This window comes from Muscardinus avellanarius (genome assembly GCF_963383645.1).
Source record: "Muscardinus avellanarius genome assembly, chromosome: 7".
Lineage (NCBI taxonomy): Eukaryota > Metazoa > Chordata > Mammalia > Rodentia > Gliridae > Muscardinus > Muscardinus avellanarius.
Genome location: NC_137793.1, coordinates 54352977 through 54425065, shown reverse-complemented (window position 1 = coordinate 54425065; position 72089 = coordinate 54352977).

Sequence of the window (72089 nt, the reverse complement as noted above, 5' to 3'; positions counted from 1 at the left end):
GTAGCTCAGATGTAGAATGCCCCTGGTTTCCATCCCTGGTACCACAAAAGAAACACACACAACAACAACAACAACAACAACAACAACAACAACAATAACAACACCGACTTCAATTACAGTCCTTTTATTCTGGGACCAGAAGCACATATAACTAACTCTGCACTCCCTGCAGCACACACATACTGAAATATTTTCTTTTTATTTTTTATATCAATATGAGAATATTTTTCTCATATTCTTTTTTACTTTTCTTCATTTTATAAATATTTTTGCAGTTTATTTCTACTGAGTATTTACATGTATTTGATGGGTACAAGTTAAAAATGAGAGCCTGATATTTTCCAGAATAACCCTTATTTGTTATTTACAAATATCTTGTTTATATAAAAGTGAAATAATTTATATTTAGCAGTCTTTTTTACACATTTTATAGTATCTCAAAATTAATCATTCTAAATTTAAGTAGTTGAAATAAATAATATTTTTATCTTATCTCAACTATTAAAACTATTAAATAAAATGACAAATCCTGCCGGGCGTGGTGGTGCACGTTTGTAATCCCTGCGCTTGGGAGGTGGAGACAGGAGGATAACGCTGGTTCGGAGCCAGTCTCACTGGCTTAAGAGACCCTGTTTCCACATAAAGTTAAAAAAAAAATAGGTCTGGGAGTGTAGCCCAGAGGGGTAGAAGGGCTTCCAGGGACCCCAGTACCCCCCCCCCCCCAAAAAAAAGACAAATCCTTTTTCTTTTTTAAAAATTTTTATCGGTGCATTGTAAACATACAAACTAGAGATGAACAAATAAGGTGACCTAACTGAGGGGAGTTGAGGGAAAAAGGAAAATTTTTTTTTTGTGGTGCTGAAATTGGGGTGTTTACCTCAAAGTTATACCTCCAGCCCTATTTTAATTTTTCTCTATAAACAGTTTCAGTACATTGCTGAGAGTCTTGCTAAATTACTAAAACTCTCTTTGAATCTGTAATCCAACTGTCTCAGGCTCTGAAGTACTGAAATAACAGATATGTACCACCACACATTTCTGAAATGAAAAGGCAGAAGTATAATGCAGGTTTATTTTTCTACTGGTATTAATTTTGTTACTTCTTATAAAGAATAGTAAAAATTATAATCTTATACATGACATGAAAATTACAATCAGTTTTGATTTTAAATATTAATTTCTTCATTAACTTCATAACTTGGAATTAATTCTTAAATTTTTTCTCTTGTCTTCAATATATATATCTTAAATTATATATTCTTAAAGCAGAATAAATATTCTTAAACTTTATATGTTTTGAATCTCATATGTATGAGTTAAATATGTTTTAAAATAATATGTCCAATTGATTTCTTAATATTTTTGTTCAAGATTGCTCAGAATTTTGAACTTAATCTGTCTAAAATTTATTTTTTTCTTTTAATACTTTTTATTGGTGCATTGTATTCATACACAATAATGGGATTAAAACAAAAACTTGTATAGACATACATGCACACATCACATAGTTAGCCCCTACTCAATCCCTTCTCCATTCCCTCCCTATCCTTCCTTCCCATGCTTGGCTTAGTGGTTGACATCTATATGTTTGTTTAAGTACATCATTTGCTTTAGAGAGTTTCCTTCTTCCCCCCTCTCATCCCCTCAGATAGGTTGCCTTATTTGCTCCTCTATAGGATATCCTTTTTCACCTAGAGTTACTCCTATGACCCATTTCTCCTTAGCTTTCACATATTAGGAAAAAAATTTGATTTTTTTTTTTTTAGTGACTAATCTTGCTTAGGATAATGTCCTCCAGTTCCATCCATTTTTCTGAAAATTATGTAATTGGTTTTTTATGGTGGAGTAAAATTCTATTGTGTACATATTCCACAGTTTTGTAATCCATTCATCTTTTGATGGACATCTTGGCTGGTTCCATAGTTTGACAATGGTGAATTGTGCAGCTATGAACACAGATAAGCATGCATTAGTTTGGTAGTTTGGTTTGCTTTCTTTTGGGTAGATATCCAGAAGTGGTTTTGCTGGATCGAATGGTAAATTTGTTCCCATTCTTCTGAGGATTCTCCATACTGTTTTCCAAAGTGGTTGCACTAATGTACAATTCCAGCAGCAATGTTTTAGAGGTCCCACTTCTCCACATCCTTGCCATCATTTGTTGCTGTTTGTGTTTTGAATGATTGCCATCTAGTTGAAATTAGTTTAAATCTCAGGGTAGTTTTTATTTGAATCCCTCTAATTGCCAATGATGTTGGATATTTTTTCATGTATTTATTGGCCATTTGAATTTCTTCTTTCATGAAGTATCTATTTAGTTCACTTGCCCATCTTTTGATTGGAATATTTGTTTTTTTGTGTTGAGTTTCTTGAGTTCTCTGTATATTCTAGATATTAGTCCTCTATCTGTGGTGTAGGTGGCAAAAATCTTCCATACTGTTGGCTTTTGGTTGAGGTTCTTGACAGTTTCCTTTTCTGAACAGAAGCTCTTCAGTTTCATGCAATCCCACATACTGATTTTCCTTTTAGTTTCTTGTGCCTTTGGGGTCTTATTGAGAAAGTTTTATATGTGCTTATGTGTTGCAGTGTTGTACCTATGCCCTATTCAAAGAGCCTTAATGTCTCTAATTTCCAAGTCTTTGATCCGTCTTGAATTGACTCTTGTGCAGGGAGAGAAAGTGGGATTTAATTCCATTTTCTGCACATGGTTAACCAGTTTTGCCAACACCATTTGTTGAATGGACTATCTTTCTTCCAGTGTATGTTTTTGGCCCCTTTGCCAAATATCAATTAGCGGTAAGTGTGTACATTTGTTTCCGAGTCTTCTCTTATGCTCCATTGTTCTAGATATCTGTTTTGGTGCCAGTACCATGCTGTATTTATTACAATAGCTTTGTGGTACAGTATAAAGTCAGGTATTGTGATTCTTCCTGCATGGTTTTTGTTGCTGAGAACTACTTTGGCTATTCTGAGAATTTTGTTCCAAATGAATTTAAGAACTGATTTTTCTATGTCTGTGAGGAATGGACTTGGTAATTTCATGGGTTACATTGAATATGTAGATCACTTCTGGAAGTATGGCAATTTTGTTGATATTTATTCTGCATATCCATGAACATGGAAGATCTTTCCATCTTCACATTCTTCTTTAATTTCTTTATTCAATGTTTTTATCATTTTTATAGAGGTCTTTTACCTCTTTGTTTATTTGTAAGTATTTTTTTGGGGGGGAAATCATAAGTGGAAGTATTTTCTGAATTTTCTTTTCAGTGGATTTATGGTTTGTGTACTGAAAAAGCTTCTGAGTATTTTAAGACTGATTTGTATCCAGACACTTTGCTGAATTTGTTGATCAGTTCTATACATCTTTTTGTTGAGTATGTTGAGTCTTCTATATAGAGTATCGTGTTATCTGCAAACAGTAAAAATTTGAGTTCTTCTTTTTCTATTTGTACTCCTTTGATATCCTTTTCTTACCTTATTGCTCTGGATAGAGTCTCAAGTACTATATTGAAGAGAAGTGGTGATAATGGAGATACTAGTCTTGTTCTTGTTTTTAGGGGGAATTCTCAAAGTTTTTCCCCATTTAAAATGATGTTAACTGTGGGCTTATTGTAGATTGTCTTTATGATGTCGAGGTATGTTCCTTATTTTCCAATTCTCTGCAGTGCTTTTATCATAAATGGATGTTGTATTTTATCAAATGCTTTTTCAGCACCTATTGAAATGATCACGTGATTTTTGTTTTTGATTCTATTTACAAAATTAATTACATGAATTAGTTTTTGTATGTTGAACCATCCTTGCATCCCTGGGAAGAAGCCTACCTGGTCATGGTGTATTATTTTCTTGATATCATTTTGAATGATATTGCTAGTATTTTGTTTAGCAGTTTTATCGAAGATACAGGCCTGTAGTTTTCCTTCCTTGAACTGTCTTTCTTTGGTTTTGGTACAAATGTTATGTTGGCCTTATAGAATGTATTTGGAGTCCCATTTCTCTCTATTTTACAAAACAGATTGAGGAGTATTGAGATTAGCTCTTCTATAAAGGTTTTATAAAATTTACTTGGGAAGCCATTAGGTCCTGGGCTTTTCTTTGATGGTAAGCTATTTATTGGTGTTTTGATCTCTGATTTCTATTGGCTGGTTTAAATTTTATATGTCTTCTTGATTTAATCTAGTGGTGTGGGAAGTGTGTTGAAGTCTCCCAGTATTATTGTATTGGGATTTATATATGACTTAATGTCTCAAAGAGTTTGTTTTATGAATGTAGCTGCACCTGAATTTGGGGCATAAATGTTGATTATCATATTTCCTCATGCTAGATTGTTCTTTTTGCCAGTAAAATAAAATGACCTTCTTTGTCTCTTCTAATAACCTGGGCTTGAAGTCTAACTTATCTGATATCATAGTTACAACTCCTTCCTGTCTTTGAGTTCCATTGGCATTGCTTACCTTGCTCCAGCCCTTTACCTTAAGTTTGTTTCTATCTTTACTTGTAAGGTGTGTTTCTTGCAAGCAGCATATAGATGGATTATAGTATTTAATTCATTTTGCCACTTTAGATCTTTTTATTGGGGAGTTGAGGCCATTAACATTCAGTGTGATTATTATTGAGAGATGATTTTTAATTCCTAACATGGTGAGATTTTACTTCTGTTTGAAATACTCTTTGTTCTTTCTTCTTAGTTGTCTGCTCAATGGAAATTCTTGTTTCGCTGGTTCTGGCATGTATTATTACTTGTTTCTTCTTTGTAGTTAATCTCTTTGAGTATTTTCTCAAGTGCTGGTCTTGAAGACATAAATTCCTTCAGCTTCTGTTTGTCATGGAAAATGTTTATTTCCCCATCTAACTTGAGAGATAGTTTTGCTGGATAGAAAAATTTGGGCTACAAGTTATTTTCTTTCATAGTTAGGAGTATGTTATTCCAGGCCCTTCTGGCTTTTATGACTTGGTTTGGGAAATCTGAAGTGATTCTAATTGGTTTTGCTCTGAATGTCACTTTTTCTTTTGTTTTTGTTGCCTTTAAGATTCTCTTCCTTTTCACTGGGCATGGTGGTGGACGCTTGTAATCCCAGCACTGGGGAGGCTGAGACAGGAGGATCACACAGGTTCGAAGCCAGCCTCAGCTATTTAGTGAGGCTCTCAGCAACTTAGTGAGACCCTTTTTCTAATAAAATAGAAAAATAGGTGTGAGATTGTAGCCCAGAAGTAGAAAGCACCTGGGTTACAACCCCAGTACCACAAAAAAAAGATTTTTTTTGGCTTCTACATTTATCAATTTGACTATTATGTGATGTGGGGAGCTTTTTCTCTTATATTTTCTAGAGGGAGTTCTATAAGTTTCCTGTACATGTGTGTCAATCTCGTGCTTTATGTTTGGAAAATTTTTTGTTATTACTTTCTTGAAAAGATTGTTTAGCTCCTTGGTTTCACTTTTTTTTCCCACCACTATGCCAATTATTCTTTGGTTAGCTCTTTTAAGATATGCCCATATTTCTTCAATGTCTAATTTCTGCTGTCAAATTGTTTTTTTTCTTCTATGTTATAAACTATGTGTTCATTTTTGGAGTGATCATTTTCTAGGAGTGAGATTCTACTCTCCATGAGGTCTAAGTAATTGTTTATAGTTTGAATAGACTTCTTATTTCAATGATTGCATCCTTTATTTCTTTCAGACTCTCTCTAAATTCTTTTTGGAATTCCTGTTTTATCTCTAGTTACATTTTTTATTTGATCTTCTGGAGATCTCTGCAATTCTGTGTTATCAGGTTCTGTATGGGAGCTCATTGTTCCCATGTTGTTCCTCTTTTTCATGATTTCAGAAGTTTGTCTCTGTTGCTTTGGTATTTCTCTCAGTCTCTGTCAGCTGCTATATCCATGGACAGTTTGTATTGTATTAAATTTGTAAAGGTTGAGAAAGGAGGGAAATGCAGGAATAAATGAAAGAATAGGGTAAAATATCAGATAGGGTTGAATAGAATGAGAGTATGAGTTTCATAAAGTAGTTTATACTAGAGATTAGAGATAGTAAGAATGAAGCAATATTCTAATAACCAATGTAGAGTTTGTGGTATAATGATATTAAGTAGATTTGAGACAAGACAAGAGAGAGATAAAATGGAGAAAAAAGATAGGAAAGGGATAGTGAGAAGAGAGTTGGTAGGTACAGAAGAAGAAGCTTGGGAGAGGGTTTGAGAATAGGTTAAAAACAAAAAACTAAAAAAAAAAAACAAAAAACAAACAAACAAAAAACCAACCATGTAGCCAGGTGTGATGGTGCGTGCTTGTAATCCCAGCATTCGGGCGGCTGAGACCTGAGGATCATGGTTTCCGAACAGCCTCAGCTACTTAGTGAGGCCCTCCGCAACTTAGTGAGACCCTGTTTCAAAATAAAGAATAAAAAATTGGACAGGGGGTGTAGCTCAGAGGTCAAATGCTTCTGGGTTCCAGCCCCAGACCTGCAATAAAATAAAATAAAATAATACCAACCAGGTATACACTCACACACACAAAAATAGAACAAAACACCAAAACAACCTCAATAATGAATTACTGCAACTCTACAAATAAATTACTATTCAGCAGATAGGTCTGCTGCGGTCTCTCCCTGTGCAGATATGGAGTCTCACCAGGAAAACTTCCTGCTGTGAGTTTGGTTCTCTGAAATATTTTCAGTCTATGCAGATGGCCAATACCATTGGGGCTGCATTAGGTATTAAGTGCCTAACACCCTCCACACTTTCCACCAGTTTGGAGTCTCAGTCTCTCCCTATCACCATTGGTATTGTATGCCTCTGAGACCAAACTCAATATAGGAGTCTATTCTCCACAGCTAGGGTTGTCTGTTCTGACTTCTCTCCATTCACTATAATTGGAAGGTCTGTGGTGTTTTCAGAGATTCTATTAGTTGGGTCAGACTAGACTCCCCCCAACACTTTCCACTGATCAAAGCCTGAGTCTGTCAGAGCTTCTGTTATATCCAACAGCAGTCCCCTCTTCCACTTTCTCCAGGCTGTCTCGGGAAGCCTCAGACCTGGGGTGTTTATCAGGGTTGCATGAGTCCCTAGGGGTGCCCGCCTGGGTGTTTTTTTGCAGGAACCACGACCTCACTTACAGTGTTATTGAGCATAGCTCTGAATCTCTGGAGGGTGTGGTAATCTTTGCCACCACTACTCCTTCATTGGGTTGAGCCACAAAATCTCAGACCCAGGGAGTTATCACAGCTAAGCAAGTTCCTAGTGGCACAATGGTGGAAGTTCTCCTTCGGGAAACAGCTTCACTTATGATTTTGGTGCACACTGGGGGGCATGGTCAGCTCAGCTGCCACTGGCAAGATGACACTGCCATCATTCTGCTGTTGAGCTCCACTCTGGGGCCCTGGAGGGCATGGTTAGCTCCTGGAATCTGTAGAAGGTCTTTGCATGGGATGACTTACAACCCATGAATCTGTAGCTGCCTACTTTAAATTCTTGTTTTCTGTTTTGTATCTGGACTGTGTTGCTGTACAGGGAGACTGCACTGGTGCTTGCACGTGCCATCATGTGGCAGGCAGGCTTTTTTTTTCTCTTTTTGGTTTGCTCATTATTTTTTCTGTCTCTTGTGTTTATTGTTTTTATTATGCTACTGGTAGTATTATCTGGCTTTGTAGAGCACTGTTTCTGAGGCAATGGAAACTGAGTGTCAGCAGGACTTGTATGTGCTGCTACTTTCAGTCACCATATTCCCCAGAATCCCTATTGTTTTTCTTTAATGTATGTTTTGTATAATCTTTATTTTAATAAACACTATACACAATATTTCAGTAAAAAATCTGTAAGATATATATTCTTTCATCTACTAATTTTGTTAGGATCTCCTGAATTTTTTCTATACCTTCATTTTATTTATTTATTTATTTACTTATTTATTTATATATTGTCAAAAGAGAATCTTGAATTTTAGCTGGACCTATATGTACAAGTATTGGGAAGAGGCTTCAAAATTTATTAATGTACCAGTATTGGAAAATATTTCCAATTTTCAAAATACATCTTTGGTAGTAAAAGAAGCTAGGATCTTCAAGGAAAGAGCTGCAAATCTCCAGGCACCAGTGGTGATAAGTGGGAGAATAGAAGCATAGGGACTTTTTACATTTCTAAAAGAGGCAAACTTCCTCAAGGACGTGGAGAAATCTCAGGCTCCAGATAAAAAACATAACACATTTTGGAGTGTAACCAAAGGCATGGGGGTCTGGGCTGGAGACAGAGAAGGTTATCTACATATCAAATGATCTGCTGCAGAGATGTAATTGGGTCAGAAGACTGGTTATAAGAATATTATTTGTCCAGGAATCATCAGTGACTTGTTTCAGGTCACTGCTCTACGTCACTCTGTGGTGTAGTGCTTTAGTCTAAGATCTAGCTTTTAATCTTGCTAATGGTGTCATAACAGCCACAACCTGTATTTTTATCTTTGTAATAATAAACTCATTTAAATCTTCAGCAAGTGCCCAGACTTAGGATAGTGTATATCTATCCTAAGTCCAGGACAAGGACCTGTGGTTTTATGGGAATTGTCTATGGGAGCCTAACAGATGTCCCTGGGAACTGTTCCCCCAAAACCATAACAGTTCAAACCATAACACTATGAATCCCCAATTGAAACTCTTTTTTACAGCTTTCCTTAAATTTAATTATAGCCTGCTGACAAGTTCAGGGCAATTTCACTTTCAGACTATGAAATGGAAGAGTTATTAAACATAATAAATAGCTACACATGGTGAAGTGCACATCTTTCAGTGCTTATCAGGCTAAGACAGAAGTATTACACACTTGGGGCCAGCCTCAGCACTTAAGAAGTCCTTCAGCAACTTAGTAAGACCCTATTTTGAAATAAAAAGTAAAAAGAGCTGGAGAGGTAGCTTGGATGAAAAATGCCTGTATGTTCAATCCAAGTTTTTAAAAAACCACCAAAAACAAAACAAGCGACAACAAAAATAAATCATTATGTGTTAAGAAGAAACTGCTACCTTTAACCTTCTTCCTCATTTTATGCAGACTACCATATAGACAAGGCTTTGGAAGCCAGTCTTTGTCATGATGCTAAGGATTGACATGTTATTGGAAGTCAAAGGTGAAGATAGGTCAGGATAATTCTATAAAGAAGAGATGTCACACCAATGCCAAGATTACTCCTGCTTGTAGTAATTGGGGGTAAGTACTCATATTTATATCACTATGTGGGATCTTTCATTCTCCTTCCTGCTGTCAGCTCTGTCACTGGAGTTTTTTAAATTTTTCAACAGTTTAAGATATCTTCATGAATTCTTGTTCTTAGCTAGTTTAGAAAAAATAGCCAGAACTACACTGTTGTCAGCTTAAGCAAAGCTTTATTATTACAATGTAGAAAAAGGGACAAAACAATCAAAACACCACATCAGAGGCAACACATTTGAGTGCCCAGAAAGTAATACACTGAGGTTTTTGAACGCATATATTTTTATAAAAATATTATATCCTCTTTTCCATACTGTCTAGCAATAATTTTCTTTCCCCACCAAAAGCAGGTATAAGCCCACCACTTATCTCTCTGCTGTGTAAGACTTTTATGTTAGCCTTTTTTGTTCATTTGTTCATATTCCCAGGAACATAAAGGTTTGACATCACTGATCAAAATATGTTACTTTATTAGCAAGGTGGGGGGGCTGCATGGTAGAAGCCTGATTTGTCTTTGGTTTTATTTTTATTCTTAAGTTTAAAGCATGTATTATCCACCTGTGTCCTAATGATTTTTTAATTTTTTCTTATTTCTGTCTGCTAGTAGTTACTTAATATGTTGAAAACATTTTTATAATAAAAAAGGAAGACACAAGAATATCTTTTAAAGTATAGAGGTTTGGGGCTTTAACTATTTTGTGTTATTGGTAATTAATAATGGATTAATATAGCTTGCTTTTTCATCTTTTAACTGTAGTCAAAATTATTGCAATAGTTTATATATTTTTTTTATTAATGTAGGTGTTTGTTTTTAACATTCAGTGTTCAGCTGAGGTAAAAAGCCAACTTTTAGCTGATCAAAGTCATTCTTGGCTGCAGCTTTTGGCTGACAACTTAGAAAAATAAAAAGGGATTTTATTGTTCTAAGTATGAGATCTTATTCTTATTAGCAATTAATACTGTCCTTATCAGCAATTAATAAAGGATCAATTCAATTGATGTGGCTACTAAGGCTTATATTTTTCAAAGGCAGAGACAATATGACATCTTATATTTCAAAGGCCTAAAGGAGTACATATAACATGGTAGGTCCTTTTATTCAAATATGGCTGAATAGGTGGAATCAATGTTTATTTTCTTACTAGAATTATTCAACATTTTATAGATATTAATAATCAAGATTATTGAATAATATCGATATCAATGTGGCTATCAATAATATTGAATAGTCAAAAGATTAATCAATCTTTTGTAGATTAATGCTACGGTATGGCATAATACTTGGACCCATTATTTTCCTCCAGTTATATTTATGAGAAAGTCTCCACTGTCATATATTAATTTATGTATATAAAACTTAAATTATTTTTTCATATGTTTATTTTTCTTCTCATAGTTCCTTTTGTTGATAGAAAATTTTTCTTTCTGTTTGGGAAGAAAAAATTTACTCTTATTTCTAAGTATTATATCTGTCATGAAGCCTTTCCTTCCCACTCTTAGGGCAATGTTATGCCTTCTTGCTTTGGACCATTAATGCTGTTGTACTTTGCACTTGTGTAGGCAGATCCAGAGCTACATGGGCTGACATAAAGTAGCTCACTTTCTGCTCTGGCTTCCCAGTATTCTGCCTTTTTACTGTCTTCCCATACACAGCATCATTTCTGTTTGATTAAGGTAGGTGTGCCTCCCAGAAATTTGTGGTAAAGCCTCATCACACATTAAATATTATCCACAAATAATGTCATGAAAAGACTAAATCAGTTAGAGTCCCATATATTTGTTTCTTTGAGAGGGCAGTCTTGAGAAGAGTCATGATACTATTTTCATACTGCTATAAAAAGCAGAGAAATGCAGCTATGATGTGCAGATAATTTATAGATAATGAAGGAAATAAAATAGATACATTTTATCCTGTATTACCATGATGATAGAGCTTTAAGGCTCTTCTGCTACACATATTGTGTATGAAATATTAGTTAGTTTACAAAACTGAAATCTAAGTCTTATAGAAACAGTGTGTGTCAGACAAATTTTCTTTCTTTCTTTCTTTCTTTCTTTCTTTCTTTCTTTCTTTCTTTCTTTCTTTCTTCCTTTCTTTCTATTTGCAGGTTTGGGGATGAAACCCAGGAGCATTTGACCTCTGAGCTACACCTCCTGTCCTATTTTTTATTCTTTTATTTTGAAACAGGGTTCTCACTAAGTTGCAGAAGGCCTCACTAAGTAGCTGAGGCTGTCTGTGAACCACGATCCTCTGGTCTCAGCCTCCCAAATTCTGGGATTACAAGCGTGTGCCACCACACCCAGCTCAATGTTCTTCTTTTAATTACACTCACTGAACCTCATGTTCTGTAAGGATACAGTCACATCATAGCAATGGATGGTCATAGCAGGAAAGGAGAAAAATGGAGAGTAGGAATAGATTAATTGAGTGCCATGGCTTGGCCAGAAAGATGGTATGCAAAGGAACACACAAATGTTGATGCATAGGAACACACCACACCATATAATCTATAAATCATACACTGATACAAGTTTATCTTTTCTTAATTACAACCTAATTATATCATTTATGTGGATTAATGCACTACCATGCTGCTTGAACAGCATGACATGGAATTCTTTCACTCTTGATTTTTGTTCCATACTTTTGTACGCCATGACATTATCAATATCCTATTCATTGGAAGCTTATCAAAAGCATCATATCTTGTGTCCTTGGAATTTTAAAGCCAAAATTTAATTATACTCCTTAGACTACTACATTAAAATTATATATATATATTTTAAAGAAAATACTGTAATCTCAATACTACATGACTGAGTGTCAACTATTTTTAAAAGAAGCAAAGCCCCCACTGCCTTCCAAAGTAAAACTCAGGGCTATAAAGCTGACAGGGACACCAACCATGGTAAAATATTGCTCTCTATATACATTCTACTATAATTACTATGAGAGATATCAACTTGAGTAAGACTAAAGCAGAACAATGAGGTTGAGATTCCCTAAGATGATGAACTACAGAGAGAAACTGCTTCAGAAATTGTTACTTTAAAAAGAAAAAATGTCCTATACGCAGCAAGTTTATATGAAAATAGAATAACTCTGTTTTAATTAAGCATCGTTTTCCTACAGAGTAATCACATATGTTGTTTACTCAACTTTTTAAACACATCACTTAGCTTTCTTCCTATTCTACAAGTTAAAAGATTTTTTAAAACTAATTCTCATTATGAAACTTGTTTTCCTTAATGAAGGAGTATATAATAGGTATATACCTTATGGCAAATTTTTGTTTCTTACAGAGTAGTCCATCTATGAATTTAATAAGTTCAAGGAAACATGTTTATAGTCTCAGAAATGTAGCTTTAATTTTTTGTGTGGTACTGTGGATTGACTCCAGAGGTGTTCTACCTCTTAGCTATACCTCAGCCCCATTTTTATTCTTTATTTTGAAACAGGGTCCCATTCATTTGAAGAGGGCCTCACCAAGTAGCTGAGGCTGGCTGGAAACCTGTAATTCTGTTTCAGCCTCTCGAATGCTGAGATTACAAGCATGTTACACCACACTTAGAAGCTTTAAAAATTTTATTGAGACATTTTATTATAAAAATTATACCTTAAAATTTACAGGATAAAATAATGCTTTGCAATTTCTAAGAGGCAAGCATTCAAAGAGACTGGAACATCTTGAAGAGAGACTAGAAGCTTGAGAAATGTTTCTATTCTTTGGAAGAGCAAACTTCCACATGAAAGGATTAAGAACATGCTCTATTGCTGAAAGCAACTCCCAAAAGACAGAGAATGGGTACCTCAGTCCTTCTGATGGTATTTTAAGAGGAAAGTTAAGTTTACTTGTATTAAATTTACTTAATAACGACAATAATTTACATGCAGAAGCACTTCACAAGTTGATTTGATAAATGATAGTGTTAAAACTTGCTGCCTTCTAAATTATTATGTCCTTCCATGATTAATTCTGTAATAGAATAATACAATCATTTAATATTTAATGTAATTTTCTACATAAATTGAGAAGCATGGTTTAATATTATTCTGCTTACAGATAAAAAATTTTAAGTTATCAAAGTATTCTCTTATCTGGGTGTGGTGGCACATGCTTGTAATCCTCTTGCTTGGGAGGCTGAGACAAGAAGATTGCACAGGTTCGAAGCCAGCCTCAGCTACTTAGTGAGGCTCTCAGCAACTTAGTGAGATCCTGTTTCCAAATAAAGTATAAAAAGTAGGACTGAGATTATAGCCCAGAGGTGGAAAGCCCCTGGGTTCTACCCCTAGTACCACACACACACACACACACACACACAAAAAAAAAAAAAAAAAAAAAGGTATTCTCTTGACACTGAAGTTGGAAAGTGCTGTGTATAATCTGGTACTTCATACAAACAGGACAATAAAGATAAGTTGAGATGAAATGTACTTTTCTTTTAAATTTCCCAATTATATCTGTAGGTTTTAGCATTTCTGAGTAATTTTTTAAAAATAATTATGGTTATATTTTCAAACAGCCCAAATAATTTGAGAGACTTTAGAAAATATAGAAATATGTATAGCAAGCTAGGCATGTTGGCATATTTCAAGTAAATAATAGGCCCTTGGAAATTTGAGAACTCAGAAACCTGTTCAAAGTCTTAAAATCCCCTGATGGAACACTTAGTAGACATGTGATTATGGCATCTAGATTATGGGTATGTTCACTCTAAATTGAGGCACCCTGACAGAATTGTATATAGCAATATTCATTGAGAAAAAAATTAATAAACCTTTTTAAAAGTTTCATGAGTGGAAAAACTGGCATGAACATGAAAGTGTCTTTTGTATTGATCTTTAGTTTTGGACAAAATCAAAGTGAAAACTTGTTGAATCCATCAATATAAATTCCTATTCTCAATCCAAAATGGAAACTGGTTTAAGATTTTACTTTCTGTTATATAATTTATATGTGTGTAACATGTAGAAATGATAACATTTAACTGCATAGCAAGCAGGAGAGCAGAGTAGAAGCAAGTAGAAGCTGTTTAAAACAGACTATCTGGATTCCCATCTTACCACAGTACCTTTGAGAGGTTGGGTGAAATTTGGCAATGTATAGTTAAATTCTCTCAATGCTGGTATATGTAACCTTAAAACAACAGCAAGGATAGACAGCTGCATTGTATAAATTATGGTAATGCATATAAAACTTCCCCACCCTGTATGGTACATTGCATTTCTTCAATAAATTAATATTGCAGTTATTAAAAAAATGGCATCGGGGAAAATAAGAATACATAATATTCTTTTACTAAACAGTTATTTAACCTTGGGTATACACTTAATCTTTCTGAGTTTCACTTATTTACCATTCTTTCTACTCCATTTGGCAATCAATTGAACCTAAAATATTTTGAGCAGTTGTTTCAGAGAAAGAAAAGAAAAGAAAAGATGGAGCTCTGGAAAACCAATATAAAAAACTAATATCAATGACTAATTCTTGCTAAAAGTGCTTGGAAGGCTGAGACAGGAGGATGGATCGCAAGTAAAAGTTCAGGCTAAGCAAAGTAGCAAGACCCTGTCTCAAAAAAAAAAAAAAAAAAAAATAGGACTGAAATTGTAGTTCAGAAGTAGAATATCCCTGGGTTCAATACCAAGTAAAACAAAACAAAAACAAAAATTCAACTGAATCTTTCTGCATGAATGAACATATAACTCAAAAATAATTCTATATAGCCGTGCGTGGTGGCGCACACTTGTAATCCCCGCGCTTGGGAGGCTGAGACAGGAGAATCACGCAGGTTCAAAGCCAGCCTTAGCTACTTAGTGAGGTTCTCAGCAACTTAAGTGAGACCCTGTTTCCAAATAAATTATAAAATGGGTCTGGGAGTAGAGCCCGGAGGTAGAAAAGCCCCTGGGTTCCACCTCCAGTACCACAAAAAATAAATAAATAAATAAAATAATAATTCTATATAATTTCAAAATAAAATTAAAAGATTCTCTTGATTTGAAATGTCTTAAACAGTTTAAAAGCTATTTAAGACTTCTGAATAAAAACATCCATCTCATAGAATGACAATAAATAAGATATATATATGAATGGCAAATACTAAATGCATTTTAACTTATAAAATTAACACATGAAGCCGGAATTGGTCACACACGCTTGTAATCCCAGAATTCAGGAGGCTGAGACCAGAGGATCATGGTTCGTGGACAGCCTCAGCTACTTAGTGAGGCCCTCCACAACTTAGTAAGACCCTGTTTCAAAATAAAGAATAAAAAACAGGCCGGGTGTATAGCTCAGAGGTCAAATGCCTCTGGGTTCCATCTCCAGACCTGCAAATAAATAAATAAATAAATAAATAAATAAATAAATAAAATTAACACATGAAATAAATGTTTTAAAAATCTGCATAAAGCTTTGTGGACTTGCCATAATTATTCTGAAATTTATATAGCTATACCTCTCTTCAAAAAGATGAGAGAGATATCTTTCCTAACAAAAAGAAATTATTGCCAACATCCAGCATATTACAAGTGTAATTTCTAAATTCTTAAATTACAATTTGTGTTGATAACCTTTAAGCTCATCTGTTCTATTTATTAATAAAGTAGATAATAAATTGAATAAAATATAGCCACCCTACTGTACTGTTGAACACTTGAACTTGTTGCTTCTCTCTAACCGTGTTTTGGTATTGATTATCCACCCTCTCTCTGTTTCTTCTTCCAAGATATTTCCAAGCCTCCAGGGGCTGCTATCCTGCTCTCTACTTTCCTAAAATTAAAATAGAATGTTGGATTATTTAAAATCACAGAAAGCATTCTCATGTTTGTGCTGAGTGACCATGGCATACAATAACATTTGGAGCAACCCAGAGACCCAAATTTCTTTTAGATATTTTTCTATTCTGTTTTATATAGAGTGTGGCAGCTCATAGGAATATGCAAATACTTTAATAAAAGTGTCAGATTTAATTAAATTTCAAGCTATTGATTTTACCACATAAATACAAACAAATCAAATTTGGTCATTTTTTTAACATCTGGAATTAAAAATTAAAACAAAAACAACCTGAATAAAACAAGGCAAAACATTTAGACTATATTATGAAGATAATTTCCACTACACCTATATCCAAGTATTTTTGCATATTTTGCACTGAAAAAAACCTAAGAGGAATTTGGTTAAGGAAAAATAATTCCAAACTAGTCTTTTTATGATATATGCATTATTTTCTCTAATATTTAGACATGTTAGTTCATCATTAAATACAATACAGCTCAGAGATTTTTTTAATGTCGATATTTATAAGAGTGTAACATAGTGACTACAATGCTTATTGAAAATTAAACACCATAAGATTTAATTGATAAAATGAAACCTAATCCTAATTATTAAATGGTGAGTTACAGGTCATAGGTATTCTTAGCCTTGTAACTAAAGCATACCAAGTTGGTGAGGTGCCTCCTGCTTTATAGGGTGGTAGAGGAAAAGTTTTAGGCTTTACAATTTTTTCTTTCTTTTTTACAGGCTTTATCACAGGAATTAGTTTTAGAATTACATGGCCCAATGTGTTTTCTGAAAGATAACACTAAACTGAATACCTCTGACCTTATCCATGCTCTGTAATTTCACTGAGTTGTTACTCTGAATCTTTCCTTAAATTTTCTGCAGGAAACCACAAGATTAAAAACAAGCTTAGAAAATATTATTTATAATTGATAAATGATTAAAGGCCACACTTGTTTTGACCTGTCACTTTCCCAGTCAGATTCTTCACCTCTGAAACCTAAATAGTGAATGAAATTAAAACAGAACAAACCAAGGTATGAGTAAATTACTGGAAAAAGTTTTCCTTTGGGAGGTGTGATAACTTTACTTCATTCAAGAAAATTTTCCACGTGGATAATTGTTCAATTTATCCTTTCACTTTCATAAATTCACTGAAAATATTGTCATAGTTCATGTGCATCTCTGACCCAAACCACTATTATATATACAAGTAGGAACATCTTGTTGCTATTAAAAGAGATTAAGTGCTTGATATATACCTGACACTGAGTATATAGAGTTAAAGATATAATCTCAACAGTTCTAATATACTTCATATTTACTTTTTGGTAGGGATAGTACCTAAAAATTGGAGTAAAATTAAAACTATTGCTCACAGTTTTTAATCTTAGGATTTCTGATTATGATATATGGATTCAAAGAATAGCCAAAAATTTTAGAATGCTATCTTACGCAGAATAAAGAGCCATCTTTATGGTAGTTTCAGGCATAAATCTTTTCAGTGTTACGACATGGTACAGATAACTTTCCAAAAGCTTATTCGGTTCTCTGATATTTCATGTCAGTTCTGACACAGAAACACCATCACCTCTCACCTCAGCTACTATCTGTTTACCCATATTCCACAAATTTAGGAAAAAGAGAAGAGAATAAAAATCATTAGCCTTCGAGGTAAATATCTATGAAAGCATGACTGTAAAGGACTGTGTGTGTGTGTGTGTGTGTGTGTGTGTGTGTGTGTGTGTGTGTGTGTTAATAGGGATTCAGCCCCAGGCATTCTACCTCTGAACTCTACCCCAAGCCCTATTTTATTTTTGAAATAGGCTTTTTCTAAGTGGTAAAGGGGATTGCTAATTTGCAAAGGCTGGCTTCAAACCTGCAATCCTCCTATCTTGGCCTCTCAAGTACTGGGATGACAAGTGTGCACAACCATACCTGGCTGGCATGGACTCCATAAATTGTTCCAGTAACTGACTGGTGACATTTGTCATAGAATGAAGTACAGCGACTAATAAATATAAGGCTTTTTTTTTAAAGCAATGCGGAAGATAATGATATATAAATTGACTTGCCTAAACTGAATAGCATCTGACTTCAAAGCTCAAAATTCTATCTAGTAATTTTCCTAAGAATTAATGAAAAAATATTGAATATAGTTACAGTACTGAAAACAATTGAAAAAATCTGAAAGGGAACTAGAGATAAATAAAAGCAAATTTACCTAATGTACATGATGTACATTTACAAACATATCAAAGTCGATCACTAAGCCAAACATGAGGAGGGAGGAAGAGGGAAGGATAAGGGACAATTGAGTGATATGTGCATGTATGCTTCTACTACCTTGTATTCCATTAAGTTGTATGACTACAATAAACCAATACAAAAAATGAAAAAAAGAAGTGAAGTACCAGAAACAGAGACATAGCAAAGAAGAGATTTTTCTCCCATAATTTCACTCTTGAATCACAGAAGAAACTAATAATCAAGGTCAAGCTTAGGAATTATTTCTGAAATAAAAGCTATACAGTTAAAAATGATAAATAAAAGCAAATTTCTTATGAGATAGGCAGCATGTTATTCAAACCACTTCTTTACTGTAACTATACTAAATTACTCGTGAGAACATTGGTAATAGATAACATACATTACTGCATTTTCTCTAGATATTATTGAATAATTTATATTTAAAAATAAGATGTTTTGCTTTTTTTGGTACTGAGGATTCAACACAGGCATTATACCTCTGAGCTACAGCCAAAGCCCTTTTTATTTTATTTTTTTTAAATTTGAAACAGGATCTCATTAAGTTGCTATGGCTGGTCTCAAACCTTTGAGATTATTCAATCACAGCCTCCCAAGTACTGTGATTACAGGCATAGTGACACCACACCTAGCTTGATTTTTATTACTTATTAGTGCTTCCTTCCATAGTTTTATACCTAATATTCTTAATAATTTGATTTATATTGGGTAGTGATATTAATGATAGAAAAAGAAGATCTAACAAAGTACTCCTATTTCTTTTCTTTTCTTTTTTTAGATTGCTAAATCAGAAACACATTTCACAAATCTGCTCTATCATTTCTACATGTCAGACTCTTCAGAAGTGACAACTGATATATATTACTGTAAGTACTTAAGTACTTCTTTAGGAGCTTTGGTTTCTGACAAATTTACCTTCATTTCTGGAACAGTTTAAAGACTATAAACATAACCTATCTTTCCTACATTGTAGCATAACATTTTAGCTTAATTTTCCATTATGTTATCTTGTTCCAAGAATCTTTTATTGCTCATTTATCTAGTGATTAAGAGACAAATTTCTAAAGGATAAGGGAGCTGTAATTGTCCTCTATATAAATGAATTAAAACATTTGCTTTAAATAGTCATGTCTCAAGCTGGGAGTGGTGGCACATGCTTGTATTCCCAGCATTCAGGAGGCTGAGACCAGAGGATCACGGTTCACGTACAGCTTCAGCTACTTGGTGAGGCCCTCTGCAACTTAGTGAAACCCTGTTTCAAATTAAAGCATAAAAGCTAGGGCAGGGGTGTAGCTCAGAGGTCGAATGCCCCTGGGTTTCATCCCCAGACCTGCAAATAACTAACTAACTAACTAACTAACTAAATAAATAAATAAATAAATAAATAAATATTCATGTCTCTTATTTCAAAAATTTGTAATTCTCTTTTTTGGGAGGTTAAAAGAAATGGAAGAAAATGACAAAAGAAGTTTAAGTTGAGGAGAAATTTAGAAAAACACCAGTCAAAAGTTAATTTTGCATGTATTGATAAATTTGAAAGTGATGGCTCTTATCTTTATATTATAAAAATTAATGTTTACCAAAACCAAAATAACACACAAAAATAACAGAAACCTAAGAAAGTACTTGAGAAGAATATGCAATAATAATACATAATTTGTAGATTCAGATAAAGAATTACAGAGCAGGACTTTTTTGACTCACAAATATTGGAACATATGCATTATTTGATGATAAACAGGTATATTTTAAGAGTAATTGATATTTTCTTTCCATATAATAAGAAAAAATTCACTTAATTTTTCATGACACATAAACTCAATAATCTCTTCTTTCCAATTTCTCTAGCCAAATCTTCAATAATCTTTAAGTACTTTTCTATAAAATAACAGAAAGCATTTATTTGTGTTTACCATGTTATCTTACAGGTTAAAACTTTTCCAAACTGTACAAACTATAGGTACTAATGAACATAGACATTGTCAGTCTTTCCCAATATTCTTATGCCCACTCTTAACAGCAATGTTAGGTTCTTAACACAGTGTTCAGTGGGTGCACTCTTAATAACCATTGCTTAACTGAATACTTGAATACATTATTAAAAAGATAAATGACTAAGTTATTTAAAATTTTAGTTAATGTTTTAAGTAACCAGAAACTAGGCAAATATTGACTTAATCAAGTAATTTTTTCACATAAAAGAAAGTTTTAAGTTGGGTATCACATAAATACTGGAGGGATTGCACAACATCTTCAGGGACTTTAAAATGTTCTCAGGAATGCAGGATCCCCATGCAATCACACTATGTGGCTCTTTATCCATGTTTACAAGAAAACCATTATATTTTCAATAAATAAATAAATACAAACCTCAAACCGTAAGAACTCCAACCAACTAGCTAATCCATGTTTCAACACATTGTCCAGAATTACACCATGGGGCCTTTTATCAAGTGAAAGATAGTTTGGGAGAGTGAAACATATATTAAATATAGCCAAACAAGGGTTCTATGTTAATTAAAGATGGAACTTAAAGGGGACTGGTAGAGAACAATTTGTAATTGTAATATTTGTTGAGCTGAGGCAGGAGGATCAAAGGTTTATGGTCAGCCTCAGCTACTTATCAAGGCCCTCCACAACCTAGTGAGACCTTGTATTAAAATAAAGAATTAAAAATAAGGCTGGGGTGTAGCTTTCAGGTCTAATGTTCCTGGGTTCAATTCCCAGTACTGCAAAAAAAAAAAGAAAGAAAGAAGGAAGGAAAGAAAGAAAGAAAGAAAGAAAGAAAGAAAGAAGAAACTTTCTGAAATAGTTGCAAACTGTTGATAATTCTGAAAATTCTCCAACAAATATTTTTCATTAATTTCTTGTGTTTTTTAAAAAATTTGTTTTTGATAAAATGATCACAAGACAATATAAAATAAATGAGTAGATTCACCCCCCCCAACTGGAGATTGAACCCAAAGGCATTCTACCTCCAAGATATACACTAGACTTTTTATTATTTATTATGACACAGGACTTTGCCAAGTTGCTGAGGCTGGCCTCAAACCTGTGGTCCTCTTGACTTAGCCTTGCAAATACTGGGATTATATTCTTCTGCCACCATGCCCAATGAATAGATAACATTAACATAAAAGTAATATGTTAAAATTCTTTGTAACTTACTCCTCAAACCAGTTCTCTCTCCTAGGCCCATATCTCTCAAATTCCTGGGAAGTATCCTCTGTGTTTTCTAGTTTGGGCATATTAGAGGAAACATATGTACTTCTCCTTCTGTGCTTGGCTGATCTCACTTAACATAATGTTCTCCAGGACTTTCCATCTTCTTGCAAATGATATAATTTTGTTCTTCTTTATGGTTGAATAGAATTCCATTGTGTGTATTTCCCAAAGTTTTGCTATCCATTCATCTGTTGATGGAGATCTGGGTTGGTTCCATATTTTGGCTATAACAAATTGTGCTGCTATGAACATAGGTATGCATATGTTGCTGTAGTTCTCTGAATTCAGCCCCTTTGGAAAGATACCCAGAAGTGGAATAGCTGGATCATATGATGGGACTCCAGATAATGGAGGGGAAATATCAGCAAAGTTTGAATGAAAAGATAGGAGAGGAGGAAGGCTGATCTTAATTAATGAGGGTCTACATCTGAATATGTGTAAAATTATGAATATGACATGGTTAACCTGGACAACCATTGGTGGGAGGGGGGAAGGGAAAATGGGGGCAGGGGGAGATGGCACCAAATATAGTTTAAATGTATACCATTTATGTTAAAAAATAAATTTGTTTAAAAAACATTCCTAGGAAGTCTATAAATCTTAATAAAAACAACTGTAATTTCCTTGTGCAGTAATAACATGACAGATATGGTATATTGAGAAACCTATATATGTGGGGACTTTTCAGCTTATTTATTGATCGCATTACGAAGCCCACAATCAGCCTAAAAATCTACTAGATGACCAGACTGCCATCAATTGGCATGTGATTATTGGAGGTTATCACCCTTACATATCTTTTTCTGATCATCTTTTACTAAGTTTTCTTTATAGGAAGAGCCAGAATCTACCCCAAATTGTGTCTATCACTCAGGATATGACTCATTCACATTTTTTCTTGAATGTGCATTTCTTCCTCTCCTAAATAAATCTCTATGGCTCTGATGAGCTTATTCTGATGAGAACTATTTTCTGTCACATAAGCCAAGGATCCCACCAGTAATCTGACCTGAGCTGAATGCTCTCTGAGAACTTCTGAGCCCCTTTACAGAATCAACCCTTCTCCCATTACAGTGAGTCCTGAGCTTTACAGTGTTTCTATATTCTACTGATGTTTTCATTTTGCAAAGAATGGCCATTGTCCTGAGAAAAATCATAGACTGGACTTTAATGCCACATTTAATCTAATCCTTGCTAACATGCCCTATGATTTGTTAGATATTTTACAAAGAAATGTTTCACAAGAATGTTTTTCAGTCATAATCTAATAATTTATTAAGGCTGCTACTTATATAAACTTCATATATATCTTATTCTTTAATGAATAAAAATAATTATTTTTAAATAGGCAAGCTACTAGGCAAGATTTGCAAGCCACATAAATCTCTGTTAAGTGATATTACATATCATATACTTGCTCATTAGATTTGTCTTTCTTCACCAAGCAGTTTTCTGCTGCAACAGTGAATTGGAGAGTTCTGATTTTTATCATTAACTTCTTAAGAGGTTTGTTTATTTTATTAAGATATGAGCTATGATAATTCTGTGATAAAGTCATTAATCAATATCTCTTTTTTTCTGTCTCATTTCTAGGAACACTTTGATTTTCTGAGAAACACCTGTGATATGTTTTTTAGCTATGTAGGTTTCATATTTTAGTGCAGAGAAAAGACAAAAGCAACATATCAATACATACCATTCTTGTAAAAAGATTTTTTCAGAAATATTTTCAGCAGTTTTTGTCTTTTCATAAATTTTATGACTAAGTTATGCATGGATTCTACAAGTGAAAGAAAGTTTGGGAAAGTATTTGTTTTTTAATTGAAACAATAGCAAGCCTAAGGAGAAATAAAAATGGATAAATTCTATATTTTGTATTTAATCTATACTAAGATAACATCTGTGATGCCCCCTTTTTTATATATATAATATTGCTTCTCTATTGATTTGCAAATATATAAAAAAGTTTTCTTTATTAATTTAACTTAAAATTAAAAGTAGTGAATATACTTGTATTTTTTAAAAATTAGCTGGATGCAATGGTGTACTCTTGTAATCCCAGTACTTGTGAGACTGAGACAGGAGGATTGCAGGTTTAAGGCCAGACTCAGCTACTTAGTGAGGTCCTCTGCAACTTAGTGAGAACCAGTTTCAAAATAAAGATTTAAATAAAATAAGACTGAAGTGTTACCTGGAGGTTGGTTGAACCATGGTTCAATACCCAGTAACACACACACACACACACACACACACACACACACACACACACACAAACACACAAATGAAAAGCACAAAAAAAGCCACAATATTCACATGCTCAAAGCATAAGTAATCAAAACATAAAAATATATGAGAAGTTAATTGGTACTGAGGGTGGAACCCAGAAGCATTCTACCTCCAAGCTACAACCCTGGCCCTATTTTTTAATCTTTATTTTTTTTATCTTCACTGAGTTGAAGAGGTCCTAACTAAGTAACCGAGGCTATCCATGAGAACTACGATCCTCCTGTCTCCACCTTCCAAATGCTGGGATTACAAGCATGCACCACAATTCCCTGCTTGATAGGTTGTTTTAAGCCATTACTTTTGGTGCTTATTTGTTGTATAAAAATTGCTAACAAATAATACGATAACTGAACATTTGGCATTGATTTGCAATCAGGTATCAGTAAGAACTTGGTATGATCCTGAGGAAAATGTTTGTATAAATACAAACATTCCAGAGGAGGCTATAGGTGAAGACACAAAACAGATAAAAATAAGAAATAATAAAATAAGGATTATTTGTTAGGTAACAGTGGGTAATTTTGACAACAATATTTTTAAAAACATGTGGCAAACAGGGAGTGTATTTAATAAATATACTGATCTATAAAAGAAAATTTTCAGCTGACAATAAATTGAAGGTAACTTTGGAAAGTTCACAAAGAAATGAATAAAGTTCTTAGAGTGACAAGTTATGCATAAATAATAAAAGCAATAAAAGAATGTAAGATAAATAAGATATATCTGATGAAGTTACTGAGCTTAAAGATTCCACTGAAGTATTTAAAAGTGTAAAATATATTCAATTGTCAAATCTGTTATTTAGTTTGAGAAGAAAAAAAAAAAACAATGTACTGTTAGGAAACCAGAGAATTACAAGTTATTCCAAAATTTTGTGAAAGAGTTTTTTTAAACATTCAGAGAAAATATTTTATATGAAGCTAATTTAATAATAGAAAAGTTCAAATTTTATTGCCAAAATAAGTTTTTAAACCAAAGTAGAATGACATACTGTAACTGACTTTTCTATAGTAGCTGATAGCAGCAAGAAAATTGTGAGAGAAGATAGTCAATACTGTCAGAGGTAAAATGTACATATAAGGGATTTATAAAATAGTTAAAAATTTACATAAAAAAGAAGATCTGTAAAACAGAATGATATTTTATTCTGTTTATGCTGAAGTTACAGCTTCTTCTCGAGGAAAATAAAATTAAGCTCTAAACACAAGACATGTATTTATAAACCATAAACCAAAAGGTTTTAATTTTTAACAGGTAGGAACTGTGATATCATCTAATGAAAGTTACATTAATCAAAGTTTCCACCTCTAGAAGGAAATATCTTAAAGAGAAAATACAAAACCCTTTATTTTTAATGGTTAATCAAAATTCATTTTTCTCCTGATAATAAAATATATCTGCCAATCTGTCAGCTTTTGAAGGTGGGCCTTATACTTGTCTTCAGGCCTTGATTTAATTATATGTATAATAACAGAAGACTGAACATTAAGAATTAAATGAGATTGTAATAAAAAATAATCATGCCCTTGTCATATATGCTTCCATGAATTCATCCTCATGAGGGGCCCATCTCTGTTTGATCACTTTTCACCACATCTTTAATAATGGGCATTATAAACAAACACATCTTTCTCTTATTTTTTTAATTTTTTTATTTGTGTATTGAAATTCTACATCTTAATGAAGTACAAGATGGTAGAGGCATACATGTACATATCACTCTTTCTACTATTCTTGCTGATCACTTTCTTGAAGATCAGAATCTTATTTGGTTTTTACATTGAATAAAAAATATTTTTGTGTCATTAAGAAATAATTTTTATCAAGCTCTGAGTATTCTATTTAGATATAAAAATGAAGTAAATTAACCAAAATTCATATATAGAATTATTTGTATTTGCTTAATTTAATGTGATTCAGGTAAGTATTAAATAATTTAGAATTTAAAATATTACTTTAAATAAATATTTTCATTATTATTTAAACTTTTCTACTCATTTATATAATTATAAAGTGAGAATCTGTTTCAAAATAAAAATAAAATATCTGAGTGTACCAGTAATGGGAATGGCCTAGAAAATTTTGAGAAAGCTCTGATAATTAATCAACATATTTCAAAAATTGGGTGAGGGGCAGATCTGTTACAGGACTTGGTTTCTGCCAAGAATCAGGAAACTATTCCAATGTAAATTAACCTAGCTAAAGGTAATTAACAAGTCTATAGGAGAGGGGAACTAGGACTTCTTAGTCCTCATTCTAAAGACAGGTTTACATAATTGGATAATCTAGCTAGGATGGGAGGAGGGGTTGACCTTCGTAAAAGGAGAAAAATTGATGTAAACTCAAGTTTTGGCAGGAAAAGTATGGGGAGGTGCTTTACAGAGACTTTTTACTACATCAGAATTACATGACACAAGATGGAGGATATCATGTATAAAGTCTGTTCCGTGCTTTGTATTTTGGTGATTTTGTTTGAAGCACCTCCTCATGTTACCCTAACATGAGGCTGTAACTATCTTCTATATTTTTATCTTTTAAATAAATTCCTTTAAATCTTCAGCAAGAGTCTGGGCATATCGATCCTTAGCTCAGGACAACAACCCACAGTTTTTGTGGTTTTTTGGGAATTATTCCCAGAGGTCTAACAAAGGTCCCTGGGGACAGTTCCCCCAGAAGGTAACAGTCACAGTCCAAACAGTAACATCTTCTCTCAAAACCGTAACATGAGGGCACAGATCCAAGGTAAAATATCTCTAAATTCAATCCTCAGTATTAAAAACCAAAACAAAGAGAACAAGCCAGCACACACACATAATAAAAAAGAATAAAAGATCAAATAATAATAATAATCCAATCAGTAAATGGATAAATAAAAGTAGACAATTCTCGGAGGAAAAAAATGGCCAAAAAACAAAAAATATTCAATATCATTATTAATGAGTTAAAAGTAAATTGTAAAGTGCCTGATCCCACAACCTCTTCAAACCACACATACTGTCTTCTCTTATTTTTTTTAAGAAAAGAAAAAAATAGAAAAAGGAAAAAATATTGGAGAGGGTTCAAGATGGCCATGGTGGCAGCCAGAATTCTGGAGATGCAGACAAAACATATCCAACTGACCTGGAACTTTTGGAAAAATCCCCACGAAGGAGGACTGCTTCTTCCTTACATGCTTAAGAATTCTGGACATCATCTGTAAGGAGGGAGCTCAGCAGAGAACTAGGAAGAAGGCGGTGGTGGCAGCAGTGGCTGCGGTGGTGGTGTAGGCTAGTATTTGGGAGAGGCAGAGATCTGATCCAACCCACACTGATCTTCTGAAGAAATTGCCCCAAAGGCGGAATGCTACCATTGCGCATGCTCAGGAATACTGGACAACATGCAATGTGGGAAAAGAGTTTGGGAAAGAATTGAGATGGTGGAGGCAGCGGCAATGGCAGCAGCCAGTATTCAGGAGAGGCAGAGATATGAAGCAACACACCTGGATTTTTTGAAGAAAGAGCCCCAGAGGTAGAATGCTATCACCACGCAAGCTCGGGAACTTGGGACAACATGCTGTGTAAAGAGGGTGCTCGGAAGAGAACCGAGATGGCTGTGACAGCAGCAGCAGTGGTTAGCATTTGGTAGAGGCAGAGATTCAACCCAATCCACATCATAATTTTAAAGAAATATTCTCAAAGGTATACCACTAATGCCACACATGCTTAGGAATTCTGGAAGACAAACTGTGTGGGAAGGGTATTTGAGAGAGAACCGAGATGGCAGTGACAGCAGTGGTGATGGATGGTGGTGACCAGAGTTTGAAGGGGCAGTCAGATCCAGTCCAGTCCACCATGAACTTCTGAGGAAATCTCCCCAAAAGTAGACTGCTCCTGACACACATGATCGAAATTTCTGGACAACATGCTAAGTGGTAAAAGGGTTTTGGGGGTTTCAGAGGGAGCCCTGCATGGTCAGGGTGGGCCACCACACTGTGGGTTCTGGGAGTGACCAGCCCTCATGACCACCACGCTCCTCTGTGCAGAGTGGGAGGCAAGGGTACAAATGGAGCAGCAGAGCCTGCTCTCTGGAGTGAAGCTGTGAACCTCTGCCTTGGGAGGGAGGACAAAAGTTTATTGTCACTGGGGATCTGGGATCCCAGCTTTCACAAAAGACATGTACTGCTCCCTCATATTTAAAAAAAATTGAAGAATGCCAGGCGTGGTGGCACACACTTCTAATCCCCGCACTTGGGAGGTGGAGACAGGAAGATTGTGCAGGCTCGAGGCCAGCCTTGCTGGCTTGAGAGACCCTGTTTCCAAATAAAAAAATATATATTTAAGAAAAGTGGGTCCCTGGGAGTAAAGTCCAGAGGTGGAATGGTTTCCAGGAACTCTAGTAGCACCAAAAAAAAAAGGGGGGGGGAGAGAAGGCAACATCTGTAGACAACCTGCTCATAGTGGCAGAGAACAGAGCCCAATGTACAGCAAGACAACAAGGCCGGAGGCGGGGCCTTGGAGGCAAGGATAGGAGCCTTCCAGGTGGCTACACCAGTTCTGGAGCCAGTGAGGCCAGGATCAGAGCCTACCATGAGGCAAGTCCTGTGTTGGGGCCTGTGAGGCTAGGATCAGAGCCTGCCGAGGAGTGAGGCCGGTGCTGGGGCCAGTGAGGATGAGATTGGAGCCTGCTGTGAGGCAAGGCTGGTGCTGGGGCCTAGGAAGCTGTGATCCAAGCCCGTGGAGGGGTGAGCATGCTGTCTGGGACAGCGAGGCTTGGATCAGGACCTGCCATGAGGCAAGGCCAGTGCTGGGGACACCCAGGCCAGGATCGGAACCTGCCAAGGGGTGAGGCTGGTGCCAGAGTCAGCAAGGCCAGGATTGGTGCCTGCTGTGAAGCAAGGCTGGTACTGGGGCCTCCGAGGCTGGGACCAGAGCCAGCCAAGGGGTGAGGCTGGTGCCGGGCTCAGCAAGGCCGGGATTGGAGCTTGCTATGAGGCAAGGCCAGTGCTGGGGCCTCCAAGGTCGGGATTAGAGCCTGCCGAGGGGTGAGGCCAGTGTCAGGACCAACGAAGCTGGGATCAGAGCCTGCTGTGAAGTAAGGCTGGTGCTGGGGCCTCCGAGGCCAGGATCAGAGCCTGCTGAGTGGTGAGGCCAGTGCCAGGGTCAGCAAGGCCAGGATTGGAGCCTGCCATGAGGCAAGGCCAGTGCTGGGACCTCCAAGGCCAGGATCAGAGCCTGACAAGGGGTGAGACTGGTGTCCGGACCAACAAGGCCAGGATCAGAGCCTGCCATGGGGCAAGACTGGTGCTGGGGCCAGCGAGGCTGGGATTGGAGCCTGACATTAGGCAAGACAGGTGCTGGGGCCTCCGAGGCTGGAATCAGACCCTGCTGAGGGGTGAGGCCGATGCCGGAGCCAGCAAGGCCGGGATTGGGAAACTAAAGTGAGGCAAAGCCAGTGCTGTGGCCTCCAAGGCTGGGATCGGAGCCTGTCAAGGGGTGAGGGCAGTGTTGGGGCCAGTGAGGCCGGGATCAGGGCCTGCTGTGAGGCAGAACAATTGCTCGGGCCTTGGAGGCAGAGTTCAGAGCAGGCAGAGAGGTGAGGCCCATCTCACATCCAGCAAGGCCGGGATCAGAGCCTACTGTGAGACAGGACCATTGCTGGGGCCTCGGAGGTAGAGATCGGAGCCTGCTGATGGGTGAGGTTGGTGCCAGGGCCAGTAAGGCCAGGATCAGAGTCTTCCATGAGGCAAGGCCAGTGCTAGGGCCTCAGAGGCTGGGATCAGAGCCTGCCAATGTGGGATGCCAGTGCTGAGGTCTCGGAGGAAGGGATTGGAGCCTGCCATGTGGCGAGGCTGGTACTGGGGTCAGCAAGGCCAGGATCGGTTCCTGCCATTTGGTAAGGCTGTAGCTGGAGCCAGCGAGGCTGAGATAGGAGCTAGCCTAAAGACAAGGTTGGTGATGGGGCCCCTGAGCCTGGGATTGGAGGCTGCCATGAGACAAGGCCTGTACCAGAGCCAGCGAGGCTGTGAGCAGAGTCTTCCAGGTGTCCAGGCCAGTGCCAGGACCTTCAAGAGTGGGAATGGAATTTGCAAAGCGGCATATACAAAGAAATATCACAGAAAAAAAAATTGGATGTTCTTCTTAATAGGCCAAACTAGAAGGAAATGGGTAATAGGAGGGAATCTAATGGAAGAAGGGGTCCTATGGAGGAGCAATTAAAGTGACCAATCAGAGGGGATGGGATGGGGGAAAATGGAATCTCTTTAAAGCACATGATGTATGTAAATAAATATATAAATATTAAATACTAAATCAAGCATGGGATTGAGGGAGTGAGAGAGAGTGGGATGGGAATTGGATAAAGGTTGATTGGATGATGTGTACTTGGATATCCTAATAAGTCTTGTATTCCATTGTGATGTTTGACTACAATAAACCAATAAAAATATCTGACAGCATAAATTGAATATTGAGAAAACATGGGCCCATTTTAAAAGAGCTAACCAAAGAATAATAGGCATAAAAGAGGAAATAGAAGGTGAAACCAAAAGGATAAACAATCTTTTAAAAAAGTAATATCAGAAAAATTTCCAAACATAGAACAAGAGATCAATATACAGGTACAGAAAATTTATAGAACCCCCTTTAGGCAAACTCATAGAAAACTCATAGAAAAGGTTCACAATGTCACATAATAATAAAATTGACCAATGTAGAAGCCAAGAAGAAAGTCTTAAAGGTAAAACAAACAAAAGACCAAGTGACATTCAGAGGCAAACCAATTAGAATCACTCCAGACTTCCCAAACCAAGTCATGAAAGTCAGAAGGGCCAGGAGTAGCCTATTCCAAACTCTAAAAGAAAACAACTTACAGCCAAAAATTTTCTACCCAACAAAACTTTCTATCAAATCTTATGGGGAAATAAATATTTTTATGGCAAACAGATGCTGAAGGAATTTATCTCTTCCAAACCAGCACTAGAGAAAATACTCAAATAGATTAACTGTAAAAAAGAAACTAGTAATACAACCTGAACCAGAGAAACAAGAATTTCCACCCAGCAAACAACTAAGTGAAGAAGAGCAAGCACTTCCTCAAACAGAAGTTAAATTTCAATATATTAGGAAATAAAAAGCATCTCTCAACAATCACACAACATAAATGTCTTCAATTCCCCAATATAAAGACATAAGGTATAAAAAGGGGTTAAAAAATAGAATCCAACTATCTACTGTCTGCAAGAAACACACCTTACAAGTAAATATAGTAACAAACTAGAGTTAAATGACCAAAACAAAATAATCCATGTCAATGGAACTCAAAGACAAGCAGAAGTAGCAACTATGATATCAGACAAGTTAGACTTCAAACCCAAACTTATTAGAAGAGACAAGGCAGGTCATTGTTTACTGATAAAACAATAATCCAGTAAGACAAAATGATAGTCAATATGTATGCCCCAAACAAAAGTACAGCTTCTTTCATAAAACAAACTCTTTGTGACATTAAGTCACACATAACTCCCAATACAATAATACTGGAAGTTTTAAATACACTTCTTACACCATTAACCTATACAAAAGGTCAGAAAAGATGCTTCAAACCTAAAGAACACCATCAAACAAATGAACCTAGTAGATAGATATAAAATATTACACCCAACTACATCAGAGTTCACCTTTTTCTCAGCGGTTCACAGAGCCTTCTGCAAAATAGAACACATCCTGGGCCGCAAAATAAGCACTAGGAAGTTTAAAAAATGTGATATAGTTCCCTGTGTCTTTTCAGATAATATTGGAATGAAACTAGGAATCAACTAAAAGAAGAACAGAGAAATCAAATAAACACATGGAGACTAAACAACATACTGGTGAATGAAGAATGAGTCACAGACAAAATAGAAGGTAAAATTAAGAAATTTCTAGAACAAAACAAATATAAATACAACATATAAAAAGCTCTGGGATATTTTGATGGCAGTAATAAGAGGAAATTTTATAGCACCGAGTGCGCACATAAGAAGAACAGAAAATCACCAAATAAATAACCTACTGACATTCTTCAAGCCCTTGAAAACAGGAACAGTCTAAACCCAAAACAAAGAGAAGACAGAAAATTATGAAAATCAGAGTGGAAATGAATGAAATAGAGAATATAGAAAAATATAAAAAATCAACAAAACCAGAAGCTGGTTTCTTGAAAAAAAATAATAAGATATCTTAAGTAATTAGAAGCTTTTCTGTATATCAAACATAAATTCACTGAGAAAGAAATCTAGAAAACACTTCCACTCAGGATATCTCACAAAAAATAAAATACTTAGGAATTAACTTCACCAAGGAGGTAAAAGACCTCTACAAAGTAAATTATAAAATATTGAAAAAAATCAAAGAAGTCATTAGAAGATGGAAAGATCTTCCATGTTCATGGAAAGGCAAAATATATATCATCAAAATGGTCATACTTCCAAAGTGATCTATAGATTGAACACAATACCTATTAGATTACCAAGATCATTCCTTACAGACATAGAAAAATTAGTCCTTAATTTCATTTGGAACAACAAAAACTCAGAAAGACAAAGTAGTTCTCATTAAAAAAAAAATCATACAGAAGGAATCACAATTCCTGACTTTAAACTATACTACAAAACATAGTAATAAAAACAGCATGGGCTTTTTTTTTTTTTTTTTTTTTTTTTTTTTTTTTTTTTTTGCGGGTCTGGAGATGGAACTCAGAGGCATTTGACCTCTGAGCTATACTCCATGCCCTATTTTTTATTCTTTATTTTGAAACAGGGTCTCACTAAATTTCAGAGGGCCTCACTAAGTAGCTGAGGCTGTCCGCGAACTGCAATCCTCCAGTCTCAGCCTCCCGAATGCTGGGATTACAAGCATGTGTCACCACACCCAGCTCTAAACTCTACTTCTCACCCTGCAGAAGAGTCAATCCAAGATGGATCATAGACTTGGAAATTAGACCAGAGACCATGAGGCTCCTTAAAAGGGGCATAGGTCCAACACTGCAACACACTGGCACAGGTAAAAACTTTCTCACCAAGACCTCAAAGGCACAGAAACTAAAAGGCAGATTAATATGAGAGATTGCTTTACACTCAAGAGCTTCTGTACATCAAAGGAAACTATCAAGAACCTCAACCATGAGCAAACAGAATGGGAAAAGATTTTTGCCACCTACTCTTCTGATAGAGGACTAATATCTAGAATATACAGAGAACTCAAAAAGCTCAGCACTAAGAAAACAAATAACCCAATAAAAATATGCAAGTAAATTAAATAAACACTTCACAAAAATGAAATTCAAATGGCTAATAAATACATTAAAATGCTAAACATCATTAGCAATCAGAGATGCAAATAAAAAATACAACTAGATGTTACCTATCTCCAACTAGATTGGCAATCATTCAAAACACAAACAACAAATACTGACAAGGATGTGGAGAAGTGGGAACGCTAATACTTTGCTATGGAACTGCAAATTGATGAAACCACTTTGGAAAACTATGGAGGATCCAGAATAATGCGAACAGACTTTCCAAATTATCCAGCAATACCACTTCTGGGAATCTACCCAAAAGAGTAGAAAACAGACTACCAAACTAATGCATGTGTATCTATGTTCATAGCAGCACAATTCACCATTGCCAAGCTATGGAAACAGCCAAAAAGTCCATTAAAAGATGAATTGATTACAAAACTGTGGGATATGTACACAATGGAATTTTACTCAGCATAAAAAACACTATTATATCATTTACAGGAAAATGAATGGAACTGGAGAACTTTATGCTAAGTGAGATTAGTCAGTCACAAAAAATAAGAAATTGGATGTTCTCCCTAATATTGGAAAGCTAGTGAGAAAATGGATCATAGAAGGAACTCTAGACAAAGAAGGAGATACTATAAATGAACAAATAAGGTGACCTAATTGAGGGGATGTGAGGAAGAAAGAAGGAAATTCTCTAATGTTCATGATGTACATTAATAAATATATCAATGTCAATCATTAAGCCAAACATGAGAAAGAGGAAAGAGTAAGGAATGGGGTGGGAATTGAGTCAGTGCTAATTGGGTGATATTTACACATATACCTCTACAATCTTGTACTCCATTCAGATATATGACTACAATACAACAATAAAAATTTAAAAAAAGTGAAGGGTCATATATTTGTCTTATAAATGAAATAAAAAACTAAAATAAAAAACAGAACAATCTTCAGATATATGAGGTAATATACCAGTAAAGTATTGGAAGAAAATTTGGGGAGTGAAAAAAAAGGGAGATTTAATGAAGGAAACTATTCAAGAAATCCTATGCACATTCATGATGCTATCAATACCAATTTCAATATTATGAATGAAAAGAAGAAAATGGTAGAAAATCTGGAGGTAAATGTACAGGGTAAATGTACATGTGAATGTATGTTCCTATCATGATAAAATTCAATATGATATATAGTTACAATGCACCAACAAAATTATATTAAAATAGAACATTTAGTAGAGGCATAAAGTAAAATTGAGAAACAGTACATAATTTTAAAAAAACTAATGTTTTATAGTCAACAACACAGAGAAATGAGTCATCTTAAGGGAATGTGAATGGTTTGTTAAAACTGCTGTCTAGTGAAAAGCAAAGCTTAAAATAATATAAAATTTTATGGGTGGAAATGAAGATTTCCATTAACAATTGTGTAAAAAATTTAGAGTAACTAATTAATAACAAATTAAGAGAAAAAGAGTAATTTATTTTAATTCATAGTTCTACTGATTCATAAGTGGTGCCACTATAATTGTATCTCTTGTACTTCTCTCAAAATTATATTTCATTTGTATATAGACCTTATAACAGCAAATGACTATATAGATAATTTTGATATGTACTTTTTTTGTGTGTGTGGTACTGAGGTTCTTGGAAACCCTTCTACTCCGGGCTACACTCCCAGACCTATTTTATACTTTTTTATTTTTGGAAACAGGGTCTCTTAAGACAGGGAAACTGGCTTTGAACCTGCGTGATCTTCCTGTCTCCACCGCCCAAGCACGGGGATTACAAGCGTGGGCCACCACGCCCTGTTATATATTAGATATTTAGAAAAAGTATGTATCAGCCAGGCATGGTGGCCCAGGCTTGTAATCCCCAAGCTTAGGAGGCGGGAACAGGAGGATCTGGTAGGTTCGAAGCCAGCTGCGCTGGTTTGAGAGACCCTGTTTCCAAATAAAAATATATTTAAAAAAATAGGTCTGGGAGTATAGCCCGGAGGAAGAAGGGCTTCTAGAAACCTCAGTAACACCAAAAAATATATATATGTATAATGATATATAAATAATAAAATACAATGCATCTTTACTAAACTTGTGACCTTTTAATTTTTTACTTTTGTTTATCCTCTTTTAGAGTCTTATTTTAAGTCTAATAAAAATTATATATATGAATAATATTCAACATACTGTTTCATGAATATATACTCATTTTTATAATATATTTGATACTATGAAAAAATTCTTAGAAAGTACAAATATAAATAATAAACATTTTCCATCTTTAAAGTGCTCAAAATAAAGTAAAACTAGCAACATTTAGTAATAGTGAACACAGTGAGTAGAAGAATGAAATAGTGCTGAAGTCTAAGTAAAAAAAATAGTAAAATGTTACATTACTTATAAATCATTGAAGAATTCCCCCAATGACACCAGGAAAATAAGTATTTGTTATATTTTCTTCACTAATCTGTTAAAACAAATCTATTAGTTTTTTTTTATTGTGTAACTATATAATGTCCTAGAATGTATAACTCTGTCATTAAGAAAATAAATAATTTGTGCTTTCAATGAATTTATAGTCCAGTAGATACTTAAAAGTGATAAAATAAAAATTCTTCAATAAAATAAAGAAGTGAAGAGTATGGCATGAATATTGAAATCAATCAAATTTATTGAATCCAACATTTTTAAGAGTAGTAAAATAAAATGCTCATGACAAAAAAGTAAGCATAGAATCTAGTTATTCATAGTTCAATAGTGTAGTAAATAATCTGCATTTTAACCCCATGTTTATTAAAAACTCAGTGTGATATATGAACAGGCAAATGGTGGTGGAAGACCTGAAAATATATTCATAAGCTATGAATATGTTTGTCTAATATCACACAATATTTGTTCAAGCTACCAGTTTATTCTTATTTCAATATTTTTACTTTTAGCAATTTATTTAAATGAGAGAACTATGCTTTTAAAATAGCATTGCTTTTTTATTCTACAAAAATATTGAATATAAAATTATTTGTTCAGGTAATGTAATATCCTTATTTTTAGACTTATGTTCAGATGTGGTTAGGGTTTAATGTTCGAACATCTTCAACAAATTTGTATTTTTAGCATAAACATAGGAGAAAGATATATGGAGAGGGAAGTAGTGAGGCTCTCATCAATCTAGTGAGACTCTGTTTCAAAATAAGAAATAAAATCAGGCTAGAGGCATATCTCAAAAATTCCCTATGGGTTCAGTCCCCAGATCCAATACACACACACACACACACACACACACACACACACACACACACACACACAGAAAAGAAAAAAATTGCTTTGTGTTAAAATGTTTTAGCCTATTTAAATTTTTACAAATAAAACCTGCATATTAAATGTAGGTTAAGAATATAAAGTCATATACATATGTGTGTGTGTGTGTGTGTGTGTGTGTGTGTGTGTGTGTGTGTATATATATATATATATATATATTTGTAATGGACATCATAAATATTATAGATAATTTTTTTTTTGCGGGTTTGGGGATGGAATCCAGAGGCATTTGACCTCCAAGATACTCCCCCTGCTCAATTTTTTATTCTTTATTTTGAAACAAGGTCTCACTGAGTTGCAGAGGGCCTCACTAAGTACCTGAGGCTGTCCCTGAACCGCGATCCTCTGGTCTCAGCCTTCCAAATGCTGGGATTACAAGCTTGCACCACCATGCCCAGCTAGATAATAAAATTTTTTAAATGTTCATTAAATAAATATTAATGGTGATTAGTGAATGCATATTAATTTTAGCTGTTTTTGTCACAAAAGCAAAATTTGGGTAACTGAAATGGATGTCTTATTTATTGGGATTCTTGTCTATGATGTACAAAGAATGACACCCATAGCAACAAAAAGGGGAGTAGGAGGTGTATTGTAAAGAGACCAAATCACCCTTGCAGCCAGCATGTACCCTGAGTCCTACAGCTGCCTTAGGTACTATTTTGGAGTAGCACAAGCTAAGTGCCATCAATTGCAAACTGCTTTCTCCCAAAGTCCACGTAGTCTCCTGGAAGAGAGGTGCAGGCCACCCCATCAGCCTTGATGTCCAGTGGATGCCTTGAAGTCACTACCTGAGAGTTGCTCATACCAAGTGCCTTAAGTTAAACACCACTTTCTCTCAAAGGCAATAGGACCAGAAAGTGAAAGAAAAGCTCTCCAAAGGGAAGAGTTCTCAGAATGGGTAAGGATTTAGAGTGGCTGGTGTAGGGGTTTATGTACTTTTCTGATTCCTCTTTTAGTTGGGATCTCAGAGGCAATTTTTTTCAAAATTGCATAGTGTATTTGCATAGTGTTCTTCTTTGAATCTTCCTCTCTCAGTTGATGTTCTAGATGCTGTTTCCTGTACTCTCTAGAAAATCTCCTGGAACTGCTCATCAGCAGGAATAATTAGAGTTTGAGGAAGTTCTGATTACTATCAGGAAACTTCTGACCTCATTATCACTTAACATTTTGGAGGACTGCTTTTTTCATGAGTTTTGGAAGCTAGATATCATTTGTTGCCTCTCAGGAAATAAAGTTTTTCTACCTTGACCTATTTTTTTTAACCTATCTGCCTACTTTTTTTTTATAGCCTCAACATAACTATGTGAGATAATGAACATTTTAATTAGCTTTATTAAAGTAGCTTTTTTTTTTACTGTGAAATGAATCTCAAAATCTTATATAATTTAGATACATACAATAAAATTTACTTTAAAATTATTAACACAAGCATAAATATAGACCAATAATGGGCTTCTGAAGTTAATATTAAAGAAAACTGAAGCTTTCTCATGCCCTTGTTTGGTTGCTGAGGAAGAGGAGAGAATAACATATTGATTCAGTGATGTCTTGATCTGGGGATGGGAACTGACCAGGCAGATGCAGCAAAAACACAAGGCAAAAGTTTATAGAGAGAAAATTTTATGGTGTTAGATCAATAGACTAGAAAATCTAAGTAAAATAATGAGAAAAAATAATAAAGGAAAAAGATGATTAATTGGGAATGGCTGAGAATATTCTTGGTGTTCTAAATGACTATAGAAAAATTAATGATAAGGTAAAAAGGGGAGGAGATTATAGCAGAGAGCCTTTCTAAATATGTTTGTATAAGATCAATATAAATATCCTCTAGACTTCTGGGAAGATAGCGACTGAGAAAAGCGGGGCTTAAGAGCCCCGCTAACAATGAATCTCAATTACCACAAAATCAGCGCCTTTCATAGCCAGAAAACACCATCACCAGAGAAACAAAATAATCACCAGGCTCCAGAGAGAAAGCGGACTGAGAACAGAGCTCAGAGCCACAGAGGAGATACACCGGCCTCATGCCCGAGGACGCAGCAGCAGCGCCATACTGCCGGCGGCAGAGGCGAATTCACCGGACGGCTACAGCAAGCCGAGGTGAGCCGCTGCGGAACAGCCAGGAGGAATTTCTCCGCGCAGGGAGCATCTAAAGCTCCCAGTGGCTGAGCTCAGCACACGCTTCAGGGACTCAGAGTGGAACTCAAAACCAAGAAGAAATATGCCAGCCTCCCGGCCGAGGGCGTAGCAGCGGCGCCATATTGCCACCGGCAGCTGCAGCACCGATTTCACCAAGTCCAGTACAGCTACATCTGCGTTCTCAAGAACAGTGAGTCAAATTGTGGGCCACAGAGGAGAAATCCCAGTACTGTACTCCCTGGGACTTGACCCAGTGGGGGAGTGGCAGTAGCAGAGATATCACACCCTAGGAGAACGTGCAACCTGTCACCCCCCACAGTCTAAAGCAGCCTCTATCGACTCTCTGGGTTGGAGACTCTGTGATACAACCCAGTAAAGGAGTAGTGGGGTCTGAGATACTACTGACTCGAGATCCAGAACACCTTAAGTGAAGTCATAGTGACCCAAGGGAAGAACCCAGAGAAGGCACAAACTTCCTAAATCATGGGAAAGAGGAATAATACTGGAGCAATGAATGCCCACAACCCCACAACATCAGAACACAATAAAACAGAAAATCAGAGATTTCTAGAAGATCAAATCAGGAAAATAACTGTAGAAATAATAGAGGTGCTTCGAAAAGAACTCAGAGAGAGCCAAAAAGAGATAAAGGATGCAATTAATGAAGTAAAGGCCTCAATTCAAAGCACAAACAACCGATTAGACTACATGGAGAACAGAATCTCGCTCCTAGAAGATGATCATTCAAAAAATGAACGCATAGTTTCTAATATAGAAAAAAAAATATCTGAGAGCAGGAATCTGATACTGAAGAAATATGGGTTTATTTTAAGAGAGCTAAGCTAAGAATAATTGAAATAGAGGAGGGAAAAAAAAAGTGAAACCAAAGGGATCAACAATCTCTTCAAGGAAATAATAGAAGAAAATTTTCCAAACATAGAGCAAGAGGTTGATACACAGGTCCAGGAAACTTATAGAACTCCCTTTAGACAGGATCGGAGAAGAGGATCCCCACGCCACATAATTGTCAAAATGACCAATGTGGAAGCCAAGCAGAGAATCTTAAAGGCAACAAAAACAAAGGGCCAAGTGACATTCAGAGGCAAACCAATTAGAATCACTCCAGACTTCCCAAACCAAGTCATGAGAGCCAGAAGGGCTTGGAGTAACATATTCCAAACTCTGAAAGAAAACAACTTCCAGCCAAAAATTTCCTACCCAGCAAAACTTTCTATCAAATTACATGGAAAAATAAGAAGCTTCCATGACAAACAGAAACTGAAGGAATTTATGTCTTCAAAACCAGCACTAGAGAAAATACTCAAAGAGATTAACTACAAAGAAGAAATAGGTAACACACACCAGAACCAGAGAAACAAGAGTTTCCATCCAACAGACAACTAAGATTGGTTATCTGTGGAGATTCATTATTTATGTTAGTCTTTTACCTATCTCTAAATGGTATTGTTTGCCTTTATTATTGTTAATTTTTAGGATTTCTTTTTTTTTTTTTTGGTGATACTGGGGTTCCTGGAACCCCTTCTACCTCCGGCCTATACTCCCAGACCTATTTTTGCATTTTTTATTTGGAAACAGGGTCTCCTAAGCCAGCGCATGCAGCTGGCGGCTGGCTTCGAACCTGTGTGATCCTCCTGTCTCTGCCTCCCAAGCGTGGGGATTACAAGCATGCACCACCACGCCCAGCAATTTTTAGGATTTCTAGTGGGAATATTAATATACCTTCAGATATAGCATTTGGAAATATTTTATCCCATTCTATTAGTAACTTTTAACTCTGTTTACATTGTCTTTGGATATACAATATTTTTTTTTTATTTTTTAGGGAGTTTGTATACTCTTCTGTTGCCTGTGCCACTGAAATCATATCCAAGAAATCACTGCCAATTTCAATGTTGTGAGGTTTTATGACCCAGATTTTCTCCTAAAAGTTTATAGTCTTAAGATTTATATTTAGGTCTTTTATCTATCTCGAGTTAATATTTGTATATAGGATTAGGTAAGGGTCCAATTTTATTCTTTTCCATGTAATTATTATTTTTCAAGAATATTTAGTTAAAAGATTATTATTTCTACCACCAAATGTTCGTGGAAACCTTGTCAAAAATAACTTGACAATATAGGGAAGAATTTAGCTCTAGGTTTTTATTTAACTCCAATGGTTTATATATTAGCCTTTAGAATAGTACTACACTGTTTCAATTATTGTAGCTTTATATGGTTTGAAATCAGAAAATATATATCTTCTAGCTTTGTTCTTTTTCAAGATCGTTTTGGGTATCTAGAGTCCATATTCCATATTAGGATAGATTTTTTTCTGAAAAATAAATATATAAGTATATGATAGTTTCACCTAAAAAATAGAAAAAAAATATTCTCTAGTAAGAAAGAAAGTAAAAAGAAATATTGAAATGTTATCTTTAAGTCATCAAAAGCTTGGTATCAGACAAATGAAACTGTTCTGTGAGATTATCATTTTTAATTTTGGATAAATTGCTATAATACTAGATATCAACCACTAAGCCAAGCATGGGAGGGAGGGATGGGGAGGGAATGGGGTGGGGATCAGGTGGGGGCTGACTGGGCGATATGTGCATGTAGGTCTACAAAAGTTTTTTTGTATCCCATTATGATGTATGAATACAGTGCACCAATAAAAAATAAAAAATAAAAAATAAAGAATAAAAAAATATCCTCTAAATGGTCCTTAAAAAATACCGATACAAGCATATCTATGTTTAGAGCAATACAATTCACAATACCCAAACAGTGGAACCAACTTGGGTGTCAACCAACAAATGAATAAATTATGAAACTCTGATTACATATATATATATATATATATATATATATATATATATATATATATATATGTGTGTGTGTGTGTGTGTGTGTGTGTGTGTGTGTGTGTGTGTATAATCACAGTATATACTTTTTTTATATATTTGAATTTTACTCAACCATAACAAAGACCAAAATTGTAATTTTTAGAAAAATGGATGACACTGGAGAACACAAGACTAAGTGAGATCTGCCAGATCTATCAGAAAGTCAAAGGTCATATGTTTTCTTTCCTATGTGGAAGCCAGAAAGAAATAATAAATGAAAGAAACTCCAAATAAATGAGGAGAGAGGCCAGCAGAATAGTAGAATGAGATTTGGGAATAGGGGTGAGGAGGAAAAAAGGAAGGTTTGAGAAAGAAAAAAGTTCAAACAATGCTATGTACATATGTAAAGTTATCCATACAAATTTCAATATTATAAAGGGGGAGAGGGCTGAAGTAGGGTGGGATTCAGAGTGAAACACACTGTGTGCTGAATTCATGTGTGTTTCTATTACACTGAAGCTCAATATGAAGTAGAATTACAATGCATTAGTAAAAGTACATCCTTTAAAAAGAAAAGAAAGCAATATCTGAACTTTAAAGAATAAATTAAAACTTCTAGCCACCATAGTTTATTAGAAAGAATGTCAGTGATAAGGTTTTACTCACTTTCATTTTGTTAGATACCAGTGCTTGAAATAGTCATTTTCTATTCATGGCTTTGGGGAATCTTTGAAGCCATTCTTCTTTTGATGGAGTGTGCTGTTATAATGATATCTAACATCTTTAATATTTCAGTATTGAGTGTCCTCAAAACATTCTACCCTAAAAAAGAACTAAAAGTTCTGTTCCCTTTTAAACAGAAAAGCTAATTTTATAAGACAATTGGTCAACTGCCTATATTAATATTAAAAACAAGACACACAAAGGCTTTATGAAGAGTAAGCCAAAAATGTTTATAGTATGCTGGTTAGTACTTTAGAATTATTAGCATATGAATTACAATAAGTAATGGAAATTAATTATATTGAATAAAGCTAAGTCCTGTAAAAGATATTTTGATGTTTGAATATCCAAGTGAATGGGTATCTTCATTGTCTAATTCTCATTATTCAGTGCCATTCTATGTAGCAATATGTGGCAGTGAATTGTTTTGTCGAATATTAACTTAATATTGTTTTTACTCCAAAGTGCAATATATGCACATTAAGTCAGAAGAAGAAAGATTTGTTCTTCTAAGAATATAGACAGAAATGAGACAATAAAGTAATAGCTATTATGTAAATGTACAAAATAAATAAAATGTAAGTAAGACATAAAGACAAATAAAAGTTATTATTTATATTAAAAATGATAGTAATTGATCTCAAATTATAAATATGTATTTGGTACCCTGTATTTGAAATAATAACTGTGGTAGAAAAAATCCAGAAATGTAAACCTTTCAAATTAAACTTAAAATTATATATATATATATATATATATATATATATATATATATACTGTGCTTTGTTGTAGAATTTATTGTATTCAGAAAACTTTTCTGAAACTCCAAGATTTTAGTTTTTGCATTTCCAATGAGTTATTGTTTCTTGGTTTCTTTTAAAATATTAGTTTTAGAAGGAGAATATTTTGTTCATACATAAGGTATTTCATTATTAAATTTTAAATAAATTTAAATTTATTTTGAGTGTGTTTACTTCATTGTAACTAAATTTTATTATCAAAATCTGCCCTAAGGATATAGGCTTGGTTACTGCTCATTTATATTTAACATACATTTATTTGCCTACAGTTACCAATGTCACTTTGATTTGTCTAAATTTGATGTAAGAAGAAATAAAATATTAGGTAGAAAGTGTAACATTGAAATTGAGCTGGGGAGTCATGAAGGTGGTAAATACCAACCAGGTTATTAAAAGCTGCTTTAATCACACCCAGGCCCCTGTTGACAATATTTCTGGACTGTGGAGGAAGGAACTGATAAACCATGCAGTCAATAGAGTCACATGGTGGAGTAGAAGTATCAGTGTTTTAAGCGGCAGGAGGGATTGGGGCAGGACTCTATTTTCACAACCTCTGCAGTCTGCCTTGAGATGCCTGGTGTCTTGTGGCATCTTCGCTCTGGCTTCCAGGGTTCTGCCTTCTGTCCTCACTGTGGAGTCATGTTAGGGGAGGGAGGGACCCGACCTATCATCCCGGCCTTTTGGTGATAATGGGCAAAGACTGAGTCCACAGCTACTTTCTGATGTCAAAAGGCATTGTAGGGGCCCCCTTTTCCGGAAGTGGTCAAGTCCTTTGGAAGTGGGCAGGTGGGAATATGGCTGCAGCAGGAATTGGAAGTTACCCTGGACAGCTTGGTGGTGCATGTTCAAATAAACTTTAACAGATTAGGAGCTATTAAAAGGAAAGGAAAGTCATGAGAGTGGGTCCTGGGAAAGGCAGGAGCCCATTAGCTATTGGCCCTTGCCCAGAATGGAAGGAGCCCAGCAACTATTGGCTTTTGAAGTCCTTTCAAATATGAGGTAGATCGTCACTCTCATGATTTTAGATTTTATGCTTAACCTGGTCAGTGTTTAGACATTTTACTCTTTTAGTCCAAATTTATTAATATAATAGCAGCATTTTTCTTGAGAAAAAGACATACACCACCCTTTTTAGCAGTTTTTTTCATTAGACCAGAATCATTCATCTAATAGCAGCATTTTCCCTGAGAGAGACACATGCCACTCTTTTCAGCAGTGAGTGGGTTTGGGTCAGTGTAGTCAAATGGAAAACATGCTGTTGGGTCAGGAGAATCAGTAACAGATTTTAGAGAGTTTAATACTTGTGACTGCTTGGCATTTAGAAAGGGAGAGCACCATACAATGTAAACAGGTGGACCTACTGCAATAAAAGCATTAAAGAGAATTATGCTAAGAAAAATGGAGCTTAGTGGGCTCCAACACTGTACAAGAGAATTTGTCATGAGGTTATTGTAACAAAGCCCTTTTTAGCCAAGTAAGGTGATGCCAGTTGGGATTCCCCAGCAGTTTGGCTGCAGTAGGTAGTGTGAGCATCACTGTAAAAAGCCCAGTCCACCATGGTTGGAGATATTTTGGTTAAAGCAAATTGAGGACTTAATCCCCTGGCTTAAGGGCCTTGACTTCTGGGTGTGGAGCTGCTTCTTCAGTCCCAAGTTGGGGAAGATATCAGTCAGCATGTTTCCTAAGGAGGTTTTTGAGAAAAGACAAGTAAAGAAAACAGGAAGCCAAAGGAGGGGATCCAAAGGGAGACCAGGATGAAGCTAAAAAGGGCAGCCATACAGCAATTCAAAGGGGCTCATGAAGGGTGGCCTTTACCTCTCATTTGGTGGCTAGAAAAGGAGGGGTGAAGGCCTCCTTGGGGAGAAACAGCAGTGCAAATAGAACAGGAGTCACTGACTTTAGTAATCAGCTATTGCAGGAGAGGAGAATAAAACAAGGGGCTTAGAAAATGTTTAAGTGCTGTAGGTCCTATGTGTAAGGAATTATGTATTAGGCTAATGACCTTTTGGGTGTGAGCCTCTGGCAGAGCAATCTTATACTGTATTATTAGCTATCCATCACCTGTGCTGGATGCCCCAAGTTTGATCAGGTGTTTCTGTTCAGCTAGGCTGTAATTAGGTGCTAATGAGGGGAGGGTTAAAAATAATACAGGAGCTAGTGGGCTCGGTTAAGATTGTTGAGACAGCTGTCTCCCTATATAATCAGCTTTATTGTTTCCTTTGGCCACTAAGGAGAATTGTGCCTCTGGTGGCCACAACAGTTGATGATGGCTAGCTCAGATGGTAAAGAGATGGAGTCTAGAAGATTCTTAATTAAGGTAGCATTAATAATGAGTGAGCCCTTAGTAGAGAAAAATCCCTGCTCTCTCCAAATTGAGGCATGGCAGTGTGCTATTAAAAAGGCATATTTAGAATCAGTATATATGTTCACTTGCTTGTTTTTTGCCAGGTGTAAAGCTCAAGTTAGGGCAATCAGTTCAGTCTTTTGAGAGGTAGCACCATCCTGTAACCTAGCAGCCTCAATGACTTGAGTTAAGGTGACCACTTGCCTAGGCTGCTCTCCTCTTACCTCTGGCATCAGGAACAGAACTGCCATCAACAAAATAAGTAACATCTGGATTAAGAACGGGGGTGTTCTGAAGGTCTGTCCAAATTTATCTAAGGCTTCAATCATATCTACACAAGAGTGAAATCAGGGCCTGAACTCTGGCTTATTGTAAAAAGAGTGGCCAGATTAAGGGCTGAGGAGTGAGATACTTTAATGTCCAAATTTTCCATGAACAACAAAAAAGTTCCTGGATGCAAGAAGGGGGCAGAAGAAGGAGTACTGAAGGAAAGAGTAAATCCGGGAGCTTATGCGGGGAAAAAACACTTAGAGGCAGCCAGGGACACATTTTAAGATCCTTTTTTGTGAGCATGGCTGCTACTGCAAGAGCCCTAAGGCACGGTGGCCAACCACAGGTAGTGGGGTCAAGTCGTTTGGATAAGTAGGCCACTGGTGCCTGCATTGGTCCCAGAGGTTGAATAAGCACTCTTTTGGCTATTCCTTGCCTCTTATAAGTTTATAACAAGAAGGCCTTAGTGAGATTGGGTAGTGCCAGGGGAGGGGATTTAAGGAGGACTTCCTGGAAAGCCAGGAAGGCTCGGTGAATAACTGAGGGTGAAGTGAGGGAGCCAACTGGGGTTTCCTTGATTGTCTCATGTAGTGGTTTAGCTAGAATGACAAAGTTGGGGATCCAATGCTGAAAAAATTCCACAAAGCCCAAGAAAGATTGGATTTGATCAGCTAAGGTGGGAAGCTTCAAGTCTTATAAGGCCTTTACCCAGTCAACAGTCAGTCCCCAGGTGTTTGGGGAGAGATGTAGGCCTAGATACCACACCTCTGGCACTGATAACTGGGATTTATGCAGGGGAACTCTGTAACCCCTGCTTTCAAGAAAATTGAGAAGGGCAGTATGCCATTTGGACACTTCAATGGAGGGACTACAAAGCAAAAGATCATATATATATTGAAAAAGAGAATGAGGGTCCAAGGGGCACTGGAGGAGGTTCTGTGCTAGAACCTGTCCAAAGTTGTGGGCTATCTCAAAAACCCTGGGGGAGAATGGTCCAAGTTTATTGTCGAGCATCCTGTGTATCAGGGTCCTCCCAGGCAAAAAGGGGATGTGACTTAGGATGCAGAGGAATAGTGTAAACAACATTCTTCAAGTCAATAACAAAAAAAATGAGTGATAGTGGGGGAAAACTGAGATGAGGGTATAAGGATTAGGGAAAACTGGGTGTATTGAGACCACTGCATCATTAATTAAACAGAGATCCTGGAATAAATGATAAGTCCCATTAGGTTTTTTAACTGGGGAGAATAGGGGTATTATAAGGGGAATTGATAGGGATGAGTAATCCCTGGGCCATGAGACAAGAAATAATGGGTTTAAGCCCACGTCAGTGAAGGAGAGATATGTGAAACTGGGACTGGACAGGTAAAGTAGTGGAGTCATGAAGGACAATCCAAACTGTGGTGTGGTGGGTTTCCACAATTGAGGAAGTGGTGTCCCATACTATTGGGTCAACCAAATCAATAGGAAAGGGAGGTTTGGCTACCTGGTTATCATCTGTAACCATAGCCATTAAAAGTATACTGGGGGAAATGGAAGCCATGGAGAAATTAAATGAAAGTTTGGTCCCAATTTTGGTTAAAAATTTTCTACCTAAAGGGGTGGTAGAACATGAAGGGATAATCAGGAATGGATGAGTAACCATAAAGTTTTCCAAGTGGCAAAAAAGGGGGCCTACAGTACATGGGCATGAGGGCTTGCCATCATTTCCCTGAACTGAGATTTGGAAAGAAAAACTAGGGCCTGAAAAGGAGGGAAGAAAGGAATAGGCAGCTCCCATATCAATCAAAAGGAGACTGGCTTACCCACTACCTGGAGAGTTACCCTGGGCTCAGCTAGAGTAATACGAGTGGCCAAGTAAAGGTGCCATCAGCCTTTGGTCAGGAAAAGTAGGGACACCTGGGAACATCGCTTTACCAAGGGCACTCAGTCTTCCAGTGTCCCTCCTGGCCACATGCCGGGCACAGTCTGTTTGATGGATGTGGCTGATGACAACTTTGGGCCCAGTGTCCTTGGAGTCCACATTTAAAACAGGCTCCCAGAGGTAGTTGTTGCTGTCTTCCACCCCTAGGGGGCACTCATCACCCCTAGGGCTGAGCCTCCTCTGCTGACCACAGGGCAGCTACCAGGGATTGGGTATTCAAATATACCTTCTGCCAAAGTCAGAGTGTGCACTCCACCTCCTCTTGTTCCTCTCTAGAATTAAAAACTTTAAATGCCATGTTCACCAAATCTTGGATAGGTGTTTGAGGACTGTCCTCAATGTTTTTAAATTTTTTCCTGAAAATCAGGGGCTAATTGCCCAATGAAATGAGTTGCCGACATCACATATCCTTCTCAGTAGAATGATCTAAGCAGATATGGTGGGTAAAAGTCTCCTACAACTGATAAAGAAAAAGAGCCTGTTTTTCATCTGGACCTTGGGTGATTTCCTTAAGTCTACCATAATTAACCACTTTATGGGAAGCATTCCACATGCCATCAAGAAGGCCTCTCATTTTTATTTCCTCACCCCTTCCATTAGGGGCTGGCTGTTAATCCCAAGTGGGGATTCTCAGAAGGAACCACAGCTGCTCTCATAGGAAGCACTGGGTTGGTTAAATGAGCCTGGTCATCCTGTTCCTAGGCAGCCTTTACAATATGATCACATTCATTTGGAATCAAGGCAGAGATTAAAATAACATGAAGATCCCACCATGTTAGATCATATGCTTGCAGGATATATTGGAATTCTTTAATAAAACCAGATGGATTGGCAGAAAAAATATAAACAGTTTTTTTCAATTTGAGCAAGGTCAGGGAGTGAGAAAGGAACATGGATACATAGTATGCCTTCTGAACCAGCTACCTCACGGAGCAGGGCCAAGACAGAAGAGGGGTCCCTGGAGTGGGTACAATAGCCTACCAGGGAAGGCAAGGGGGAGGTAAGGCTTGGACCTTTAAGGGAAGATTGAGGGGGCAGGAAGGAGTGGGTTAGAGTTGGAGACTGTGCAGGGATAGGATGGTGGCCAGGGCTGTGAGGAGAGATCCTATGGATCAGGTTCCTCAGAAATCAGTGCCTGCAAACCAGCTGGGTCAGACACTAGCAGCCACATGTTGCCACAAAATGTTGACTGCCCATGACTCAGCAAAATTTCAGGCTGTTGCAGGCCAAGATGGCGACCATGTAACATCACAAGGTCACAACTGTATCACATTACAAGATGGAAACCAAGATAGTGACGGTGACATCACCAAGGAGAAACTACCCACCATCACAAAATGGCAGCTATTATGAGTCTAATGGCCACAGTGGCAAGAATGATGGGTCACACTTAATGTTTTTCATGAATATTTGGGTTATTAGTTCATACAATGTTCATGGCACTCCCATCTTTCTCTAACTAAGCCACTAACCAGATAGCATTTGGTTACCTGAAGCAAAATGGGTCCCCATGGGTAACCTAGGTTTAGGATCACTGTCAGCAGTCCTCGATGGTCAAGGAGCAGATGCTCGAGGTCCAGGGAGTCAGACAGGGATGAGCCTGACTGTCATCTAGAGGAATCGTGCAACAGCTACCAGTTTTCTTATACTTAAGGCACACAAAGATAGTGGCTATTTTTGTTTGTTTATTGATCTGCTATACAGTGATCCAAATTATCAAAAGGAACAAGTTCATCCACTGTAAGAGAATGGAGCAGTACATGCCATACATGTAAGGAAGTGGTGATGTTTTTTGTACCGTGTACCCATAGGGCTAACAGTAATGTAAGGTGTTGTTCAATGTTTTGTTCATGCCATTCTCCTGCTTTTGGGTTATTAGTTCATACAATGTTCATGACACTCCCATCTTTCTCTAACTAAGCCACTAATCAGATAGCATTTGGTTACCTGAGGCAAAATGGGTCTCCATTGGTAACCTAGGTTTAGGATTGCTGTCATAGCAGTCATCGATTTTCAAGGGGCAGATGCTCAAGGTCCAGGGAGTCACATCATGTAAGAATATATGTATAATGTAAGATAAAAAGGTATCATAATTACAGAGAATAGGTCCATCAACAGCATCAATATTTTTGCAAAAGTTATAGTTATATTCATATCTACTGAGGATATATAAAATGTACTACTGTTGTTCATTGCTGAGATACTTTTTAAAACAAAATTTGAAAAATTTACATGGCTTCTTGGATCTGGCTTTCTTCCCCAGGAATAAAACATACAATGATGGAAGGGGTTGTGCAAATAATCTTCTGTGGAGATGAATGTAATGGCCTCTATATGTCTGGACTCTCCCTGACCCTATCAAGTAGGGCCTGAAGGAACTCTTGTTCATGGTCCGATCCTTCTATATTAGCTGTCACTCTGCAAAGCATAAGAGAAATTTTGATAACTAACCATATAAGTATAATAGCCAGGATTCATTTACCTATTTCCTTTACCCAAAGGAACAGGTCCCATTTAAGGACACAAGATCCATCCATGGTCACTATTCTTCTGATAGTGTCCCAAATAGAACATGATTCATAAGCTGAATCTACCACATTGTGAAATGCTAGAGTATCAGTATATAGAACATATCAAACTCTATCAAGATTTGCCAATTGTGCATCCATAACCTTGAAGTGTTGGTGGACTGATTTTTTTGCTTTAATAATCACTTCTTGCTGGTGGTGCACACTTGTAATCCCTGTGCGTGGGAGGCTGAGACAGGAGGATCGCACAGGTTCGAAGCCAGCCTCAGCTACTTAGTGAGGCTCTCAGCAATTTAGTGAGACCCTGTTTCCAAATATAAAATGGGTCTGGGAGTATATCCTGGAAGTAGAAAGCCTCTGGGTTCCACACCCAGTACCACCAAAAAAAAAAAAAAAACATATATATATATATCACTTCTTCATTTTTTTCCCAACACACACCGAATTTCACTCTGTGTTTGTACAAATTCATCCCACAGGTGTTCCCAAGTACTTCTTGGTATGGATGTAGTCATATGTGATTGAAACTGAAATGCAGTTTCATAAGTCATCATGGAAATATATGAGAGTACATCCAGGTCCAGTGTTAAAGATCACAGGATGTGTGTGATTATGCCATGCTGTTATGGCATAATTCTTTATACTGCACACTATCAATTTATAGTTTTCCATATCCTGAACTCTGTCTGATAAATATGCTAATTCCACCTTACTTAGGTGAAACTCATCCATTGGTGGTTTTGTTGATAAAATAGTGTCTGCAAATACAGTTTCTTCCAAGTCAAAGTAATGAGATCTGAGTTACTCACTTTTAACCAAAGGTATGTCGAGGAAGGTTATATCACCCTATTGCCAAGTGCATGAGGTATCTTTGTAGTATGGGATCCTAATAATACTCTATCAGTGAAAATCTGACAGATGTGTAGTACACCTTTTCCAGTTAGGCAATATGAACATTCTATAGGGTTTATTACTGACAAAAATGTGCTTGTTTCTGGTGCAATTCCTGTTGTGAACAATGATCAGATATCATTTAATGCATCCTGTCATACTGCTTCCAGGTGCATACAAGCTTCCATTTCTTGACTCTGCTTCATTAATTTTTCTAAATAGCTAATGTCATGTTCGTGTGATTCTGACAAGATTTTTATCTGTTTGGATAAAGCTTGTTGAGGTATGTCCATTTGATGTATGAGTTCTGTTACACTATGTAAAGAAGTAGACAATGCTTCCAGAGCTTCTTGTTGAGTTGTTGTTGGGTGTCTCAAGCTGTCGATCGAGGCTTGTACATCTCTGACCATATATGATGCTATTGCTGCTCCTGCTGCCATCCCCACTGCAAATGCTCCAATTGCTACCAAAAATCTTTTATGTAGCTTCCCAGGAGTTTTGACTTGCAACCCTGTTTCAAAGGTTTCAAAGACTGGCAAGTGTTTATTTAATTTTCATGTCAAGCCTGATGGGGTGAACACTGCTAGATCAATGGTTATTTTTCTAGGTTGTATTTTCAGGTGTACTAGGGTGTGGACAGGTGTTGTCATATTGGGTTGTATCATAAGTGGTTTCAAAAATTGTACTTCCAAACCATATAAGTATGGGTATATTAGCGCTGATCTCTTACAGTGTGCTGTTATCAGGTAGTGCTCTTTATTAAAGCCTCTGTATATAACACATGGTTTGCCTGAGGAGTTCTTGATGTGGCATTAGGGAAGGACATAAGGATAACAAATTTTATCCCATCTGATGGTCTTTTCTACTCTATTGTAAAATGAGTCATTATGCATTGGCTGATGAGCGACAAAGTCAATTATTCCCATTTCCTAATCCTAGGGAAGGACAGGATCATATAAAAGTAGTATGGCAGAGATTCTTGGATGCTGGCTTCATCCTCTATAGTCTAACTAATATCCACTGCAGCAGTTCTCCACCAGTGAGTGGTGCATCCATCAGCCATGGCTACATTGTACTGGGATGTTACATGGTAGTCCTCTGCTGGACACTTACCCCATACTAGGGTGTCAGTGTCCACTAGAGGTTTTTGTAGGTTACCTCCTGGTAAGTAATGCTTACATGACTTTTTTGAAGGTTTTGTTTGATTTATATGAACAGTTGCTTCTTTTGTATCAATGTCATAAGGTATAGGTCAGCCATGTTCTCCTAGTACTGCTGCACTGAATGTTACAAACACCTTAGCTCCCAAAGTGCAGGGACTAAGATTTCCATTATGGATAGGTTCCGAGGTAACAGTTGTAACTTAGCTACATTTCTTACCAGCAGCATTGCTCCACAGATTCTTTTATTGTGCCTGCATTTTTCTTGGTCCCTGTTTATAACTTGTGAATTTTCTATGGTGTTAATCAGGTAATAATCCTCAGCTGTGAAGTTCTTGTTTGCAGGCATTATATATACTGGAAGGTCTTGTATTACTTTGGTGAAACTAGAAGTTACACAATTTATATAGTTCATGCCATTATATTACACAATATTTTGAAAATATGTGTTCTATTTCAGTATTACCATATGTCTTGTTAACCATAAAATTGGATTCTGTACCTACATTGCTTTTGAATAACATATATCGAGTTTCCTTCCATTTAGATTCATTGAACACTTTCCATTCAGCTCGATGTGTTACATTTGCCTCTATGTCACTGGTGGTTGTCCCATGGAATACAGTAGCATTAAAAATATTGTACATATAAGTTTCTAGCAGAACTTCTTCTACCCAGTCCTATAAGATGAATTGTGCAGTTTTGAGCAATATAGGGGCATTTTTACATAGTAGTGTTGGCTTTCCTTTCCATGTACTGTAGTTGTTTCCAACTCTGTGTGTCTGTGAATCAAATAGTTGCATTGCCAACCCACAGATGTATGGCCTAGTCTTAGTCCATGAAACAGAACATGGTTCCACGTGTTGCAAAGGTTTAAATGGTTGTGGTAGGGGGTCTGTTAGTATTATTGGAATTCTATAATTTTGGACTTCCAAAACATTTACATCCCACCATTTATCTACTGGTAGGAATTAATTATTTTTGATAATAATATCATATTTATATATGTATTAAAATTTTCAAATGCTTCATAATATGGTAAATTTGGAAAATCAGCTACACATGGAATGGTTTCTCATCTACAGCAGCACCATTTATCTTTAAGATTTTTTAAATGTTATTTTTGTTCATTGGACATTCAAAGCCATGTGGGATGGGTACAGCTGGCATATCCCAGCATATGTCTGGTTCCACCATCCTTTTGAGAGGTTGTGAAATTCTAGTTTTAAAGCTGGCACCCATCACTGGTGTGTCCAGTGTGTTGGAGTCAGCATTAGGCTCATCCCCCATAATATCACAATGATAGTCATAATAATAATCATGGTATTCACACCTTCATGAGGTCTTATCATACTCATCACAGGGAAGCATTTTGTTAGCCCATATCCCCATAAAAGCTGATAGAAATTTAATTTTTGTTTTACTGGGGTTCCTGGAAGCCCTTCTACCTCTGGGCTACACTTCCAGACCTATTTTATACTTTTTCATTTTTTGAAACAGAGTAACAGGGTCTCTTAAACTAGCGGGGCTGGCTTTGAACCAGTGCAATCCTCCTGTCTTTGCCTCCCAAGCTCGGGGATTACAAGTGTGCACCACCATGCTTGGCAGAAATTTAAATTTTGATCCCTACTGACAAGAGAATATACCATCCTCATCTGTTTTTTTCTACCACAAAGTCATGTATGGTCCTATTTCCGTTTATAGTCATATTTACTATTTTCCTTGATAACAATTTTCTTCATGTAGAATGGATATATGGTGGATCCCGTAGTAATCTGTCTCCATTCTTCATTTCCATGACATATTTGTTCCAGAATTACCTTGTGTTATACGTTACATTCTAAAGTTCATATACATTTCAGTGGTGCCAATATTATGGTACGTTCCCTTTAGTACTCCAATCTGAGAGTTTAAACAGAGATGGTGTGTCTCCATAAGACTTTCCCATGCCTGCTGTATGGTTTGTTTTGTGGTTGTAGTAGTGTGTCTGATAAGACAGTAAGTTAGGCACACTATATAAGTGAATTCCTTCATCATACCTTATATGCTTTGCAGAGTGCAAAGATCAAACATGTTCTATTTTCTGTGGGGTTATATCCTGCCAGTATGGGGTTATATCCTAGGTGAAAATTCCACATTATATATAAGTTCTGGCATTCTTTTTGAACTGTTTGTTATGTAAAATGAGTCCCTTGGTCACTCAATTATTACAGGAGTACTAAAATGTGCTATCCATTGTCACAACATCTTTAAAGTGGGTGCTTGGTCCAATTTATGAGATATACTTGCCCCCCCCAATCCTGTAGTGTTGTCCACCATTATACATATTATATTTATTGTTCCTATCAGTCAAAGACCCAATAAAATCAATTGTACCATGTGATTGAAGTTTAAGGGTATTAGTGTTGCTGCTGGTGGGTTTCTATGGAAGCTTTTCTGTTCTCCAGGACATTGGGGACAGCTTATTACAGCATCTTTACACTGTTTCCATGTTATTCCCAGATTTCTATCCTGTACCCATTGATGGGATGTATGCCCATATGTCCCAACATTTTATCTACATTCCATAATTCATCTTGGTTGATACCTGAGTCTGTAGCTGGCCTCACTGTGTGCCATCTCTTGTGTATTTTTACTTTTCCATCAGACATTTCTCTGGACTGATATCTAGGTTTTAGTCTTAATGGAGGTATGGTCTGTGTAACCATACTTTGAGCTATTTGGTCTACATTTTCATTATGTGTAGATGTGAGGTCTCATTTATTAGTGTGTGCCAATATATGGGACACATATTTTCACAGTGCTTTCTGCCATTTGTTTCCAAATTTCTCTGGACCAAATTGGTTTACTATATATTGTCCAGTTATTCAGTTTTCAAAGTGCTGACCATATAGCTATTCCATTAGCCACACACCACGAGTCAGTAAAAATATATAAAACACTTTTTTGCTCCTCTATCATTTGTTTGCATGCTAATCATTCTGCAATTACCTTGGCATGCTGTTCCAAGGTGAAAGATTCTTTCTGGGTTATTAATTTAACATTCTCTGGTCTAAAGGCTGCAGCTTTTCATTTCACCTTCCATTTCTGTGATCCATGGTCTGTGAACCATGCATTAGGTAGCTCTAGGGTCCCTGTACTTGGTCCCTATTTTCCTATGGGTTTTTCTGGGGTTTCCTTAACTATTTCAGGGCATCAAATCAGAGGTAATGCTGATATTTCTTTTGTTAAAGGGAGAGTGTTTCCCTTATTGAACTACTTTTATTTCATAAGGTTTCTCTTAGGTACCATTTCCAGTGGAGTACTTTTGGATCCATGGGGACTCCTTTGATTTCTGATGTGTCCACATTTTTAACCATCATTGAATAGGTATAGTAGTCCTGATTTTGTTTTAGGGTCTGGGGATTGAAACCATGGGCATTCAACCTTCAAGCTACAACCCCTACCCTATTTTTTATTATTTATTTTGAGACAGGGTCTCACTAAATTGCAGAGGGCCTAAGTATCTGAGGCTGGCTATGAACCATGATGCTCTAGTCTCAGTCTCCCAAATGCTGGGATTACAAGCATGTGCTACCACGCCTGGCTAGTAGTCCTGATTTTTAAGGTTTGCTCTGGCCTAATTATTGAAGAGGCATTTCTTATAGCCTCAAACAGTGTCCATACTATTTTTTCAAAGATATTATTCTTATTGTTACTCAAGGAAAATTTCTTACAGTAAAAACCTACTGGTGCACCTTGTTACTATAGGGGAATATCTTACAGTAAAAACCTAGTGATGCACCTTGACTATTTTCAGTGCCTGCATATATGTTGTTTAAAATGATCTATCACTGACTGTACTGTCTGCAGAGGTGCCAATGCTGAATCTAGGAGTATCCATTGGCCAAGCAGAGTGTCCTTCAGTATTAGCCTTCTCATGGAAGTTATCAAAGTTGCAGCTAGTGGCATAGATAACTCAGGGGCATATATCATATGTAGTACCCCTAATTTTCTGCACAATGTAACAGTTTGTGCCAAAGTATTCCAATAACATTGTGGTTCAAATGCTGTATAATCTAAGTGGGGGGGAGCCCTTCTCCATGCTGTCATAATCCAGCAAAAAAGTGAATGTACTTCCTCTGTGTGCTCCACAACCCGTTGTTGTAGTGAATCATAAATATGTAGGTTTTCAATTATTCCAAATATTGTTGCCATTTCATCAGAATAATAAGGTATTAGCTCCTTTATTCCAGAGCTTCATCATATATTCCAAATTCTTATGTTTGTTTGGGGAGAACTCCTGCCTTAACTGCTGGAGTTCTCCATGGGACAAACTCTTGAATTCAACTGTTTGTTCTATACTCATGCCTTCATCGAATTTTGATGTCCCTGGAGGTACCCTTAATGGTATAGAAGTTTTAATAACCTTAACTGGTAGAATGCTCTTTTCTACTTCTTCCTTCTCTACCTCCTTGTAGGAAGGTTTAGTTTTGGATCTTGTCTCGTCCCTAAGGCTCCATTCTGCAGAGGCCCAGGAAAGAAGACACAAACGCCGAGTCTGTTGATGATGCTTCCTATTTAATGCTTCCCCTTCAATGTGCACAGCAGGCAAACATATATCAGTCTCATAACCCCTCCCTCATCACTCCACCAACCCCAAGCTTCCCACAGCTAGGGCATGCACATTTCTAACTCTCTCATAGGCGGGCTGGTGGTAGCATGAGGCGCTGCATCACTGATCATCTGTAGGGCACCTGATAGGGCTCACTGTGCAGGCTTAGGGCACAGCCAGCCTCGTGAGCCTCGTGACTTGGCAACATGCCTAGGTGCCATCTTGAGCCACCACCCCATCCCGGTCTAGCTGAGCGGGCCCCGACAGGATCTGGCTTTTTCTTTCTTTTTTTTTTTCTTGTTTATTGAACATAAATGGTATACATTTAAACTATACTTGATGCCCTCTCCCCCCTCCCTCCCCTGTTTTCCCTTACCCCCTCCCAACAATGATTGTCCCGGGTAACCATGCCATATTCATAATTTTATACTTATTCAGAAACACAGTCTCAGCTAGCCCCTTTACTTTACTTTTTTCCTTATCAATATCATCAATAATTTTGCTCAATATAGCCAGTACTTCCTGAGATTGAGCTGTGGCTAAATAGGTTGTGTAACCTCAAGAGAGGACAGGGAAATTACTACAGACATTCCTTTATCATATTTGGGGAGCTTACTTTGTACAATCCTCTTGCGTGGCTTCCATGGAGACTGGGGTTTTAGTTCCTTAGTATCAGCATTAGTGTGGGAGAAAGGTTTGCAAAAAGTGAACCATTCCTTTTTAGTTTTCTTTTTCAATATTATGCTAGTTTAGTAGCTACTAGACATAAAGTTTTAATTTGCACCTGTTTATAGTACCACAGAAAATTGTTAGAAGGTAGTTTTCATATAAGTTTGGCAAATTTGAAATCAGCTAGTCTCACAATTTGCTTGGCAGCCCAGTTCCCCCAAGCATGGCTGCCAGCCATGCGGCTCTCCCTCAGAGACTGGAAATTTCAGCATTGTAGGGATACCCTGTGTAGCTTCGAGAATGCATTTTGGCAACCAATAACCATGGGTTTCAGAATCTCAATCATAGTGTTAAAAGCGGGAACCATTGCCTCCCTTCCTGTTCTCCTTCACCAACCTAGTCCCTGTGAGCCTGCTTCAATAACCACAGGCTTCAAAATCCTGATTGTGGAAGAAATGACCAACAGTAGTTTCCCCAGCTGGAACTCCTATTTTAATGTCTGTCCCTGTTAGATGTTAGATGTTAGTTACATCCATTATACCAAGATGTGACTGCCTGGCTACATCAACTGTTGTGAGTCTTATGAGCCCAGTGGCAAGAATGATGGTTCACACTTAATGTCTTCCACGAATACTCGGTTTATTAATTCATACAATGCTCATAACACTCCCATCCTTCTCTAACTAAGCCACTATCCGGATAGAATTTGACTACCTGAGGCAAAATGGGTCTTTGTGGGTAACCTAGGTTCAGGATCACTGTCACAGCAGTTGTTGATGGTTGAGGTGCAGATGCTTGAGGTCCAGGGAGTCAGATGGGGAATGAGCTATTATCTAGAGGAATCATCTGGCAGCTACCGGGAGAGTTCCGCCCAAACCCCACCTGGGCCAACTTTCAGTCTCAGACAGTGAGTCAGAGCCACTTGTCTGGCCATTTGCCAGGTCGGATATACCCTAAATTGATGTCACTGGTTATAAAGGTTCATTGCTTTGACCATTATCTTACTTTCCTAGCTGTTCCATGCTATGGACATATATCCAGGATATATGTCTGTTATTTTGTCCTTATATTGTCTTCCAGTTGTCCCATCCTGTGGATGTGTGTCAGGGTGTGTGTCCGTTAATTTGTCTTGGGGAGCATGGTAGCGCACGCTTGTAATCCCTGCCTTGGGAGGCGGAGACAGAGGATCCCGCAGATTCAAAGCCAGCTATGCTGGCTTAAGAGACCCTGTCTCCAAATAAAAATAATATAAAAAAGGTCTGAGAGTGTAACCCAGAGGTAGAAGGGCTTCCAGAAACCCCAGTAACACACACACACAAACAAAGTTAACATAGCCAAGTGCAAGTAGGAACTGCTTAGAAGGGTTTGGAGTTATTATTCTGTTTTAGGGCTTTCTACTGATATTAAAGGCAGCACAAGGTAACACCTAGGAGTCCTTCATTATCAAATTTTATAACCACTATTCTAAGTGGTCATATTTTATAAGTTTTTACTAACATTTGGTGTCCACAAAAGATCAAAATGCCAAATGTAAGATGTTTCTGCTCTTTTATTTATGTTCAAGCAATATTAATCTTTTTGGTAGATGTCTAGGTATACTTGAAATCTACCTAAAATTAAATCTTTTTATTAAAAATCAGTTTCATTCATTTTACTTTCCCAATATTTTATTCTGCATGGATATCACAAAGATATTTGTAAGTCCAGGTAGTTGAGGTAGGGAAGTTACAGGACAAAGTAAGCTATAAAATATACTTGTAGAACTTTTGATATTAAGAAGAGACACAAGAAAATTTATTTTATGTAAAACCAGAAAAATTAGGTTACATTGTTTACTTCTAGTTAGGCTAATCTATTCAAATGTTATAGCACATATATTAGTTCTTTAGTTCCTTTTGTGTTTGAATAATATTCCATTATATTATTATTTTACATTTTTATCTACTTCTCACTTCATTGATGTTGTGGATACGTCTGTTACAGTTATAATATCACTGAGGACTCTCTCTTGATTCAAACAGATATGTTAAATATAGAAATTAATACTAATAGATGGCTTGGTTGCAGCTTAAACAAATTATTATTACAAAGTCAGTAGAAAATATTAAGTGAAGAGAAGAGTTGCATGATTGTTGGACACTTTAGAGAACCCAGAAATGAAACTCCCCCATCTCAGACCCTGGCTTTTAAATAAAGGATTTTTTTATTGGTATGCTCTTATTGAAGTTATCAAGACAATTGGCTAGTAACTTCTTAGGTAGATGATTTCTTTTTGTCACTATATAGTGCACTTATTAAGTGTGGGCTTCAATATTCTACCTTGTATTTACCTCTGTTGTATTGGGCTGTATTATGGTTCATCAACTATGGGTGCTTTGAAGCAGCATGTGAAGTTTACATTTTCCAAACTTTGGCTGGGTCACAAAAAAATAAAAAAAAAAGAGAGGAACTATTTACAGTCAGTATAGCTGTTTGTAATCTTTAAAAGCCAAACATAAGGCTCTTGCTATTTTTATGGCTTAAAAATGTGCCAGGCAGAGTCACTGAGATCTTAGGGCTTTTAATTTTTTTTATGTTTTGTAGGGCTAAAGCTTTCATTGTCTCTATGTATTTCTAAGGCTAAAAGATTTAATTGTCTCTACATTTTTACTATGGGCTAAAATTAGAACAAAGGAAATAAGGAAGTGAGAGTTATAAAGCATAAAAGGCCTGTGACATTCAAATTGAGTCAGGGGGTCACAAAGGAGGCAAATCCAGCCAAGTTATTGTGTGAGACTAAGCCTCCTTAATTAAACTGGCTTAATTAAACAGGTATGCTGACCAGGAGAGAAGGGCCCAATGACTGGGTCAGCAGAGTCATGGTCAGCAGAGTCATGGTCGGCAGAGTCACGGTTGGCAGAGTCATGCCACAGAGAGGAAGTGAGGGTATTCATGTAGCTGGGGTCTTGGGGTGGAGCTAATGGCATGGGAGTGCTGATCCTCTTGTGACCTCTGGAGTCTTGCAACATCTGGAGTCTGCCCCATGATGTTTACATCAGGAGTCTCACAGCATCTCTGAACAGGCTTCTGGGGTTTTACCTACTGTCCCATTAGGGAAGAGGAAGGGATCTGACCTATTATCCTGCCATATTGGCAATATTGGGCAATGACCAAGTCAATAACTACTTCCTGCTATCAGAAAGGACAATGTTATAAGGGCTTCTTGGCCAGGAGAGGTCAGTTCATTTGGAAGTAAGCAGGTGGGAGTATAGTTGTAGCAGGAGTTGATTGAAGGTTACCCTGTACAGCTTGGTAATGCACAATTGAATCAACATTAGCAGACAAGGGGATATCAAAAGGAAAAGGCAAATTGTGAGAATGATTCCCAGGAAAGGAAGGATCCCAGCAGCTACTGGCCCTTGCCAGAAGGAAAAAGAGCCCAACAGCTATTGGCCCTTGGAACCTTTCACATATGAAGTAAACTGTGAACACTGTGGTTTTTGATTATTGCTTAACCTGGTCAGAGTTCAGACATTTTCCTCCACTAAACCAGTTTCATTAATGTAATAGCAATATTTTGGCCTGAAAAGAGACATGCCCTACCCTTTTCTGCAGTGAGTAAATATGGGTCAGTCTGGTCAAATGGAAAACATGCTATTGGGTCAGAAGAATCAGTAACAAATTTTAGAGAGTTTAATACTTATGGCTGTCTGGCATCCAAAGAGGGAGAGCACTGAATTGATCCCAATTGTGGTCAGTCTAACATTTTATGGAGGGGGCAAATAGGTCTCCTGCATGGTGAATTTGCAGACATAAACAGGTGGACCTTTTCTGATAAATGCAGTTGATATAAGATGTGGAGCTTCCAAGAAATGCCAAGGGCCTGTGCCACCTGTTGAGTAACCTTAAAAATAGAGCTGGTACATAATCAGACTGTAAGAAATTGGGGCATCCAAACCAAGGGATGATGTCTGAGCATAGAACATTGGCTATCATGCTGGCTCTCTTGTCCTTTGAGGGAAAGCCTCTACCCAACCTGTAAGGGTGTCAACCATGGTAAGAAGATATTTTAGATTTTTTGTGAGAGGGGATGATTGGCTTACCCATTTCTTTGAGAGTTACCCTGGATTTGGCAAGGGTGATCAAGGTTGAGGACTCCAGGGCCTGCCAGTATTCAGCCAGGCCAAGTACCACCAGTGGTGGGGCCTGATCTGATAGGGTGATCTCCCTTGTGTTGATATACCTGGGGTTTACCACTTTTCCAGAGGCAATCACTTTTGCATTGGCCCTCTTGGCTGCACACTGGGCATGATCTGGTTGGTGGGTTTGGCTTTGTCACACTTGAAACAGCCTCCTGGAGGTAGCTGACATTCTTTTCCTTAGGTGGCACTCATCATCCAGAGGGCTGAGCCACCACTGCCAGCAACAGGGCTGCTAAAACTCAGGCTTGCAGATCTGTCTTTTGGCAGAGTCAGATTATTCTCCATTTCAACCTGTTCTTCTTGGGAATGAAAAATCTTAAATTCCATATTCACCAAATTTTGAATAGGGGTGTGAGGTATCCTTAAGGAAGGATGGTGGGGAGGAAAAGGAGCTAGTTAGAGTGAAAGGATGTTGGAGGTGGCTCCAATGGCAGGTTGAGATCGGAGAGGGAGGAGTAGATATGGGGAACCGGGCTGAAATCAGAAAACATTCCCTGTAGCTTGACAAGGTCCAAAGATAGTGACTGTGGGCTGCCACAATGAGGTGACCAAGATGGGAACTGTGTGATGTCACAAGGTCGTGACTGCAAAGTCACAAAATGGCAGTGACTATGCGAAGTCCCAAGATGGCAAATGTGACCCAGCAGAAATAGAAAACAGTGGCTGATGGGGAATTGCAATCAGAGGGACAGGAATACAGGAAAAAGAAAGCCTGGCCATAAAGGACTTCTGACCATTTACCAGACCACTTACAAAAGTTGCTGAGATTAGTCAAGGTATTAAAATCCAGAGTTCTGTTTTCAGGCAACTGTGACCCATTATTTTGGAATTTTGGCTTCCCATGTCTGGTCAATGCGTGAAAACAAAGAACAAAATACCGGCATCCCCAATTATCCTAATCAGTGTCTGGAAACAAGGATGGGGGCGATGTCTCAACTCCCTTCTCAGGATTGAAAGAACCAAGAGTATGGGAGGTATTTCTCCCCTCCCTTCTCAAGGCCATAGAATGACCTGGTCATCTGGAGGCAACTCTGACACAGCTGTGCATTTGGACAAACAGAGAAGATGGAGGCAAGAAGCCAGAGGCAAGAAGCCAGGATCTGCTGACCAAAGGAAGGCAAAGACTTACCATTTCTAGAAGTGGAAGCAGTTGGTTCAATTAAGATTTGAAGAGTCCAGGTTACTAGGAGTAAAGAGGAGGGCTCCTGAGGGGAGAAACAGAGGCTCAGGGAAAAGTAAAAAAGAAGAGAAAAAATAAATAAATCCAATCAAGTTTGGTGGGTTTCCACACTAGATGTAACATTAAAATTGAGTCAGGGATTACAAATGAGGCAAAAACCAGCCAAGTTTTGTGAGAACAAGCCTCTTTAATTAAACTGGCACCTTTGGGTGAGGTCTGCCAACCATGGGGGAAAGGACTGATGATCAGAAATCAGAGTCATTGTCAGCAGAGTCATGGTTTGCAGAGTCATGCTGCAGAGAGAAGTGAGGGTATTTATGTAGCCAGGGTCTTGGGGTGAAGCTAGCAGTGTGGGGATGCAACCTCTGGAGTCTTATGACATCTGGAGTCAGTCCAGTGACATCTGGAGTCTAGTGGCATCTGCAAACTTGCTTCCAGGGTTGTGCCTCCTTTCCTGTGAGGGGAGGAGAGAAACCCAACCTATCAAGGCCAAGCTGTTTTTTCCTACCTTGGTACCTGTGTGACACTCACATTCTGACTGCTTTTTGCATTTCTATTGGAAGTTAATACCAAAGCAATTTTTAATACTTACCACAATTTCCAATTTTACCCATTATTCTGTGATGAACATTTATGTTCAAGTTATTTTGTGAATATAATTTTTTAATACTTTTGGGTGTATAACTCATTGTAAAATTGCAAATTCACATGGTATTTTCATATTTATTTTTTTCAGAAACATTCAAATTGTTTTTTAAGTGCCTGCACCATTTTAAATTCTCAATAACAACCATTAACACTGTCAAGCAATTTTTTTCTACACAGGAGATTTTTATACATCCTAGCTTTATTTTAATTTTATTTCTTTGCACCTTTTTGTTGATGAATAAAGTTCAACTATATTTTATTTTTCTCTTCTTCTCCTGCTAACTTTTATTAGTTTAGTAATTATCTTAAATGTATTTAATATTCCCATACAAGTATAATGTTACTATTATCTCCATTAAAATAATAAATGGGTTAAAAACTTTATACAAAAAAGGCTCAACCTGCCGTGAGGCAAGGCCAGTGCTGGGGCCTCCGAGGCCAGGATAAGGGCCCGCCGAGGGTTTTTGCCGGTGCCGGGGCCAATGGCCGGCATTGGAGCCTGCCGTGAGGCAAGGCCGCTACTGGGGCCTCTGAGGCTGGGATCGGAGCCTGGCGAGGGGTTAGGCCGATGCCAGGGCCAGCGGCCATCATCGAATCCTGCCGTGAGGCAAGGCCGGTGCTGGGGCCTCGGAGGCCGGGATTGGAGCCTGCCGAGGGGTTAGGCTGGTGCCGGGACCAGCAGCCGGCATCGGAGCCTTCCGTGAGGCAAGGCTGGTACTGAGTCCTCCGAGGCTGGAGCAGAGCCTGCCAAGGGGTTAGACCAGGGCTGGGGCCAACAAGGCTGTCATCGGAGCCTGCCATGAAGCGAGGCCGGTGCTGGGGTCTCCGAGGCTGGGATCGGAGCCTGCTGAGGGTTTAGACTGATGCTGGGGCCAACAGCCAGCGTTGGAGACTGACAGGAGGCAAGGCCACTACTGGGGCCTCCGAGGCTGGGATCGGAGCCTGCTGAGGGGTTAGGCCAGTGCTGGGGCCTCCGAGGCCGGGATCGGAGCCTGCCGAGGGGTTAAGCCAGTGCCAGGGCCAATGGCCGGCATCAGAGCCTGCCGTGAGGCAAGGCCACTACTGCGGCCTCCGAGGCCGGGATAGGAGCCAGCTGAGGGGTTAGGCTGGTGTGGGCCAGCGAGACCAGAATTGGGGCCTCCCATGAGACAAGGCAGCTGCTTGAGCCAGCAAGGTCTAGATCAGTCCACCGGGTAGCCAGGCCATTACTGGGGCCGTGAAGAGTGGGATCGGTACTTGCAATGCGGCATGCACAGAGAAATTTCGCAGAAAATATAAATCAGATGCTTCCCCTAATCAGTAATAACTAGGAGGAAAGAGGCAACAGGAAGAGGTTGAGCTATAGAAAGGGCCCTATAGTGAAGCAACTAATGTGACCAATCAGAGGGTATGGAATAGTGGAGGACGGAGCCTCTTTAAAACAAAGGAGGTACATAAACAAGCGTATCAAAGTTAATCACCAAACAAGCATGGGATTGAGGGAGGGGGAGGGAATGGGATGGGGGCTGGATGAGGGCTGATTGGATGATGTGTGCTTGTATATCCTCTCAAGTCTTGTACTCCAATGTGATTGATATATGACTACAATGCACCAATTAAAAATAAATAATTAATTTTTAAAAAAGGCTCAAAAACTTGCCAAAGAAAACACAGGTATTTGGTAATGAAGAATAGGTTTTTATGTGTGACTGTGTGGGGAGAATGCTAGAGATTGAACCCATAAGTGTTCTACCTCTGATCTGTACCCTAGCTTAATTTAGTTTAACTTAATTTAATTTTTTATGCTGAAACAGGTTCTCAGTTGCATAGGTCCTCACTAAGTTGCTGAGGCTGGTCACAAACCTGCCATCTGACAGTCTCAGCCTCCAAAATACTTGGATTATAATCATACACCAATATACCCATCTGAAGAGTAGACTTAAAATGATTCTGCTTCTATAGCCTACATTTGTGTGTGTGTTGGGGAGGATACTAGGGGTAAAACCCAGGGGCTTTTCCACCTCCAGGCTATACTACCAGACCTGTTTTGTATTTTATTGGGAAAGAGGATCTTACTAAGTTGCTGAGAGCTTCACTAAGTAGCTGAGACTGGCTTCAAACCTGTGCGATCCTCCTGTCTCAGCCTCCCAAGCGCTGGAATAGCAAGCGTGAGCCACCACACCTGGCTGGTAGCCTACATTTTTATTTTTACCTCACATTCTTATATCTTCATTTACCTGTGATTCTTTCTCTAAAACAAGCCTCCAATTGTTTACAATTTTTATATCAAAATTTTCTTGGCAAATGTGACACTAAGAGGCTTTAAGTGATAAAAATACAACAGTTGCAGAGCCACCATCTACAGAAAGTGATTTATTTAAGAGTCTTAGTTCAGGAAGCTATTTCTTTCAACTATGAAAGGAGGATTCTCAGCTGGGCTGAACAGTAGCTCATCCTGAGTGATTCTAAGAGGCAAAATAAAAAAGTTAATTCCTCATTGCAATACATTCGATAAAAATTTAGTGTATCTTAAATAAAAGGGATGTTATTTGAAATATATTTTTATGGTGTCCTAGGAAAAGTCATTTGTTCAGAAATTGCTTGGCAAGGCAATTTTACATTTTTTGCAAAATAAAGATCACCACCTTAGTAGCCAGATATGCAAGCACAAACCTGGTAGGAAGCCCACTCAGGGCTCAGGGCTTTTATAGTTAATGTAATATTCTGTACCAAACTCATAGTTTTGGGAGTGTGGTTTTACACTTTCAATTGATTGGCTATTTTGTCTGTAATGAGATGTCAGGGAGGGGTTTGCATTTGTAAGTTTTTAAGAAATGCCAACTTCAATAAAGAATAAGAGCTTATAAAAATTTACAAATGGAAAGTTTCCACAATGAAGTTAAGTTCATCATCCTTTGATAAAAATGTTCTAATTTCATTTTCACAATGTGATGGCTATAAAAAGTAATATTTACATCTAAAATGTTTGCATATTGCATATATAAATTAAATATTTTATTTTATATATTTTTATTTATTTTTGGTGGTACTGGGGGTGGAACACAGGGGCTTTTTTACCTCCAGGCTATACTTCAAGACCTATTTTATACTTTATTTGGAAATAGTCTCACTAAGTAGCTGAAGCTGGCTTTGAACCTGTGCAATCCTCATATCTCAGCCTCCCAAGTACGGGGATTACAAGCATGCTCCACCATGCCTGGCAATTAAAATATTTTAAATAGCTTGTCTTTCAAGAAGGAGCACAATTCTTTTTTATTGAGAACTTAATGTATATCAAATAAAATATTAAATGCTTTGCATAAATTACTTTATTTCATCTTTTAGGTAAATTTACTCTGTGTATTATGGGTTTTGTGGAAATATTCTTCTAAAAAATTCCACCTTCTTTGAAGTAACTATGGTTTTATGAGAAGATGAGTATTTTAAATAGTTAAAAAGTGAAGGAATCTTATTTTAGATTACACATTCTCCAGGAAGCTGGGATTAAAATCAATAATGTTTATGCATATAAATTAACCCAACTTTTAATAGATTGTTTAAAAATATCAGATTTGTTTAGCTGAAATTGTAAAATTATGAGAAAAAAGAGATTATTAAACAGTACTGCATAGCTAACTTAGGCATAATAAGGCCACATATTTATCATTTTTACTATTCAATTAGAATTATCTTGGAGCCCACACAAGTGAACTTGATATGATAGAATTCTTTCAAATGTTATTTTGTGAGTAATGACTATGCTCTACAGGGTTATATTAGCCATTGTTTGGCAAGAAAATAAAAAGAGCACAATAAAATCTTGATTATTCTGTTTTGAACCATGCTAATGCAATTTTAATTGTGTCTTCTTGAATAGAAATCAAAAGATGCCAATATGTTCTTTGGCCATACTTTCTATGTGTCACAGTAAAAGAAAAGGCAAAACATAAAAAATTACATAAAAGAAATGTTGAAACATTAGTTTTCTGGTAAAGTATAATAATTATCTATCTTCAATTAAAGTCTTACAGTAATGAAATAGTATTTACACTTTAAACACTTCTGTATAAGACAAGTGGCATTATGAAAATTAAAACTTATTAACATTAATTGATTAATTTCCATTTGTATATGTCTGAAATAAATAGGACAGGTGCTTGAGAACAAAGACAAGATGTCACAAAATCTTTTTTTATAGTTTTTTTTCATTTTTGTTAAGGTATGTCTCTAATGTTTTCTTATAAATTTTAGTGCTTCTTTGGAAGAGCTTGATTGTTGGTAGTCATAGATATTTACAGTCTGCTTTTGTGAGATACTTCTTTATTCTTATGAATGCATTAATTTCTAAGCATCTGACCTATGGCCAATTGTCTTTATTAAAAGCAACACATTCATACAGTCAGATGTCCTTGGATCTGTTTTTTGAATTGTTCCCATTTTATTTTTTCATATTTTATTACTTTATATTTTATTGGTGCATTGTAGTCATACATCTTAATGAGGTACATTATAGTAGAGGCATATATGCACACATCACTCATTTAGCCCTTCCCAAATTCTTACCCATTCCCTCCACCCTCCCACCTCATGTTTGGCTTAGTGATGGACTTTGATATGTTTGTGAATGTAAATCAGGTACATTAGGGAATTTTCCTCTTCCTTCTTCCCAACCCTTCAGTTATGTCATTTTTATGGTTTCTTTTTCTTTTTCTAGAGTTCCTCCTATGACCTTTTTTCTCCCTAGTTTTCTTTATATTAGGGAGAGCATACAATTGTTTACTTTTTTTTTTTTTTTTGTACGTGTGTGTGACTCTGGGGATAGAACACAGGAACATTTGACCTCCAAGCTACAACCCCTGCCTTATTTTTTATTCTTTATTTTGAAACAGGCTTTCACTAAGTTGCAGAGGGCCTCACTAAGTAGCTGAGGCCACCCATGAACTGCAATCCTCTGGCCTCAGTCTCCTGAATGCTGGGATTACAAGCATGCACCACTACACCTGGCAACTTTTTACTTTTTGTGACTAATATCACTTATCATAATATTCTCCAGTTCTATCCATTTCCATGCAAAACAAAATTTTGTTCCTTATAGTTGAGTAAAATTTTATTGTGAACATATCCCATGGTTTTAAAATCCATTTGTATGTTGATGGACATCATGGCTGGATCCACAGTTTGGCAAATATGAATTGTGAGTGAACATAGATACCTGTAGTAGTTTGGTCTCTATTCTTTGTGTTAGATACCAGGAAGTGATATTGCTGGATCATCCATTTTATGTGAGAATTCTTACTGACAAAGAAGTTAGATTCAGGTGCAGCAGGCATGTGAGACTAAGAGAAGAAAAAAACAAGAAAATTTACAAAATAAGTAGAAGAATGTATGACTTACAGATCTCAGCAACAATAGGGCTACACACCTCACACAATGAATAAGAGAAACTTCTGGAATAGGCATGATAAATCAGAAGGTGAAAAGAGTGAGATGATGATAGATTAGATAGATAGATAGATAGATAGATAGATAAATGATAGATAGATAGATAGATAGATGGATGATGGATAGATTAATAGTTAGAAATGAGGACCAAAATATTTATAGAGATATAGTTCTAATTGGTGGGATGAGCACAGCAGGTCCAAGCCCTGGATACATGCTGTGTCTAAGAGATGGTCATTTGGGCATATATTTGAATTCCATTGGGATGTAGAAAACTTTGAGGTCAGGACTATGGGGTCATTCAGGTAGATTGCATCTAGCTGTCTCATACGTAATTGACCATTGAAGTGGTTCCATAGGCTGATATCCAAATCAATTTTAATGAAACACTTGGAAGAGGCAAGAAATAAAAAATTTCACTGGGTGTGGTAGCACATACTTGTAATCCCAGCATTTGGTAGGCTGAGACAGGAGATTGCAGTTTGCAAACAGCCTCAGCTATTTAGTGAGGCCCTCCACAATTTAGTGAGACCCTTTTTCAAAATAAACATTAAAAAATATGACAGAGGTATAGCTCGGAGGCTGAATGACCCAGGGTTCCATTCCCAGACCAGAAGAAAAAAAATTTAAGATTGACTGAGCCTTGTATTTGGAATAAGAAATTCCAATTTATATTCAGTGAGAATGACAATGCCACATGACATTTTTAAAAATTACTATAATTTATTACAATATTATTTAGAAAGTATAAGAGATTTATGCTATATAACTATTCAATTGTTTATATAATTTCTGAGTTTACAAATATTATGTCATGTCTTTAAAATATTGGGATGTACTCCCATGCCAAAAATAACTAATAAATTTAAAAATAATTTTAATAAAATGATTAAAGCAGCTAACATGTTTTTAAAAGATATTTGAGATCACAAATGTTAAGCAAATATAAATAAATTTAAATAAAAATTAAGAGTAAATTTTACATATTTATTAATTGTACTAAAATAACTTCTCATTCCCAATATATTCTAGGCAACTTAGAAGAATCAGCAATTTGAAAATGGGATATGTATACATATATCTCTATTTTAAACTAAAATTAACATTTGGATATATATTAGTTTTCATCATAATAAGAATATAATAAAGTCCAATTAGAAATAATAAATGATAGTCATAAGTTATTAAGTAATGAAAATGGCAAACAAGGAGAAATGCAGAGGACATGTAGAACTGAGTCTGCTGCTTTTCTTTAATATGTTAATGTTACCTGTGACCTTCCAGTCTCTGAGGAATTGCTCAAAATTTTGTGTTACTGAGTCACTAGTTAAGTATGACAGAATAGACAACGATGATCCTTTCTTCTACCATCCCTAGACTTGGTGAATTCATTCCATTGGCATTGGCATATGTGCTCATTATGTTAAACTTATAGTGCTTTATTTTTATAAAAAAACAGATATCGTTAAGAAAATGTGAGAAATTAGAAAAATATTGGTTGGAATAAAAATGTACTTTTACAGTGGTTCAGTCTCTTCAAGAAGCAAATGTTAAGCCAAGCATGGGAAGGAGGGATGGGGAGGGAATGGGGTGGAGATTGGGTAAGGACTAATTGGGTGATGTGTCCATGTATGTCTACTCAAGTCTTTTATCCCATTAAGATGTATGACTACAATTCACCAATAAAAAAATTTAAAAAAGAATCAAATATTGAGAAAAAAATTCATTCAAGGGTTTTACTGGAGGGAAAGCCCAAGGAGAACAAATAGATTAAAAAAAGAGATGAAGCCAGTACATTCAACAATGAATATTTGACAGTTGAGAACAAAAAGAACAAAGGAAGAAAGTATTAGTAGAGAGAATATGTGACATGTAACTGAGAGATCAACTGCCATATTAGCAGAGAGCAATAGTTCAGCTGGATATAGAAATGTCTGCTACTGAACTTATACCTAACTTCCACCTTTGTCATTATAATTCATCTCCTTCATAGAGCCATCATAGAACCAGTCCTGAAAGGACAAGAAAAAGGATGGATAATATCCACTTAACTATTTAAATTTCTTTTATGATGAATGTTCAAAAGGTTACAATAAAAATCTTCACTCTTCACACCCATTCTGATTTTTTTCCACATCCTCTAGTTGCATCCAATCTGCTATGTACATGATTAACTGCTCAGGACACTGGGAACTAAAGATGTGGTGTGTGTGTGTGTGTGTGTGTGTGTGTGTGTGTGTGTGTGTGTGTGTTAGTAACAAAAAATATCCTCTTCAATCTTAATCACAAAATTTTATTTCTCAGATTTTTCTCTCATTTTTTATATTTTAAAATTCAGAAGTAATGATTCTACCTCCACAATGTTATTAGTTTTCCCCTAAATAGAAAACAGAAATAGAAGAATAAAAAAATGAAATATTTGTTTTCATATTTCAGAAAGAGAACAATAAGAAATATAATTTTTTTGTGTGGGTCTGGGGATAAAATCCAGAGGCATTTGACCTCTGAGCTACACCTTTTGCCCTATTTTTTATTCCTTATTTTGAAACAGGGTCTCACTAAATTTCAGAGGGCCTCACTCAGTAGCTGAGGCTGTCTGTCAACCATGATCCTCCAGTCTCAGCCTTCCAAATGCTGGGATTAAAAGCATGTGCCACCATGCCTAGCTAATTTTTTTTTTTATTTTACATCAAGACAAAGTTACTTTTATATTTTCAAGCCTTAAAATAATACATTTCAATATTAATGATTTGTTGTTAAATGAAATTGTTAAGCTTAATTTTATATCTTTTTCTATAATTAGAATTTCCAATTAAGTTGAGCATGTGGCACATGCATGCTTTTAATCCCAATACTTGGACTAGTATCACACACAAAAAAGAGGAATCTTTAGTTAAATATACACATCAATGTAATATCTGATGATGTCAAAATGCCTACTTCTAAGATAAGCAATACTTGTTCTTATTGATAGAAAATAAATATTACTCACTTTACTTATCTTTATATTGTATTATACTTGGAAAAAGGACACATATTAAATGAATGTTTTCTCTGTAAGAGTTTTTGCTATGGAATACTGTGTGCCAATATTCTTATTTCTGCTGACCATAACTGAAATGGAATACTGAACTGGAAAGAATCATTATCTCACTTTAAGTAATAGTATGTATGTATGTATGTGTGTGTGTGTGTGTATATATATATATATGTATATACACACACACACACACACACACACACACACACACACACATATATATGTCTGTGGATGAAACTCAGGTCGTTTGACCTCTCACCTATATCTACTGCCCTATTTTTTATTCTTTATTTTGAAACAGGGTCTCACTAATTTACTAAGGGCCTCACTAAGTTGCTGAGGCTGTCTGCAAACCACGACCCTCCGGTCTCAGCCTCCCGAATG